Here is a 72,089-nt window from a genome sequence, read left to right on the forward strand (position 1 = left end):
ATATACACTCATACACACACATACCCTGTAGCCTTTTTTAAAGCTGCTGATACAAAAGTTTCAGTAATAGCCACGCCGATGGTGTTATGGCAAATTTCACCTTTATACACTTGATGAGTGCAGGCTGTGGATTCCCCCAGAGATCAGCCAGTTTGATTTGACATGTTCTCTCACACACACACACACACACACACACACACACACACACACACACACACACACACACACACACACACACACACACACACACACACACACACACACACACACACACACACACACACACACACACACACACACACACACACACACACACACACACACACACACACAATTGAAATGCAATATTCAGGTGATGCATTGCAGTCTTTATTACAGAGCCCAGTGAATATTAAGACAAATAGAATGTTTCTCACAGACATCAAGATTTCTTACAGCTATTATCTCCACATTGCCACTCAACACACACACACACACACACACACAATATTGCACAAACTACTGTAGAGCGGTAAGAACTGAACATCACCTTCACATATGATTGAATAATTCATCTGAATTACTGAATAATTGCAGTTATTCCCTTTTGTAAAATAAAATAATAGATATTCAAATAAAATATACTCCATCATGACCCTTCTGTATGTGATTTGGTTTATACAGTCAGATTTTATTTCACTATCTGTGGCAAGGCTTTCACATATAAGGCTCTTTTTCAAGAGAGTGATCACACAATAACAGTTTACTGCTGACATCAGCAGCTAATTCATCTGACAGACACATTGTTGCCAGGCCTTGCATCATCAGGTCTTAAAACCTCATGAATTTTACTGAACCTCACAGCTCATTATCACTGTAAACCAGTTATAAACTGACAATATTAACCTTCACTATTAACTTTCAAATAGCCCAGCAGAGACAGGACTGTGTTATTAATGATGTCTTTTTTAACTTGGGCAGTTCTTGAACTGTTACCAAAAAAATAAAAAATAAATCACATATGCACAAAACTCCTGAAAACTTCCATTCATTTTCAGAGTTGAATTGCATGTGTGAAAACAAAAAAAATTTCACTACAGCTTTACCCAGAATTCTTCCTGGCAGCCTCATAGTAAATTTTACTTTATGAAGTTGGGGTGAGCTGTTGCAAGAACGCAGCAGGAAATATTAAGGAAAATTCACCACAAGTGAGTGGAAGTTAATGACATTTATATCCTGCGACTGACGGATGATGATGGACCTTGTGACCAGTGTGTTCTCTGTGCATGTACTGAAACTGCTACATTGTGTTTTCTGTTCATCAGTATGTTCTTTTGTTGATACCATAGTATGTCGAAATACACAGAGCATTGGTATTAAGGTCAAAATTGTCATCATAGCATCTAGTCAAAGAAAAACTGCTCATCACCTAACAACATCAAATGTTGTCTCTTAACTGGGACATATAAATAACAGTAACAGTTTTATCCAAATTGCACACAACTGAAGCCATAGAGTACTTCATGAACAGTTAGAAAATGTCCCATTCCTTACTGCAACTGTAAAAATTTGCAGAACTGACATCTGTGCCTTTCCATAATGTTAAGTCAATACATGCATGGCTTTGTCACTGGAGACAGCATTAAACAAAACAAAAAAGAATTGACATATAATGATAGGTATAAAGAATAATTGGCTGTAATCATATTTTGCTTGCCTCTGATGACAGGGAAAAATGACAAGCAAAGGGATCACCGAAAGCATCACAATTCATCATTTGAGGATTACGAATGCCTGAATCAATACTTGTAGATTACAATTGTGTAATATTATTAAAGAATGTGTTTTTTCATGCAGTTGAACTTGCTAAAGGTAAGTCACAAATCAGACAGTTGCTTTTTAAATGTTTTATTGTAAAAATATAGCATTTTATACACTACAAAAACATCAACACAAACATAATACACAATAGTCTCAAAGACGAACCAATAGCACAACAATTGCTAAGTATCTTTAATGTGCTTTCAAAGAATCACAAAACAGTAATTCAGTTCTTTTAGCTTTATGTGTGACTTAATGATAACATGATCATTGTCTTTGACTTGGGGAAGAACCTATGACTGCATAATCAAGACCGGCTGTGTCATGACCACATAAATATACCTATTTCCACTTCCTGAGAAGTTAAATACACGTTGTAAAGATGGCTGGCCATTGGTAATAAAAGTATTTTTCCCACTTTCAACTTTTCATCACACAACAACACTGGAGTCCTCAATACCATTTCACCAGATGCAAATATTTCAGCCCTCAACTAGTTAATGGAAAACTGTTTATTTCCCAAAAATGAGTTTGTCAATGGCAGAACATATTACAATGCTCACATGCCTTATTGGCTGTAGCCATGGAAAAGATGTCAGCTAGAGATGTCAAATTTGCTTAATATTATTACAAACATCTTGCAACCAATCCTGACAAGAATAGTCTTGTGCCTTTAACTCTTCCCTGGAACATATGATTCAATTGAAACTCATTCTGAATGACTTTAAGTGATGCTCAAACAGCTTATTATAAACAATAATTAGTTGTCCTGGCCCCATTACTGTTTCTGCTTCTTTTCTGATACTTTTAAAGACACTGACACTATGTTTTTCTATGTGTCTTAAACTCTTTAAGATGTTATTGCAATTCTTTATGGACATTATACCTCCACACATTTATTTTTGCCATCAACATCATGTATTGCTTGTGTACATTGGCTAAAATTCTTTCAAACCGCAAAAATGTTTGTATATTTCATGTGAAACAATATATTACCCACTTTGGAAGTCAATTTCACACAACAGAGTTGTTGTTTTTGATATAAAATCAATGAGTTTTGCATTTGAATTTGACACAAAATCAGTTGCTGCTATTGAAGGCATTCTAACACTCATTATCAAGTAAACACAAATCCATACTGTAAATGTAACAAAGCAGGCTACCTTTGCAACCTGATAAATGACAATTGCTTTGTAAGAGATGATCAGGAAAAATGGCCTCATTGCAAAAGTGTTACAATAATATGTCTTTCTATATTTTTAGGCTAACAACACCAAACCACAATGACAACAAATCAATGCCTCATAGTTTTCTACTTAGCAGTGGTAATGCTGAATGCAACAAACACTCAAAATTTGGGTCTTGACTTTGTTGACATCAAAGGCTAGTGCAATTGAATATTTATAAAATCATATCAAACGCTCACTGCCCTTAAGATCTTTTCAACCAGGTACTTACATTCTCGGGGTGTATCAATGTGCCGTACACAAGAAAACAGTGCTCTATATCACTGATGCTTAAGTTTTCCTTATATAGCTTTGCTTTTTTTAAATAAATATTACCAATGCCTTGTGCTTTCTTAATTATCCTCTGGGAAGCATTGGCAATATACTTACGTGATATAATCAGCATAAGGGTACATAGTAATTATAGTAAATCATTGAGAAAAATATTTTTCACAAAAAAAATCAGCCATCTATTGAAAGTTTTAGTCAGAAAGTGAAAAAAATCTCATAAAGTGCAAATTAAATTAGTTCCAACATACACATTGTCTGACATTCTTCTTATTGCCTGTAGATATTGTTGGCAAAAAAAGGAAATAAATAGAAAGATGGGGCAGAAATTGGGACAGAGCATTTTGGTGGGAGAGGGAATAATGGTGCTTTAAAGAAGAGAGGCACTTTAAAGGTCAGAATATTCACCAATTTTTCATGCCCTAAGTACTCTTATTTTTTTAGTAGAAATTCAAGTTGAAATGGGTGGTTGTAAAAAATCCAATTGACTAAAATTTTGGTAGGATAAAAACACTTTTGTCATCTCGTGTCTATGGTATTCATATGACTAAGGACATTTTAATTAAATCTTTCTTTCACAGTACATACCTGATACTATCAGAAATAATAGCTGCATCATGTCAATATAATATCAATAATGTATTCCCCAACTCACTTAAAGATCTGCTTGGGGATAGTTGACAAAGCATATTTGTATTACTTCCATAGATTTGTTTGCATTTTGAACACAAAACCTGTCTGAATTAAAAAGGACCCTGCTGCTTATAAAAGCAGGGAAACCACTAAAGTATCTAAATGGCCCCTGTGTTTCACAATTCAACTACAATACAGACTGAATTGTAGTCTTACATATGAGCTGGAGCAAGTCATGAATGTTGAAAGATAAACTTATGTTTATCTTGTAATCAAACTTTTCCTTTGTAGAACATCTTGCCTTTAAAACACATACCAATAAAGAATCACTGTTGGGATGATTCCCCACCTACATTTTGTCAAGAAACAGGTCAAAAGGTATGATCATTGTTGGCAAGTGTAAGAGCTTAAACGCCACAAGGAGGTTGGCTATCTAGCAACATTTAGGTTTTTACTTTGACTCCTCTTGAACACACATGAAGGTGTGCATGTTTGAAAAGTAGAATTATTTTCTGAAAAAGTGAAACACCCCTTAAAAACCTTACATTCTTCTTGTGTGCTTTTCTAGGATTTTCATAAAGTGAAGTGTCACCACCTCTTATAAAACTAGCTTTACAATCTCATTTGGTCTCCACCACAACACCAGCAGTACAGTTGTGTAAAACCAAAAAAAACGTGTTACCTTTCGTTGACATCAAGGGCTACAAATATACTGTCAGAACTCCTGAACACGATGGTGAAAAGGGTTCAAGTTTTAGCAATAAAGCACTGAGCAGCAATGCATAACATACCATCCCAAGGAGAAGTAAAGCAAGGGCTGACATCATTGTATACTTTTAAACCATACCAGAAGTTCATATAACAATCCCTGTGTACACTTCTCTGGCTATTTAGAGACAGCAAAGTATTCATTGCTGCCTCATTATGGGAGATAAAAATATTAGGTCTTGCAAAATTTTAAAAAAGACAATCACCAACAAAACAACATGAATATTTGATAATTCTGCATACATTTCGCAGCTTTCATATGTGGAGACAGTAATGCTGGTTGCATTCACCTGACAGGCGCCCTGGTCTAGGTAGCAAGAATGCCGATTTAGAAAATTTGTCATGATTTACTAATGTGTACTACTCTGAGAGACCTTAATCAATGCTGACCTGTCTGCACGATGGTAGACAGGAACAATGCTCCCTGCTTTAAATATATAATACAATATATACATGAAAGACATGTAGACAAAGCTTCTCAGTAGTCAAAGAGAGGATTATGATGGAACACAAACAGTTCACATCGTTCATATTTTTTATAAACAAGTTTTAATAAATAAATGATTATCAAGTTGACCAATATTGCCTTCTTTCTTTCAAGCAGTCCTTTAAGAGTGAGGCTTATGGTGGTGTGGCAGACATGGTGGAGAAAGACTGAACAAATTGCTGAGGGTTTTGTGTGGTACCTGAAGGTTGTTGGTTAAGTGAAGGCTCCATGAAAATCTGAGTGCACTCTTGAGTGAAGGCTGCATGGGATCGAAGAGATATTCCATTGGAATCCGAGCAAAGGTTTCTTTACAATACAAGCAAACAGACCCATCAGAATCTGGTTGACCATTTTCAGTTAAATTTATGTGGTAGTTCCATCATGACAGTGACAAATATTCCATCAGTTTTTACTTTAACTTTCCATGACTTTCTGATTGAGATTTCCAGCTGCATCCTTTAGGAAGTGCCTTTGAACATTATCTTAATTCCATTTGAGGATCAGTCTCTGAGCCTGCATGAGGGTTCATGAGAATCTGGATGAAGGATCAGTTCTGCTATAGTATCTGCTTGACTCTAAGTGACTGATTTCAAAATGTTAATTTTCTGGAAGAGCCTACATGAGATTTACCTGATATCTGAGACAAAGTTCCCTTTACACTTGTGCAAAGTATGAAGCAATTAAAATTTAAATCTGCATACCCCTACATACATTTAGAGCAAGGATAATGAAAAGTCAGATGAATCTTTTTAAGTTTCATTCAGATGCTAGTTGTAAGGACCAACATTTTAAAAGCCAAATGATATCCCGCTTGATGGCATATCAATAAAAATAGACAATTTTTTTGTTGCATCTATTGTTATGTGTAAGGCAATACATTCATGCAGAAGAAAAGTTATGGATAATACTGAAGTCTAGTCAAACTTTTCATCTGGAGGGCAACGAGACCTGGTAAATAACTTTTTTTTTTAATTTCAGCCTACTGAAAAATTGGTCTGGAAGATATTCATGAGCATACTGTATAGCAAAGCAGGAGGAAGAATCATTGCTGAGTTGCTGGATTACAACTTCAGTCTTGTTGCATGAAGTCCTGCCTGAGACAGAAACGCTCACTCCAGAGTACATCAGCATGGAAAAGCAAAAGCTGAAACTAATGAAGATTTTTTTCCTTTGTTCATTATTACATGTTAACCCTGCCTGTGAAGGGCACTCAATTCTCTGACTGGTCAATGGAAGTGTAATTTCAGACAAAACTCCAATAGAAAAGGTTGGTACTGTTCAGAGCCACTGGGTTCAGATCCCCTGAGACAAGCTGACTGAGTAAGGGTTGCAGCCTGCTGTATGAAAACTTCCATATTTGTGATACTGTCAAAAAAAGTGCCGTTTAGTCTCAAAGCCAGATCTGGGGTCTTTGTATCATGTTTGATCTGAGAGAATCCAAGCAGTGCAAGAAATATCACAATCTCCAAGAGTCACAGAAATTAAATAATTAAAATGAATCGTCTTCCCTTGGTTTTAGTTCAGTTTAGCTCTTCATCTTTTTCCTTTCATTATGCACCACTCAGCTTCAGTGAACAGTTTGGTTCAAGTGCTGCAATGTCAAAAATCCACTTTGACAACACAAGCAAACTCCATACAAAAGCACCACAAAATGTGCTTTCTCCAGATAAGATCCAAAAACACTGGGGTCTCCTTAACCATAGAAAGTGCTATGCTGCTCTAGGTCCAACAGCAAATCTCTGTTTTTTTCATCATACTAGGTCCAAAAATTGGGTGTATGTTTGTTTTTAAGTATGTGTCTTTGTGTGTAGGTTGCCTCTACATATGCATCAGATGTTTACAGTAGAGTTTATGTTGTTCATATGGACTCTCATCTCCTGAATGCTTGTGATAATTTTTTTCTGATGTCCAGCTAAATTGACTCCCACTCTTCGTAAATCCCTGAAAAACAGCAAACAATGTACTTATTTATTAGGATCCTTGTTTGATCTGCTAACACAAAGAAATATATGATGCAGGTAATAAACATTACTGTTTTTATACCTTCTTTTTGGAAACATTTGGAAAACTACTTTTTTTGTTCCAATATGTTGATACCATTATGTTGTAAATTCTTATCACAGGTAAGCAATCAAATTTAAAAAAAATCCTATAATGGTTTTTATATGTCAAATGAATGCTTTATGGAGGCCCTCAATTTTATAAAATATTGGAAGGCTTGTTATAACATTTTCACATACTTGAATAGATCCTGCATTCTCATGTCACTGAACATTGAATTGCTTCTCTTATTTGCCCGATATAATATAAAATGTGGATTACAGTAAGGTAAGGCCTGTTGATCCTAAGTAATTAAAATCCAAACAATTTGTAAGGGAAGGTTACACAGTAGGCAACTGGTTTATGTTTTTTGTGCAAGGAGCAGACTTACTCGGATGTCATCTGAGCCACTGTCTCCAGTGAAGAGTATCCACCTTCCATGAAGAGCTCAGTGTAACGACCCATCTTAATGGAGTCAAGCCACTCCCCAATGGTCTGGCTCCGAGTACTGCAGTTCCCTTCTACACTGGCATGCTCCACTAACAGGTTGGAAACCCTGGCACAATCAAGAGAGCACAGTAGAAGAAAGAGTGAGGCAAATCATGTCAAAACACAAGATCATCAAGATTATTTCAGAAACTCTCTTATTTTATTATGACAGATTATCACATTTAATGCTTTACTGTAATCAGCCACTTCTCATATTATTATAAAACATTTTAAGAAGTGGAATGTGTTGTGCAGTCAACCATATTTTAAAGAGCCCATATTATGCCCTTTTTTGGGGTTGGTATATTTAATCTATGTACCTACTTTTGTACGTTCACAATAGCTAAAGTTAGAAAAAAGTGTCTGTTTTCATGTACTGCTCCTCCTTGCTCCCTCTACGCTCTGAGTCCATCAGCTGCACTCTGTTGAGCCCACACTGTTAGACCCCACGTGGGCCAAGTCTGCTCTGATTGGTCTGCCGATCCGCTCTGTCGTTATTGGTCAGTTGCTTAGCACGCTTCTCGGAAATTTCAACATGAGCTGCAGGGCTTGCCACAACGAGCCAATGGGCTTAGATCAGTGATCTCACACTGACAATGACGTCGGACTGACACATTTTTATCGAGGAGGGCTAGAACCGAGCGTTACATGCAGCTAATGCTACAGCTAACAGGAAGAGGTAGGAGAAGCCGCGTTTCTGGATTATTATTTAGATCCCAGGGTGCACAGATCCAAGAGAATCATGGCGTCCAGGTGAAGTCTCCTTGCTCTGCGGCCATGGAGATGCAGGGAGTTTCTGTCCAGAGGTGTCTTGTTGGGTTTAGTACCCTCACGTCGCAAAGTGGTAATGACCGATGCCTCAACATGAGTGTGGCAGTGCAGAGCAGTGAGAGGGAGTTGGACAGCGCAGGAGGCTATGCAGCACATAAATGTGCTCTAGCTCCGTGCAATGCATTTACCACTCATCGAGTTCCTGCCCTATCTGCCAAATCAATCATCAAGGGGGCATCAGGTCGACCCGGCTGCTGCAGGTGGCGCACCATCTATTTGTATGGGCTTTCCTCGCCTTGTCGGTGAGACAACATAAATATATTGTTTTGTTATCTGAATTCATACCTGTGTGAGGAGTTGACAAGTTTTTTTAATGAGCTGGGGTTTCGAATGAGCTTGTCTAGTAGACTGACAATCTCATCAAACTTGGGCCGGTTGCTGCGTTCTCGCTGCCAACAGTCCATCATCAGGTGGTACAGAGCCTCAGGGCAGTCCATAGGACCTGGCAACCTGTAGCTCTCCTCTACCGCTTTAATTACCTAAGGAGAGGCAAGGACACAATACAGAATAGTTAAAAAGATCTGCTTACAACTTAGAAGTTGAGAAATGTAGTGATATGGAGGTCAAGGGTTAGAAAGTAATACCCAGTTAAACCCAGGGGTGAAGAAGATATGGGGTTACAAGCCAGATAATTAAAACCTCCCTGTAAGACTCAATCCTCCTTTAGAGAGAAAGATGAGCAAGAGCCCTGAGTATCATTTTAAGTAAGTGGAAATTAGTAAGAAAAGAGTTCCTAAAATGATCTAATATTACATAAAAACACATGCTTAACCCTTCACAAGACTTCCTAAAGTCCTTAAGTGACAGAAATAACTTCATCCATCATCCCATCAGGTGTGCAATTGTTATAAACTGACTCATCCTGAACATTAAACAATTTGATGAACATGATTATGAGTGTTTCCCACCCTATAACATGTCCATCTTTGGTCTTTTGAATAAGTAACTTGATCTTTCATGATCAGTTTCTTCAAGTGACTCCGGACAACATTTAACAATCTGCAGAGGGTGTACTTTGTGAGGAAGTCTCATAAAGTATACACACACTTTAAATAACATATCAGCAATACACATCCATGTTAATAAACCTAAATTTGTACCAGAGCTAAAATACATCAGTAGTTTCCTGAGGCAGGGAGGTACAAAAATAACATTTTCATTTTCAGGAGACCCTGCGGGACAGTCCACAAGACGGCATACAAAAATATACTAGTAGGACTGCTCCTGAAATTCTCCTGGCCGGGCTTTCACACTTGCCGAAAACTCCTCAAAAACTCCTGATATTTGCAGGAGCCCCATTGATATCCACACCTGCTGTTTGTCTGACCTCTAAGTCAGACCTCTGTTAAGTAAGCAATCAAGAAGGAATACTCTGTGTGGACAGCAACACATTGTAAAAGCATTGTTTGTTCATTTGAAACATTGCAAAACCCAGTAAATCAGTTCTCTTAGAAAAAGCTATGCAGAACTCACTGACAGATATGTTTGGGGTGGAAAATTGAGTAAAATGAATAATAAATAAACATGGCTCTCTCTGTTAGACCCTACTGAAGAAAGCAGGCTGAATTCCTTAGCCTAGTTCTGCCAGAGCAAGACACTGGAGGGAATTGATTTGTTGAGTTCATGACAGCCTTCACTTGTGTCAAATTCACACAAAGGACTAACGTGATAGCACTCCAGTACACATGAATGCGTGAAAGCTCACGTACACATGCACCAAAGCGTAAGATAGAAGCGCAGCATTAAATCATTGCTACGTGCTGAGAGGGAGAAGAAATTCACATACTGTAGCTGACTGGCAGGGAGGAAAGATCAGAGGAGGAAAATGAGAGGCCAAGGTGGGAGAAAAAAAAAAAAAGAGCAGGAGGTGAAGCGGCAAGCAAGAATACAGACAGATATTGCATTTTTGAGAGACAAAAGAGAGAAAGAGAAAAAGAAGAGAGAAGCAGAGAAGGGAAACAGAAGGAGAGAGAGCTTGGAGAAAGAGAGTGTGAGAGCCTGCACTTTCTGGCGTAGATCAGAGAAAATCCAGCATAACGCTTTCAATTAAACATCAAACGTCTCTTCTGCCTTCCCCTCATCCTCCTCTCCTCTCCTCCCTCGCTCTAGACTTCTCTGAGACAGGCAGCCTAATAACCAGAAGGAGGAGGGGAGGGGTCTGAAGCAGGGAATGAAGAGGTCACTGGAGGGCTGTGTGTGCATATGTTGCCTGTGTGTGTGTGTGGGTGGGAAATGAGTGCATGTGTGTGGTGTCTGAATCAAAATGCTACATTCTCACTCTCTGTCATGTCACAGGATTGCTGTACATTTGGGTACTTGCTGAGCAGAGCTTACTTGTCACAGCTAGAATATCATTGAACAGTTACGCATTTGCAAGCGTCGCAGTTTTAGGGGCGGCTGTTTAAGGGGCCGCTGTTGCTTAGTTGGTAGAGTCGGTCGTCTCTCAACCGGAGTTGGATGGTTCAATCCCCAGCTCTATCCCCGCTCTGTGTCCTTGGGCAAGAAACGTAAACCCCCGAATTGCTCCCGCTGCTTCGTCGGTGGCTTGTGCATGGGATTAGTTACTTCAGGTGGACACCAGTAGTCAGAAGACTAGAAAAGCACTATACAAGCTCAAGTCCATTTACCATTTAGCACATGGAAAATATTTGAAATAGTAATACGATTCTTACAATAATCAGAAGTTTAGAAGGGATGACTATTTAGAGATAAGTCCTTTGAGTTGTGGAAAAACTAGAACAGTGCTTCAGAAGTGCGTCAAGTAAATGTACAGCCTGTTTGCTTGCCATATTGTTCTACGAAGCACTTCATCTCCATTTGCATTCACCTTTTGCTTCCACACACCTTTCGCTATTTGACATAATATCTCTGTGTGTGTGTTTCCATTAGAGCTATTCATTGCCATTGTCTGCACTTTGCAGTAACAGATTAATTTCAATGGAATCAGTCACAGCCTTCCCAATTTCTATCCACATTTAAAACTCCCAAGCAACAATGCAGTAAGCCTTCTTCTAACAATTGCTACACTAATGGAAATGAATACTGAATGGCAGACCAAAAGAACCCGCTAAATTCAAGGTGCAAATGTAAAAAATATGCAATTTTATTCAGGACGCTTGACCTTTTGAGTTGAAATAAGTTATGGATTAAGAAAGTGAGAAAGGTAGAACAATGGGCAATGGCCTGTGAATCTAAGAGCTGTTGAACCTCTTTAATTATGCATGCAAGGGCTAGAGAACGAGCAGGGAGACAGGGAGGCATGATTGGTTCATTAAAATTGGTACCTTGTGGCAGACATTGGTCTAAGTTTTTACAGCCTTACAACTACAGAAGACTGATTTTCTTTATTCCTTTTTCAGAGCACATGAATTATTAATTTCTGTCAGGTCTTAAAAAGTATATCTGGAGAAAATGACCAACCCTGCCTTTAACTGTTACTGCCAATACTACACATACTTTATAACCATTATAACTGACACTGTAGCTATACAATCTATCTTCTTCTTCCTCATTGTTGTTGTTGTTGTTGTTGCTCTGTTTGTCTCTTTCCTTCTCCTTCTTTCTGCATCTCCCTCTATCCCACTTTCCAAGCCCAACACAGTTTTGGCAGATCGCTCTTCAACGTGAGTCTGGTTTTGCTCAAGTTGTCTGCCTGTTAAAAGTTTTTTTTCTTGCCACTGTAACTTTGTTCAATGTTGCTTAGTGCTGTGCTCATTGAGCTTAATGTTTGGTCTTTGTTGATAATATAACCACAGGTAAGGTATTTAATATAATAACATAATACTGTATAATATAACAAAGAGAAGGGTATTTTACCTACTCTTTTGTAAAGTATTTTGAGATATTTGGTATTAATTGGCACTTTACAAATAAAGATTGTTGATTGATGAACTGAGCAAACTCAATCTGCTGCTAAAGATCATATGACTGAAAGCTCCTCAACACAGCTACTAAACAACTAAACTACTGGACATGTGAGTCATATGCCAAACAATTTCATTGCCCTTGTTCAATCCTGCTTTCTTTCCATGCACCACCCAAAGGTTAAAAATATAAATGTTAAACTTGACAAATTAAACCAACATAGCATGCAGTGAATGCACACAAACAGTTTTTATAAAAATGCAGCCTCAAACTTACGTCTTGATTGGACATCTCCCAGTATGGCCTCTCTCCGTATGACATCACCTCCCACATGACAATACCATAACTCCACACATCGCTCGCTGAGGTGAACTTCCTGTATGCAATCGCCTCTGGAGCTGTCCAGCGAATAGGAATCTTCCCGCCCTGGGACAACATGGGAGGAAATTGTCCATATCATGCAAAGTGCTTGGTGTATTTAAATTAATGTTGGCTATATGTAATCTTTAGCTTTTAATTTTTTTGTTGATGGGAATAACCCAAATATGTTGAAATTGACAACAACTGAGTGCTACTCTTTTACAAATGTGTATCAGCAGGGCTGCAGTCTTTCAAAAGTTTTTACTTTTTGTCTTTTTTTTTTTCTTTTTTTTACACAAGGTAAGCAATCAAGAACAGGACTTCATTTTTTCCATTACATTTTGGCCTTTTATGTTTTTATTCAGAGGATAGGACAGTGCATAGAGAAGAAAACTCTGAAGAGATAGGGGGGATTATATGTGGAAAAGTGCCGAGGGTCTGATTTGAACCCTGGCCACCCACCTTTATGAAATATAAATGCTAGACTATCTGGTATGGCACCCCAGAACAGATCTTAATTGAGACATTTCTGCTCCATGTGGTCCGACCAACCCACAGTTACACAAAATAAAAACCAATCCAGGAACTCATTAATGAAACCAAGCTTCACTTTCCTTTCCAAATTTCCTGAACAAACTGTTGGGGGCCAGAGATTTCGCTGAGTTTCACAGGAAAACGAGGTTTCAGCTGATGAGTGGTGAAATTAGCTTGATGCAGAATTGATGAAATTAGCAGCAGGATATCGCTGGGTCTGATTATTTCAAGGGGGTGAATTATTTTATCCTCACTACTCTGTAAAGCTGTAAGGTAAAGATAGCAGAGAAAACGATTGGGGGGGGGAGGGTCTTAAAATGAAAGGTGATTGGAAGTATATTTGACATTAGGCAGCAAAACCCACTGCTAATTGAGCGTTGTAGACACTGAGCAGAGCACTAATTGGTCATCCTCCTGCAGAAAGCAGCTCCTTTCTGGCTGACAAGTTGCCGCTCAGCCTGGGACTCATTGCACAATTAAAAACCTGCTGCTGCCGTCCTTGAGTGTTTGTGAGTGCAAGGATGTATGTGTGTATTGGATTTCACCAAGACTCTTGTGTTACACTTCACCACTTAATCCAAAGTCTGATATGCTAAAACTCTCTGCATGAGCACACAGAAGTACACACAGGATTAAACAGAAATGTGCTACACATGCTGTTGTGGACAGTTTCAGATTTAATATTTCTGTAGTTAAGCATATCAGTGAAAACTTCTCTGGCTAAAGCCCTTAATGTCCATCATTGGCTTCTTATTCTTATTTCTATGTGACTGTTAGTTGTCAAGCAAACCGTTTTAATTGTGACAAAACTTTAAGGCTCAGAGCCCAATTCTTCACACACAAACATGCATTCTTACCCGTGTGGTGTATGCAGCCTCCGGGTCATCTTCAAGGACTCGAGACAGGCCAAAATCAGATACTTTACACACAAGGTTACTGTTGACCAGGATGTTACGAGCTGCAAGATCACGGTGCACATAGCCCATATCGGACAGGTATCTACAAGGATCATAAAAAAAGGAGGGGATTATACATAAACGTTGTTCCCGTTATGTGTTCAGTGAATACATTGTGTGTTACTTGTTTGTGTACCTCATGCCAGAAGCGATGCCACGCAGCATACCAACCAGCTGAATGACAGTAAACTGAGCATCGTTTTTCTGGAAAAGAAAAAAACACTTTGTTAACTTGGTTCCAGTATCTTTAATTAAACCACTGTACACATCGCATGTGAATAATTAACAGATAACATTAAGAGTGAAACAAAATATAAAACAAAACACACCCAAATTCACTTTCAGTTATTGAGCATATCCAATGCAATACTTCTCAACAGTGCCTAATGCATTTTCGTAATTCTGTATTCTACATCTTCTTGTTCTCTAATGATAACAGAGCAACCATATATTCTGACATCAGAAATATACTGTAAACATTTGAAATTGATTTAACTATAAAATCCATAATTATAATACAAAGCTAACACAACTTGGAGGTCAACATGGTGGTATGCACTCGTAAAGGAATGCGTAAGTTCTCAGAGAGGATTACTAACTCCTTTGGAATTTGTTTGGTTATGAAGTGTCAGATCTCGAGGAAACCGCTATTAGCTCTATAAAATCTAGTAGCTAGGAAGCAGCAGTATGACTTATTGCAGCCAAGTGGGATAAAAAACCTGCACCGCGAGTTGTACATAAAGTCAAAGTGAAAATAATTTAGGGCAGTAGAGTTACTCTCATTTGCTCATCTCATGCCTGGAAATATACAGATGAAATAGTATATGTCTAATAATCAAATTACCTTCTTGTAATGGCAATGATGTTAGCACTCCAATAATTCTTCTCCATGTTTGGTATCGACTGACCATCTTTGTACCTCAGATCATTTATATGTGTTCTATAGGCTTACCAAAACCAACATTAAGGATTTCTGTAATAAAAGCATGTTCATTGCAAAAACACTTTCGGTAGATCATTTCTTCTGTCCAATTTAAAATGATTGGTAGTTACTGGAGTTTGCAGTCTACCTGACTACCTTAGTCGATAGAAGTAGTATAAGAAGAAGAAGTAGTAGAAGTAGAAGAAGAAGAAGAATGTCTGACTCATCAGGAGGTAACTTCTCGAAGAGCTGGCCGACTCAGGAGACTAGATCACTGATTTGGCCGTTCAGCAGTGGAGTGCAGCACCCTGTTAAGTCTTTTTATCCAACAACTCCTCGTCAAAACCAAGCACATGCAATTCCATTCAATTCCTGACTATACGTTCTGAGTAAAGTAGCCTCAAGTAAACCCAGTGATCAGGTATGAACCTAGAAAACTACAAACTCACTCCTCTTAACTACAGATCTCCTTTTTCATTTTCAAAGTTGTAGCAATTTCTTAAGATCAAACCAAGAATGAATAAAATATCCCAGGAATCTTCAGTTCCTTTTTGATTCTGGTCACATCACTGACCGAAAACCCCATCTCTTCCAAGTATGTTTATATTTTTACCAGTTGGTCATAGTTTACTAATCATAATTATAACTTGATAATAGTTTATGCTACATACCTTTGTAAGTGGTCCGTTATTGACCAGCACCAAATTGTGATTAGTGTATGAGCAGAAAACAAAACAAGGAACAATTTTCCTTGAGCTTATTACTACTAAGGGTTGTATGCCTTCATACGTAACTGATGAAAACAGAACATTTGAGAAAGTCTCATCCTCAATCATGGAAACCCTGTTCATTTCTTCAGATAACAGCTCTCACTTTTAGTTCAAGCCTTTCGATCCAAAAAACAAACCATCCTTCCACAGCAGAACATTCCACTTACATGTGAAACGAGATGTTGAGTCAAAGATGTGAGGTATGAGTCCTATGGTGCAATGCCCATAACTGTGACACTAAATCCAAACCTCAGTTTAGCCCCTGCTCCTCTCATGTCTGTGTCATTTATACCGACCTCAGTACACCAGTCATCCATGTAATTACTTCACAGGGGTTTTTTTTTTTCTCTGCTCCGCCTGCTGGTCCCTCAGCTCCTCTGCCTCCCCTTTGCCATCCAGGATTACTCCCGAGGCACACAGACCAGTCATGTCAGCAGTTTCCAGTGACCATAAAGAAAATCTCCAATGACCTTCCTCTGTCTTTTGTCTCACAACGACAATTTTATTCCACACTGTCTGAGTGACGATATCTTGTTAAGGTGAAGGTCCTGCATTACCCTTAAGACCTATCCTTCCAAACACTACCTTGCTATCGCCATTTCCCAAATATTTCTGTAATTGCCTTTCTGAAATATGCCCTTACAATTTCACAATTGTTTGACCTTATTTTTTCCTCATCCGTCCATTTACCATCTGCTGCAGAAATGTACCCATTTTTTCATGCAGGATTTAGCCTTGTCTGCCAACTGAACATCTTGCTATTGTAACCAGTGAACAGACTGAAGTGCTCTGGAGAGGGATCACTTCATTTAGGGATTTGACAGCCAGTCCCTCCATTACATTTCACCTTCTCCATTCAGGATACTACACATTTTATGGAAAGTGCAGACATTATTCCAGCTGAGTGTTTATGTTTATTCAGATTTTCCAGCAAAGCGAAACATTTCACAATTGTAAGACTAAATTTAAAACGTGTATAAGGTATACACACTCAGGGCTGAACTCCTTAGATATAAAAATAGCCACAATAAAAAAGATTCAATGATCAAATGTGGTCAGGAATAATACTATTCTCAATACACAATGAAGTAAATTTGCTTTCAGTTTTTATTTGTATAGCACCAACTCCCATTGAAATATGTTGTTTAACACCTGCCTAAATGATGACCCACATTTTCACAACTATCACATATTCTTTCCTTATTACCTTATGCTTGAATGTGTAGAATGATGGCATTGAATTTGATTGATAATAGCTTTGGCAGACTTGTTCTTTTTTCGTCCAGGCCAATACTCTTTGCCTCCAGTGATGTGTTTTCCTTTCCAGAAGATAAAATGCTTTTCCATCTCTGATATAATAATCATCTCAATTATAATGTCAGCAAGTAATGGTTCTCCAACTCTACCCATTTGCCATTTACTTTAGTACAGTACAACACAAGTCCACAACTGAGCTTTTTACTATGCATTATTTTACTCTCCCTCATCATTATCCACCTCCCATTTCCTATAATTATCATCTAACTATTTATCAAAGTGTTTCTGCCCTTCACTAATACAGTCCTTTTCTTCATTACCTTCTGAGTTTCCACGACCCTATTCTTTTGAATTCTTACCTTGAGGAAAGTGTCCAGTGATCCGTTCTCCATGTATTCAGTGATGATCATGACTGGCTTGCCTGAAACCAAATATCCACAATAAACTCGAGAAATACAGAAGAATACATAGAAAATACATAAATAACAATAATAATTTGAGAGAAAGAAAAGATGAGCCATAGGTCTGTTGCTAAATAGATATAATTTTTTCCTGTACTGAACCACCAATGATATCGGTAATACTTTTGAGTTTAAAAGAGTAAAAACCACAGTACTTTATAAATCATAGCTGAAGCTGTCGAGAAGAAATTTGTGTAATGGATGCTAAAAAACCCTGACAATGAACAGCTTGCAGACTAAAGAATTTAGAAGAGTCTGACAAGTAAACCAGAACCTGACATGTGCAGCTTGAAATGTCTACATAGTAGAAGGCATTATGATGAGTCCTAGTAATCTGCATTATGACATATAGTACATCCAAGAGGGTGTCCTTCTAAAATCTGCTGATAACTTACTCTTGGTGACCACACCCTCCAGACGGATGATGTTTGGATGGTTAAACTGGCCCATGATTGATGCCTCCCACAGGAAGTCACGTCTCTGCTGTTCAGTGTATCCTGCTTTCAAGGTCTTAATGGCAACCTGCATCTCTCTTTTCCCAGGCAGCCTCAGAGGTCCACTGCATACCTCGCCAAACTCCCCTAAAGAAAAACACAGTGTGTGACTGTGGCCCCCGAATTCAACCCATATTGAGCTGCAAAAGTTTAGTCAAACGGTGAAACCAACTTTTCAAAGTAACCTGAATCTAAAAGTTAAAAGTTCACATTAAAAGGTGGTAGTGTTGTAAGGATTATTGAAAAAAACATCACATTTTGAAGATAATAAACCCAAATGACTTCGGAATGCTAAAATAAAGCTGGACCAAGTTTAAAAGAAACAAATTATTCATTAATATTTAATAAATCTACCAATTTAAATCCTGCATGTGTTGTTCAAAATCAATAACTAACTTGTCCTGTCTACCTGCAAGCATCACTTAACACATCAGTGCTCCTAATGTTTATATACACTAGACTGACCCCAAACTACTTTATATGTACAAGGGCTGATTTCACTCATGCAAATCAACATGTTTGAGCCATTGGAACTGTCATTTTCAAGCACAATGTTTGGTTTGTTTGACTGTGTCTAAATGTGTGTTTATTCAATGGAAAGCATTTAAAGAGGAGACTACTGTAGAGGTAATGAGAAAATGATGTAATTCTATATAACTTGAAGAAGTAAGTCCAGGCGAGTGTTTAGATGATATGTTTAGAGTGTTATAATGCAGCATCACAGAAACCCACCAGCTCCGATGATCCTTTCTATAGAGATGAATGAAACATCAATCTCCTGTGCAAATTCATGGACCGCCTGGTTGGGATCTTCATAGGTGAGGGGGTCAATGTAGGTACGCACTCCTGGAAACTTAACTGCAGACACATGCATAGAATTATCACCATCATTATATATCACTATTACTTACATCAATTCAGGGGGCACAACATGGATGGTCCAACTCTGAACACCTGAATAATGACTTTGCTACAGATAAAGGTATCTTTTAATCACTATTGCCAGCATTAGAATGATTATTTAGTTCATTAACAATAGTAGAATTAAACATTTAAGATAACATTTATAATACATTTTTTCAAAATATTTACATTCTGGCTAAAATCTGCTTTCATGCAAACAATTTTGCATTGATAAAATTAGAAAAATTAAATGAAAACACCTTCTTACGCTTTTTATTGTTATTCCTGACTTACTGTATTGTTTCTGAGATTTAGTACATGCTCAGAACTACTGAATCCTAACACGCCACATACTTAATAACAGAATACAATACATCTAACATGCAAATACAATTCACATCCTTCAATGTTCCCCAAAACAAAACATTCTTAAAGTCATTTTTCTGTGGGCATGACTAGTCGTTAACATATTTTCTTTCACAGTATGTATCAATATGACATTAAACCACACATACTGGCACTTGTTAGTGTTGAATGACCCATCACAGCCAGCTCTGATGGCAACAGATGGTTAGCAGGATACCATGCCAAAAATGTGGTGGTGAATATTAAGCTGTTATTGCCTACAAATCATCATAGCTTGTGTGCCTTCTGCCAACATGACTGCAAAGGAGAAGGCCTGTGGAAGTGCCAGTCAACTGTACTGGTAACACACACACGTGTGTCTGCTTAGAAGGAAGTACAAACTCATGAACAAGACCGCTGTCCGAACCCTGTAGTGTGCACATAGAGTAAACTTTAGATGAACTTTCCCTCACACACACATACACATACACAGACAGCATGAGTTTGGGTTTTCTTAACATACTGTGACCGTTGTGGAAATGCATCTTCTCCTCTTCAGGATCTTGCTTTGCTTTGCTGTAGCCACAACGTCTGCAAGGGAGAGGACACAAACACATCAGAGCAAATGTCTTGCCTCTGTATTATCATTTACAAGCTTTTTCTAAAATTTGAGGTTATTGAGGAAACAAGCATCGAAAAAAAAAAAACATTTCAAGATTTTGCTGCGGAATAGTTTTACTTTGTTCATTCACAATACCATTATTTATCAATGCATGGAGGTATTTTGTTAACATACATCTCCAGTTTCTAGTATAAGGAATTAAAAAATATTGTATGCCTTTATGATTAAATCTACTGTGTATCTAAAGTGATATTTACACAAACAAATAGATTTCACAGTAAAGATAGAACAAAATGGCCCGTACACAAAAACACAAATGCTGGCCAATAGAGGGCAAGACTACAAATGTATGAAATTAAAAAAATGTTCAAGTTTTTTTTCAACTGAAAGATAGATAATTTAGGTCGAGTTAACAAAAGTACATAAAGGATACATTTTTAACCCCTGGCTATATTCATCCATAACAGATCTTTTTCTGTCATGCAGATGTGAGAAAGTGTGTCCATGTACCCCCCGATATATAGGCCAAAGCCCTGTCGTGATTGTTTGTTGCATGCATGTGCGTCTGTGCGTACTGTATGCTCAAAGCTTTAGTAGTCAATATTTTGACAAGCAGTATCAGAGATAACCACAGATAACCCAGATTAAACAGGAGGTTTGCTTTTCAACTGGATCCTATGTGCAAACACACAAAAACAAATGATGCTCTTAGGACACACAGACTCATGCAAATGTTTATACCTCTGGGGTAAATGCTATTCACTTGACTACATTTGTAAGACACAAAGTCAACAAAATAAGGGTTTAGAGTTTTTCTAACGTATTGTTCTTGAAAACAATGCATGGGCCATCTACAGGGGTGGGTCCACTTCTTTCCCATCATGACTCTCTGTAGGATAACCAAGCTTGGCTTGAGGGGTTTGGCATGGGCAGCTGGATAGTCTGGGTAGGAGAGTCTGTGTGTGTGTTTGTGTGTGTGTGTTTTGTACATGTGTCTGCCTGAGGGTGTTTAGTTTGCCGGATCTGTTGAGTCAAGGGGATTGAGCACGCTCAATGCCCAGCATGCCCTCCAACTCCCTACTAGTGTGTGTGTGTGTGTGTGTGTGTGTGTGTGTGTGTGTGTGTGTGTGTGTGTGTGTGTGTGTGTGTGTGTGTGTTAACAATGCATGCATGATTATTTTAGTGTGTGTGTGTGTGTGTGTGTGTGTGTGTGTGTACATGTATGCTCTATGTCTATGTATGTGTGTATAGAGGAGAGTCATGCAGGGGGGTAATCGTGGTTGGAGTGCTTGTGTCCTAAATCCATTACATGAAAATGTTGGTATTCCTCCCCCACACGAAACGAGAATAATCACCAATCCTCAAATCTGGTCTTGCTAAACCCAAATGCCTTCTATGTCTTTCTGATTTACTTTTCAATCATGACCAAAGCTCCACCATCTATTTATCTTGGCTTTTGACAAACAACTACACATTAACCAACTTCAAAAATAATAATAAAAGAAACTAAGCTTCTGAAATGGAGACCAGTTTAAGCAGGATGGAGAGTAAATTAACTGGCAACAAAATGTGAGCATTGCAAAGTTAGATAATAAAAATATATGAAAGGGGTGAAATGTGAATGACTACATCACCAAATTATAGATGTAGATCTAAATTCACACTGAGCTTCAACCATCCCCAACCTAGCTTTACATGTTGCAGTAAAATTAACTTGGTAGTAGTTTAATCAAATTAAATAATATAAAATGGCTGTTTCTGTGGAATAGCAAATATGTAAAAAAAAAAAAAAAAAAGTGTAAATATATTTACAGAGATTTTAGGGAGTTCCAAGGACATCCATTCCTATTTAAATTAATTAAGAATGTATAATAAAAGCTGCTAAAGAAATATCCCTTTTAATTATGGCATGCTAAGTACTAGTTCTCAGCAACTGTTCTCTCTGTGTTTAAATGCTTCCACTGCAGCTTTTGCATTTGTATATGAGGTGTGTAAGAGCATCATGTGTGAAAATGAGTTGCTCAAGGTTAAGTGAAGGTCATATTAGTCCAGAGGCATGCAGGTTCAGCAATAATGTGGGTTTTTTAATGCGTCAGGAAAATGGTGCGAATGTGTAACAAAGCAACACTGTGGCATGAAACCAGAGCCTCTCCTGGATTGCATTGATTAACTACTGCTGAAACCTAAAAAGCATCCTTTAGTCATGGCCTATAGAAGAAAAGAAAAACTACCCATGCTTCTAAAACCGAAATACTGCTCAAAAGTCAGAAGAGTCCAAACCGAGATTTCGATAGGTCAGTAGGGACAAGGGGACGTCCTCATAGACAGAAATGTTACATTACATGTGGGTGTCATAAAGTTAAAATAATTGTGAATATTGCTTGACTACGGTGTTTTTATTTCTTACCGTCCACTAAGCAAGAACCCAGCAACAACTGCCAGTAGTACCAGAGCCAGTGTGATGGCTACAGCTACAATCAAAGCCTGAGTCCGCTCACTGGTAGCAGTCACTGACAAAGAAAGAAGTTGAGATTAGACACAAATACTACACACACAAAAATCACACCCGGTGTCTGTTGCCGATGTAACATCCCAAAATGAGGTGTGATTCACATACAGTTTGACACTTTTTTTGTGACATCATGCTGTCACGCACACGTTCTCCTTCTCAAGTGTACTTACAGTAAGGGCTGGTCTGGAATTCAAAACGTCGGCTAAATGCGCCGTAGCCTGCTGAGGTCCTGGCTCGCACCTGTAATGCATTCAATCCGATCACATTAACTTGGTGATCAGGTAGCTACAGGTAGCAGATCATTATTTTCTAATAATGTATATTTAAATGTGCTCTGAATGACTTTGATCCAGCAACTACTTTGTAATGTCTCACTCATCTCAGACTGTTATTTAGAGCTTTTTGGCATCTTTTCACACTTGAATGTCTACACATAAATATTTATCAGCACTGTGTTTGACCTGGAAGATGTAGGCTGATGAGGGCTTCAGGCCGTCGACCACCATTTCAGTCTCTTTGGACTTTATAATGGTGTAGCTGGAGTCTTGCTCCTGTAGTAAGAGAAAACAAGCAGGGGTTAGTACTATTCTTTTACATGCATACAAACATTTGTGTAGCCTCAATGGTTATGTTCGCTGTGTTATTCATTCAGCCAGTATTTAAATAGATATGTTTTTCCTGCAATTTTTCTTTTCTATTTTTGTACATTTTTGTAGATGAACTACCTGTAGTTGGTGTGAGCTTGATTGTGTGAAAGTGCATGTGCAGTATCAGTTTCCCAACTGTAACCACATCAGGTTTAAACAAAGCTAAATACCCGGTCCATTAGGCAGAAGCCATTAGCAAACCGCTGACCACAAATACTGCTCAGCTCTCCTGTTTGCCTTTATTCTGACCTTTCCCAGAAAAGAAGGCATCAGAGGATGAAAGAGAGAATACAGGGAAGTGAACAAAGATCGTAATAGAGGCGTCAAATTGCTGTCTCTACCAAAGTCCAATTAAAAAATACTACAAAAAAACGAGACCTTTTTTTTTTTTACACTTTCCAGTGTAAGGGTGAGTTAAGGATTTTTCAATATGCCTGATCAAGCTGATCAAGTAAAAAACTTAAAGACTAACTGATTTCTACAAATAAAATGATGTTAAGCATGATGCTGTTATCTTTCAAAAAAGTTAAGTATGGTATGGACATATATGAAATGTAAATGATGATAAAAAAAACATCCTTATATTGGATGTTGGTGTTGAGTGGTTTGCGTTCCCCATGTACAGAGCCTGAGGCAGGCGGCCCGGGTTCAAATCTGATCTGTGGCTCTTTTCCAGCAAGTCTTTCCCAGCTCTCACTCTCTCCTCAATTTCCCACTCTATCTACTGTTCTGTCTCTCAACAACCCCCCCCCCCCCCCCCCCCCCCCCCAGCTTCAAAGAAACCAACAAAAAGCTTCATAAATCTCATCGGTTAAGCTCCAATAGCGGTTTTAGAGTGCACTTATTAAAATGAAAATAAATGAAAGACAAAGTGTATTTGGACCCAAAAAATAATTTATATATTTATTACCTTCTCAAAATATTTGATCTCATACTCCAGGATGATGCCGTTGGGCCGATCGGGCTCTGCCCAAGAAAGGGCGATGCTGCTCTTCTCTGTATGACCTTTTCTCACCACACTTACTGGGGAGGGCGCTGCACACACAAAAGGTATAAAAAACAACAACATTTTAAACACTAAAGCTCATTATCTGGTTTTACTTGTAAAAAAAAATAACAGTAGTATGATGTAGTATTTTAAAGTGCATCTCTTTAATTTGAAAGCCTAACCCGACTTATGTTCCATAAGAAAACACCGTGATAAAACACAAAATGACATTTTAGCTGTGAAATCCATCCTTTCTTGTAGTACAGTTTTCATGTTGAACTTCAGCAATACTGTCTTAGAATGAAACTCTAAGGTCTAACTATGTTTGGTTTTTTCGTGTCTTTGCAAAGTTTTCAATTCTATTATTTTATTTTAGGGTGAGATTTATTCTGCAAGATTTATTCTTCTGGCACCCAAGCTAGGATGATTTTAGATCAATCATCAAACCAGACTGTTGTAACCTGAACTGTTGGCCCCTCTCTCAGAGGGACAGTTGAAGAGTCTCTGACACATAAAGAGCTTTTCACCAGGCAAAATGCTCCCTAAGGCAACAACATCCTGAGTGTGTGTCTGTGTGTGTGTTCGAAATCCTCTACTGAAAATGCTAAACACTGTTAAGGTTTCAATGGCCTTCAATGGAATAAATCATTGCTACAAACACAGTAACTCTATCCATGAGTGGATGGTTGCAGAGAAGTGTTATCTGCCACATCTTAAAAGCCTGAAACCAGAAACCGTATCACACACACACACACACACACACACACACACACACACACACACACACACACACACACACACACACACACACACACACACACACACACACACACACACACACACACACACACACACACACACACACACACACACACACACACACACACACACACACACACACACACACACACACACACACACACACACACACACACACACACAAAGACTAAATGGTATAAATGCTAGGATGTGTAGATAAAAGAGAGTGGTTCTTTTCTCAGCAGCTTAACGGGTAACAATACACCAAACTTGAAGTTCAAATCCACTCAACATGAATGCAGTTTGCCTTGCTATATTTAATTGAAAGTTTAAAAAGAAGATGCCCTGAGGGTGTACAGCTAAAGCCTGGTACCCCAAGTTACATAAGCATAGTAAATGTGACTAAACCTTATATCATCCTAAGTTTACACCGTAAACTTAGGATGATATAAAGCATACATTTGAACTTTTAGGAGTTGAATAAAACAGTTTTTAAATAAACTTATTTGCAAAAATAACATTGCAGTTTTAATCCAGAAAAAGAAGTGTGGAATGATTTAAGCTTAATTAAAAGCTGTAAAATGTGCAAGACTGAAGCTTCCTTTAAAGTAATTTACTTTCCTGTGGTATTTTTTCAGAGTTGTTTGAATAGTATAGTGGTACTTTTTTAGTACATATTTACAAATATTTGATATATAAAAATGTTTAAATCAGCAAATTTGCACTCTTACCATTTTAGATATTTGGTCATCTATGCCTGTTCCTTAACTTTCCCAGTTTTTGTTTAATACAACTCTGATGCAACATGTCTATGTACAAAAGCAACACAAAAAGTAACACAAAGTCAGCAGATGCACATTTCTGGACAATGTCACACCTTTAAGTGTCATAGCTCCTTGGCTGAGACTAAACGAACAAGTCTTTTTAAAATGTGTTTTAACTGAGAAACATAGAAACAGCAGGAGATTGGGGGTTGATGGAAGAAGTGGGAGCTGACGGAGGAGTGGGAAACTGTGTGCTTAAGGAGCAGGAGGGGATGACACAAATTGAAAAAAAGTGAGAGATGAATTATGAGAGAGGGAGACATAGAGGGTGAGACATAATGAAAGGGTGTTGACAAAACTCAAGCAACACTTTCAATTTAGCAACCGAGGAGATAGTGGAATCACACTTCAATGTTTAAACACTTCCAGCGTGAGCTACATCTGCTAACAAGCAACACTAGTGTTAACTCAGAGACAAATGAACATGCACTTCACCAAAATAAATCTCTGGAAAATGCCATTCCATGCAGACAAAGGTTAGAAAATGTAAAAGTTGTTTGTAAAAGAAATTATATCAATTTCCACAGCCGTGGCTCAGTGGTAGAGTTTGACATATCTCAACTGAAGCTCCTGCAGCCACATGCTGATGTCTCCTTGGGCAATTAACCCCAAGTTGCTCCTGCTGATGTGTCAGCTGCATGTGAATGTATATGAATGGGATAAGTTAATATTGATGGACACTTTTCCATTGTAGCCACTGCCATCAGTGTGTGAATGGTTAAGTGTGACCTGCAGTGTAAAAGCACTTTGAGTAGTCAGAAGAGCTCTTTACAAGCTCAAGTCAATTTCCTATCCTTCTTTTTATATAATGCCTTGCGTCTCTCAACTGTTGAAATGCACCATCACAGACGGATGTAAGAAGTCTTTGTAAGTGAAAAAAAGGTTGCCTCTCATTCTCTGTTTTTTCTTTAGCAAATTAGCAAAGTTAGCAATGCATGCTGTTAGTTCACAGTGCTCAAACACTATTAACATTAGAAGCAGATAATGCCAACTTTCAACAGAAACCAGAAAAAGCTTATTAGCGACTAAATAAATGAATAGTTGTGATTATAGAGAGACAATTTAGCTTCTTATTTTCATGATTTTGTTACATGTAAGAGACACTTCAATTATATGATTACTGCCACTCAAACTTTTAGAGTATTATTTACAAGGAATGATTAAACATCTAAAACATACACGCTTTGAAAGACATTGGGTTATAAGGATAGTTCTATATTGAGTTTAGTGATTTTTTTAAAACAATTAATTTCTTCAACTTATTAAAGGTTGCTTGCAAAGCCACCTTATCACATTTTTGTATTAGCATGAAAGGAAACATCAAAGCAGTGCAAATATATGACTTGCCTTCCAAATTGTTAAGCTGCACAAGACTTCTGAGTGTTTTCTGAATTTGTTCATTTGACCCCCTTCCTTCTTTTTCTTCCTTATCCTTTTCCACATGCCAACTCTTGCAACCATACTTTTTATTTCCTTATCACAACTACCTCATCATTTCTCTTACAGTTTGTCCCTCCAACTCTAACTGTGTTATGTTGTTCTTTCGTTTTCGTTCCACCTTTCCTCCTGCCATTAACCTCTCCTCATCACGAGAACCGACACTTTATTATTCAGCAGGGCTTCACAGGGACACTGTGAAATCACCTTATCAAGTGGGACACCTCCCACATCAAACGGCAGATTCTCCAACTCGTTTTCTCAATCTCTGTCTGTCTGAGTCCCTGGTCTCCCCTGTCTCTCAGACAATCAGTCTCAGCTTGTTGTAAAAACCTTTTTACCCACACAAGCAAAAGAACATTGAAAGCACACAAAAACAGATGTAAAGTGCTGATCATTGTCTTATTGGGTAATTACATTTGAGATAGAGAAGGAGGCAGGATCAGAGTAATTATTGCCTCAGGATTATTGTAATGATTAGTCTGATGACTTTGGGAAATGACTTGACACAAAGATATCAAGAAATTAAAGTCCAAACATTGCAGCAGTGAAACATACTGAGGGTGTGTGCAGCATTACATCACTGCTTAAGTGTGCTAAAGTGCATCAGAACTTAAGGCAGCATTTGCAAGTAAGGCTGGATGTAGTAAGAGGTTCTTTAGAAAAACTTTCAGCCAGAAGACAGTTTAGTAATGTACTTCTAAAGAATGTTAAGACACTATTTATTAAGTCCTGACATTTTACTCAAATGAACAGCTGTGGACAGTTTTGGAGGAATAATGCCTTAAAATCAGATGAGAAGAAAATATTCCTCAAACAAATCAATGGAAATTAAAAAATCCCAGATTAAAGCAATTGCATGTCGTAAAAGTCATCACCTTTCCTATTTCTTTGGGCTTAAAGAGGTAAATCCTTCTGGTACGCACAGAAAATCAAATGAATATAGTGGCTCTGATTCTAATGATTTACTGTATAATGAAGTTTGAATTTGTAGTTTTTCCCCCTCTCTATGTTAGACCTCAAATCATACTGCTTGACCCTTTGAGAGGTCCAGAGCCCAGGTTGGGAAGCATTAACTTAAAAAAATATGATTCACCATTTATTGGGATTTATGGGTAATATGATTTAATTTATTTGATCTTAATACAAATCAGCCATTTGTATGAAAACCTTCTGTAACAACTGTTAATGGAACTGCTGAGTACCACATGTTAGAGATTTTCTACAACTCATGACAAATAGTTAATCAAACATGCTGCTGTGAACTCAGGAACTATTGTCTGTGTTTTCAATATATGATTAGGCAGCTTTTCAACTTGTATGCTCAAGTGTTTGGAATAGCCTGACTGAAGATTTCAAACGTGCCTTCAGTTTAACTTTGTTTGATATAATACAGTATATGTTTTAATACTCAAGTTTATTCATATACGTGTCACTTTAAACTGCACTAACCTGTATGAAAGTTGCAGCGTGAATAAACTGCATGGGTACTGAATTGATCTGATTGTTGTACTTAAAACACCACCCATGCCAGAGAGAGGCACAATTTATCTGTCTGTGACTCCGTCGACCATGTGTAATCTAACATAATCCCTAATCTCCACTTGGTCTAGTGACTGGCTAACTTTAATCCAGCTACAACTCCAACACGCCAAATGTGGGTTCTGTGGTATGCTGTAATCCACTCAGACTGCTGACAGCCACAGTGACAACACAGTCAGAGGGCTGTCAGTTTTCTCAGTTGTCAGACAAACGTCTGCCTCACTCCCTGTCATCCTCTCTCTCCCCAAGACAAACTGTACCCAACCTACTACAAGTCGGGCTGTTGTGGCTTTAGGGTAGAGCAGATTGCACATTAATAGGAATTTCAGCAGTTTGATCTTCCTCCTGCAGACATTATGAATTTTCCTTGGGCAAGACACTCACAGATCCAAGGGGCATAGGCCAGTGCTGTTTGAATATGAGTGAATGTTGTACATTGAAAAAGAAAAAGATAGGCAGGATTGTTGGCTGTATGGCAGTGTCTCTAAGTGCATGAGTGTAGACCAAGAAGGCTAAAACATCCTCCCTTAAAAAAATATATTTTTATTCTCTGGCTTTCCCTCCAGATGGAAGCTTTGTTAAGAAAAGCGTTAACCTCATAGATTTTGCTCAAGGCATTTAACAGTGTACCACTAATTTCATTACAAGCAAATAAAAATACTACAACGGCATGCTCTTCCCGTAAACATTAGACTGGGTTCCTAAATTACTTGTCATATCCCTTTAAAGGAAAGACAACAAAACGTTCAATACTTACAGCCATGGGAAGCAGTTGGATTATTTTTATGGTCCTATATTGTTGAGGTCTTTTTAAGTCTGGCCACTGTGCTGCTCAATTTATCGTTTTTGGTTCGGTACTCAAAATAGTTTTTCTAAGCTTCCCTTGTGTTACACAAAAGCTACTGGTTATAGCAGCTGCAGTTTTCCTTTTTGGGAATTGCTCAATAGTGATACTTCCTGGCCTGGAATTACTATGCATCGTCAGCCTGATTCATAACTTTATGATAGGCATGAATAGAATCAAATAGAATAAACACTTGCTACACCACAGAAACAGCCCACATATAAAGCACTTTCAGTTACATATTCTTGTTTTTCTTGATTTTGTAATGAGGGGACCAAGCTGCTTTTTCAGAAACAAATCTTGGAAAGAAAGGCAAAAGCAAAAAAGCTTTCCACTGTGCAATGTTCTCTCATACACTGCGGGGAAGGCGGGTGAGAGAAAATGAACACAGTGACAGATTTGTTGGACAAATACTGTGATAATTTGATCATCTGGTGCCGATGCTTTCAAACCCCGATTATTGTTTAATGAATTCAATTTACACTTGGATTTGTTGCTGTCTCAATAGGAAAACAGCTATATCTAAATGGGGATTATTTATTCTGGGTAAAACTCAAAAGAAGCTTGAATACTTGATATAGAAAAACAGGATGATGTGGTGCTAATTTGAGAACTTATGAGGAGGCTGTGATGGGCAAAAGGCAAGTATTGATAGTTGTTATACATCTCGTGCTACATACCTGCCTGATTGGTTGTCACATTAAGTGACACATACTGCTTTGCGTGATCTTTGGCCAGCTCGGACACACCATTGACAGCCTCAAGCAGAAAGCTGTAGTTGGTGTGTGACTGCAGGTCGGCAACCATCACAGACGTGTTTGACAGGCCAACACGACGTGGCAGAAAGCGTACGTTTGGACCACATTCTTCAAAGCCCCTTCCATCTGGTAAGACCCTTCGGCACAGGATGTTGTAGCTAACATCCTTTCTGCCACCTGTTTCCATCGGAACAGACCACTCCAGGAAGACACTGGTCTCGTTGACATTGGAGATGGCGTTGCGTGGAGCAGAGGGGGGACCTGAGGGAGATGTAAAGGTTTAGCAGCAGACAAAAAAAACAAATATATCTAATGTTACTACACAACGGCAACTTAAGGAGCAGAAAGTTACATTTTCATTTTAAAATCGGATCTCATTGTACACACAAAATAAAAAAAAGGCTGGTAAGATTGGTTAAATCCAAAAATAAGAGTGAATACATATAAATGTGTATTATCCTCACGTGTGCAGGCCATATTGGGAGGGTCCGAGTCAATTTTGTAGTATCCATCCTCACAACTGCAGGCAGTGGCTCCGGTCTGCCTGGCCACACTGTGGGGAGGACATTTACTACAGCCCACGGAGTCCAGCAGCGAACGGTAAAACCCTATTTTGCAGACTGAAAGATGAGCAGGAGGGGGGGGGAAGATGCCGTGGGGTGTTTGGGGTTGAATAAAGACAAGATGAAATGATAAAAGTAGACATTCCAACAGAGAAGGAAAGGGGTTTATTGGAGTAGAAGGTTTGTGAAAGAGTGGGGGAGAGAAAAAGCAGGACAGTTCTTAGTTCCTATGACAAAAAAGGAGGTCAGTATCAAAACAGTAATGTCATTTCCCGGGTGGTTGAGGTTGTTTAAGCATTATCAGAGACATTAAAAGATACACTTGTTAATTCATTTTTTTGATTTTGATTTGAACCTTCTCAAGTCTGATTTGTTCTTATATTCCTCTTGGGACTTGCATATTTGTTGTTTTATTTTCTTATGTCTCAATCAAAATGCTTGATTTTATTATCATATTGTTCCTTCACACAGGGAGAATTCCAGACAATGATTTTCAACCCACACCCGAACAAGAATTTGCTCTTGCATCTGAACAAATGTGCACCCAAACAACCCCATATGTGAGGCACACTAAACAAAACAACCAACACCGGAACAGACATAATCTCTTTTCCACACACAAACAAAAACAGAGTCAGACGGGTGATCTATCTGGGGCAGGTAGACACCAGGGCGACACACACAGAATGTTAACACCCAAGAATACATTAACATCCTCTGTTGCCATCGCTGCGTCCCAAAGCTAACCAATCAATGAATTATCATAGCATCATTTTCTACTTTGTTTTAGCTGTTGAAACCCGTGATACAAACACAAATAGAGATATGCCATGGAGTATAAAATACTAAAGGATATACAAATATCTGTTTTGTTTGCTGTTGGGGAGAGTTGGAGATACCAGAGAGAGGAAACAGGATATTTTTCATCTTCTTTGTTCTCTCAAAGCTTCAAGGTGCAAATCTATTGCTTTCCACATTTTTGGTCTGTGTGGTTGTGAGAAGCTATGCAGCCTGTACCTGTGATTTAGAATTATATAATTAGACTAAAAGGTCATAGGAGAGAAGAATAAAAATATATGAGAGGAATATACAGCTAAATAAAAAAAATGTAAATACTATGGGAGAATAACATGATGCCGGATAAAGGAGGGAGAAGCCAAGTTCAAATGGGAAAAGAGGCAAGAGGAAAGACAAAGGAAGAATGGGGGAGAAGATTTGTGAGCGTGTCTGTGTGTGTGTGCCCATGTGTGTTTCAGTCATTAGGCAGCAGTGGCTCTGATTCCCCTTGACAGAACCTTGGTCCATTGTCATGGAACATTAGGCCTGAAAAATTTTCCTTCTGCCCTGGATCGCTCTGTGTCTCACCTCTGGATCACGCACGCACACTAAACAAGTACACAGAACACAGGATTCAATGCTTAGCCCGATTATGTGTTGAGGCTCAAGACAATGCTTTTGAGGCATCCATGAAGCTGGCCTAGTTTTAAATTATGAGATGGTATTACATTTGATAATCCATGCGTCACTGAGAAAAAAAAAATGATAATGAATGCCTTAGTGCATCTTTTATTCAGATGAGGGAAGATGTTTTGTTTTTTTGCTGCAACATCAATTTTGTCTTTGGTTCTGTTAAAATGGTAAAATTCCCAAAAAGGAGACGTACATTTTCATACTGATGCCTACAAAAAAGTATGCACAATTACAAAAAGGTATATTTTGAATCGCATCTCTATATTGTTCACTTTTTGTGTTGGTGAGTGAGACAGAAGGGAAGAATGCAACATTGTGGGCAGAAGGACACACCTGATCCTTTGTCTGCTTCAGCACAGTTTCTGCAAACACATTTATGGTTCCATACAGATTTAATGCCATAGTCCACCACCCCACCTCAAACACACAAACACGCCATGGCCGAAACAATAAAAATGGCGTGACAGCTTATTCCACATGTACAGACCACAGACTGTAAATATTAATGAACGAAGCCTGAGTGACGTCACCCATCTGTTACTGCAGGAGGCTCATGGTATCAGCCACCATGATGGAAATCATTGTCTCAGTCTAACTCTCATACTACCTCACAACAGGCTAAGAGCTGGAGCTGACGTGGGATTTAAGCCTCCTGACAAACATGCATGCAAACAATGCATATCTTGTATATTTCATGAAATCGGTTGCGTTTTTAAAAATTCAACACAAGTAATCTGACCAATACTGTTTTTGTACCAGGCTGCGAACGTGTTAATGTCTGCTGTAAAGTGAGTGTATGAATGGGGTGGGTGTATGTGACTTCTGGGCTCTTGGAGCCAGCCTCAAGCGGACCCTCTGAGAACTGCAATTTTTGTGTCTGTCAGAACAAGAGTAGAAAACATGCAAGCTAATTAAATGTATTTTAAATGGGAACAAAGTTACTGTAAATGTGACTTGAGTTTATGTGGCCTTTGTATTTAAATACAAAGTGACTAAATGAAGGTTTTAATCCAAAAGATATACTTAAATAAATGCTCAGTGACAAAGAAGGCCAATGCACATACAACTATTTTAGGAACGCAGACATTTATTTGTGCTACACCAGTAATGTATCTGGCACAATAATGAATAGCTTCTTTCTTGAGTAGATTCATGATTTGCAATATGCACATACTTAACTTTACTTGTGTCAAGTAGAGTTATTGTCCAACCATCCATCAGTATTGCCATGTGGTTAATAGCTTAATTCTAAATATCTTATTTTAAACATGTCTTGTTACATTTAATTGAATTAGCTCTTACTTTGGATCTTCTTAGATGTCCTTCAATGAAACAGCCTCAGATGCAAGGGCGGTAAAGATGTTAAATCTTAGCGTTAATTGTGTTAAAGGATACACAAAACTGGTGCGTGCATTTTTGAATCTACAACCCACATAGACATTCACACACTTATCATTATGGTCGCAATATGCTTTGGTATAAGTGTGTGAGTGTGTGTGTAGGGGTGTGTGTCTGTGGGTTGCCCTTAGGCAAGCTGTCTTTCTGATGCTATGCAGTTCTGAATTCACAACACAAAAGGGTAATAGGTAGTTAATATGCAGTTCACATTAATGTGCCTGTATGCATTTGTGTGCGAGAGGTTAATACGTAATTAATATGCATCACTCAGTGGAATCCCAGGCAATTAAGGATCCAGTGGTGTCCGCTGATGCCTCTTAACAAGCATCCTTATCTAATTGGAAACATGTTGATTTATATGACTGGCTGTCATGTGATGAGATTAAAGACAGTAAGGCAGACAGAGAAATACAAACCAGTTACTACGATATACTGTGTATAAAAATCAAAATCTACAGGAAAAGACTGGAAAACACAAAGAAAGATATGAAACTAATAAAAGGTCACACTCACAACACAAAGTATTTATTGTGTGTGACACTGGTATATTGTACTTCAGGGTTTTTGTCAGTTTATTCAACATATTGATTCAACAAGACACTGTTTTAATGTCATTCTGCTGGTTTTTGAGGTTGTAAGTTTTATAAATGAATCTGATGATTCATTATTATTATCATCAACACACAGCCAAGTCTTTTATGTATCGTTTTAAATAGGGACACATTCATATGTTACCTCATGTCTACTACCCATGAGCACCACTGGATATATCACACATTCATTCATCTCTTCTCTTCACCCTATACCACTCCCCTTACTACTTCCTCCGTCTACCTGCTCTGGTGATCAGCCGATTATGGGCGTTTTTTCTCTCAGTAATTAACCAACCAGATTCAGGCACAACCTCTCTCAACCGATCATCCTGCTGCTGCCAAATGCTAAACTCGTTCCCTCTCTTCCACGGTCATTCTCTCTTTTCAATGCAACCGCTGCAACCCTCCTCCGCCCCAGTCACCTCCATTCCAGCTCAGCCGAGTTCAGATTCAGGCTCAGAATCCCACTCCTCATCATAGCCTCCATTCCTCTTCACCACCACCAGTGTCTAGACTCCACATGGGGATATCCTATCCTGCTGTCGGCCTCATTACCCCTCCGAGTACATGAAGTCATCACGATGGAGTCTAATCCCCAAAGACTTTGCACATTTAATTCTAAATTGTTGCATGTTTAATTGTTAAATAAATAATTGTCCATTCTCAATTAATTCTCTCCTGATTGTAATACCTTTATTACACTTCACCAAGTTACACGGTACACCCCTTCATTTTCTTTACCTTTAGTATTTCCTCAAACTGATCACCTCTGATCCTTGAACGGATCTAGAAATAAAGCAAATGAGTTTGAGAATTTAAAGTCAAAATAACTTGTTTATTGTGAGTGTGCAATTCTAACATGCTGGGTTATTTCCACTCAATCAACTTTTAGGACTGACTGAATGTAGGGCGCTTTGACTGAGGGCCAAGTGATAACTTACCACCTGGCCTAAACTAAGAACTACTGAGTGAGTTTACCTAAAGCTGTCCCTTAAAAAATGACTCGCTTTTTATTTGAGTATAGTAAAATAACGTAGACGTATTAAATAACCTCATAATTAACTAAATTACAGTACTAAGTACATGTTTTTGAATTACTATAATGATGTACTCCACTGAATATCAAACAAAAATTTGAAATGAGAAAAAACGGCCAAAATGTCAAATAGCTCTATATGTGACATTACACTTATATTCAGTCTTTCCTGCCTCTTTTTCAGCTGTACACCGACACAGCAGGGCTGACATAAGCGTAAACTTTGGCTGAAGAAACATAGAAATGGTAAAGCTTAATTTCAATACAATGGATATTTTGTTACCAGATACTATTGTGAACTAATAAACCAAGTCAGGAAACACAGTAAATATCCTGTTCCTGTATTTGTCCCACAGTGAGCTACTGGACAAAGTAATATAAACAGAGTATCTGTGTGTGTGTGTGTGTGTGTGTGTGTGTGTGTGTGTGTGTGTGTGTGTGTGTGTGTGTGTGTGTCTATTTGTATTTGGGTGCATGAATGAGGATGTCCTACCTTCACCTATTATTGTTGCATTACTGTGTCTGTATGCGTTTTCCAATGGGCATGTGTTTGTTCAAATGCAAGCTCACATTTGTGTATGCCTCTGTGTGAACACAAACAAAGCCAAGTGATAATACCATAACAATAAACAATCAAGTCAATGGGGGTTTTCCTGTTTGCTGGATGGCAGAGGAGGCCATTGTTTAGCACCCATTTCTTCTCACAATCAGGCCTCTAGAAAATACCAAGAGGTTAAAAAGGTCCCAACAAGCTTTCAAACATAAACCAATTGATTTCCCTCGTAAAAGTGGAGTGATCAAGATTAACTATGTGCAACATATCATAGTGACAAATCAAGTGCCAACTTATGCTGATAAACCAACATCAAACCAATGGACCATAGCTACGTGCAAACTGTAAATATAACATGCACTGACACTCATTTACTTATTGCAGCAGCAATTGACCCACAACTTAGAACATACATGGCAAGCAATCACATAGGTCAGGATCTCAATGACATTATTATTAGTCCAGAGACATTTGATGTCTAATTGGTTGAGGTCTATAAGTGGAATGCTTGCACATGAAACTGGTTTTGAATCAAATAAGATTTATTTTGTATGTTTTAGAAACGTGTGCATATGTTATATGCACATACACCACTGTTAGAGTACATTAAATTCATCGTATACATGATATGCTTAGTATTAAAGAACAGTACTGTTCTTTATGCAATAAAACACCTATGAAATTAGCAGTTTGAGTTAGAAATGTAAATGTAAATAGAAAGGCAAATTTCATAACAGCAATGAGATACCAACAATGTCATCCAAAAAACACATCATCTGACCTAATTAACAGGGAATTGTCCACAACCTGCCACATCCACCACTGTCTTGAACTCTAGAAATATCCATGTTTTCAGGGAAAGATGCTTGCTATGCTAAATGAATCATTGTATTAATATTTCACCAACTGCAGAAATGTGTGTGTGTGTTTCCTGTATGTTCAGTTTGCCCTGGTATTACTGTGAGGACATTGTGAATTGCCTACATTTCTCTCTAAAATAGATTTTTAAGGGTTTATGTCTTGGTTTTACTGACGAGGTTATAACAAGGTTGACTTAAAGCTATGCAAGTCACCTGTCATGTTTGCTTTGACGAGTGTTAGGAGTTAGGCCATGTCCTTCGACGTCATTAAAGCTCCTCACAAGTATAGAAAAGCATGTGAATGTGTGAGCATGTTACTGTAGCAGGGGGAGGGTAAAAGGGAGGAAGCACTTCTGGGAAAGTCAGTTTACCCAACAAGCACTCAGGAAGCACTTTAGTTGTCATGACAGCATCACCATGGTGAGATGACGGGATGATGGAGTGGAGGGGGGGGGGGGGGGGGGGGGGATGGAGGGGAGAGAGAGATGCAGGAGGGGAGAACAGAAAGAGAGTGTTGTGAAAGAAGCCATCAGCAGCTTCCAGTTGAATAAGATCTAAAAGATGAATGGTCTCTGCAATAAATCCAGCTGATTCATATATATCAGGAGAAGATGGAATCAAAAAGCCTCCTGCCAATTGCATATTTTTGGAATATAATTGAACATGATGTTGTGGGCAACTCATGGATGACATCATTTTTATATTTGTAAAGTTTTCTGAATACTGTTCAACTTAAGATATTTTTAAAAAAGCATATCTTAAATGCATGTGGAGCAATTGTCTACTCTGTGGTATCAGTAGCTACCTTTAACTTCAAAAAGGTACCTGTTTATGATGGTTGTTATACAAGAAAAATGAATTACAAAGTGAAAGAAAGCTACCTTTTATTTCTTAAAACATTTCTCAATTTCAAGAATTGAATTTGAAATGGAACTTTTTATCCTTCGTCTATTTTTGTTTTGACATAAAGTTGTTCATTAATAAGTTCATTCATCAAAAAAAATAAATACAACAAATAAAGAAACCCAAGGCATGGGGTCAAATTCCAGAACCCTATGACCACATTAAGGTCATCAAATTCAAAAGCAATAGCTTTCATGACCTCATTGTTTTATGCAAGGGGCCGTACCATTTTAACCACACCATCAACCACAAGCCCAAAGCTTCTAGTGTGATTCACTTTTTCTCCCCTTTCATAATTCCCTCGAGAAGGCAGACAGAGAGCTCCCTCACATAACTACATCAGTGAGACAGGTTCTGATGAAAGCACCACCGCCATGACCAAATTGAGTTTGACATATGCTGCAGTGACATCTGACAGGCAGGCAAACATAGAGGAGGAATATCCAGGGAAACCTGGCACCGAAACAAAGTATCGTCGAGGGAAATCCAGCTCCTCCTATGACACACTTAGAAGGCACTCTTTAGAAAAAAGGTATTGCGAGAACAACCTGACCAATTTATTTTAATTGGTGATGCAGTTGTGCTAATTTTCATTTCAATTCCTCGACTATCATAGTTTTTCCTCTTTTCTGCATACCCCTACCACCCAACCCCCACAAAAGTGCCCATCTTTACACAACTGTCATTCCCAGGATCTATTCAGCATTTCATTATTCTGACCAATGTGGCATTCAGCTTCAATCCCATTATTGCAATATTTTCGAAAGCCCTTATTCCCTTTTTTCAAAGTTTAAAGTTAGACATTTCATATTCCAATATTCAGCAAGGAATCCCGAAAAGTGAATTCATTATTCTGGGAGGTAGTTTGGCTTTTTCACTATCATGAAATAAAAATGTAACCTAATTATTACATCATAAAAGCAACCCGCTCACAATCAACCCTGGGTATATCATTATATCATTTCAACTCTATATTTAGCTCTAAAATTCCATCATTCAAAGCTTTGTTGTCTGTCTTTCTCAGATTTACTTTTTTTTTTTTAACATTTATAATATTGATATAATTTTATTAAAAAAATGAAGTAAACAAGTTAAAAAGTTAAAGGTAAATTGTGATATGAATATAACATTTTCAGATCATATATATTATAAAAAAAGTATGGTTATATGTTGATATAAAATTAAAGTTTGTTGTATTATTGCTGTTCTTATCTTTTACAACTGATGATCTGATGGATGCAACAAATCCAGCAGAAGGTTTAATACTGACTACACAGTACACGTGTCTAAATTAACTGCTCAGTTAAGTTATGGCTTGATTGATGTAAACCTATAAGTGATCTGACTAACTTTAGTTCCATGAATCCACATTCAATAAAACGATCATTCCTATATTGTATGAAGTCATTTTCCTTACAGCCTTTTCAGTCATCATTCAAGTAAAGTACTTTTTTGAGGCCACACTCAATCTACAGTGCCCCACCTCTGAATTCTGTCTCTTCATCCATCTGCCTACTTCCCTCCTCAGTTATCCTTCATCTGTCGCTATCACCACTGAAACAACACCCATCCATCTCTGTCTCTCTGACCTCACACCCTGTGGGGAGAAATCCTCTAATTTATCTTTGTCCCCTTGATTTGCCACCATGTCTCACTGTTATCCACCCCCCACACATCATTCCATCCATCCATCTACCCAGTGCTTTACTCCCCATCCTCGACTATTCTGTCTTTTCTGTCTTGCCGAGGTGACAGTGCTGCGGGCTTCTACCAATTATCCTCGCTAAAGTATAGAGCCTACTACATCTATACATTTTACACAACAATATCCATTTTATTTAGATGTTATCGGACACTATATAACCTCTGGTAGTGCAGCCCTGTCTAAAGGACAGAAGAACTCTAGGCAAAATAGAAAAACGACTCTACTTCTGACAAAGTCGTGCTTTTTCTAGAGATTTAGAAAACCTGGAGAGAGGGGACTTAAAGTCTTATATTGAGATAAAAAAAACATAAATGTATCTTCATATTTTAACACAGAAGAAGAGAATTGTGGAACTGTGAAGACCATATGAAACTGAAAGAGGAATGGATGGGACAGCAGTCATTATTGGACAGTAAAAGCAAGAAAAAGTGATAAGAAGTTCTGTCCTACATTCACAGAGGCTGTGTTAAATCATGCTTGACTAGGCAGCACTACAGCCAGCAACCAACACACATTAAAACATTTCTCTGTCACACACACATTGTACCTGCAACCCACTTATTCACAGTCTATATGAATAGGATGCTCAATAACCCAATTTCATTTGAGCCTTTTAAGTTGGTGCATTAAGAATGCTGCATGTTTTTTTCCCCCCCAAGCTCTACAGTTTTTAGCACACTGACATTCACTGAGTGGGCAAAATAGGCACAAAGAGTTGAAATTAAGTAACTACACTGAGTGGAGTTTCTCATAACCAAATCAGCAGGTGTTCAGAACTTCCAGATCAGAAAAGACCACCCCCCCGAAAAAGAAAAGAGACTTAATACATAACCGCTCACAGTATGGATCCCAGGCTCTCAGGATCTAACACTTCTCAGAAATAAGTGACTGAAATGCACATGAAAAAGAGTTCTCCAAAGCAGCTAAAACATGTGCTTTACTAAGCTGAAATAGAGGACACCCTGCCATGTTTTCCTCTGTAGACAGTTTCAAAAGGCTCATTTCAATCTGATAGTCACTGAAGCTAAAACTGATTTACTTTCTTAGTTTCATATAATTGCAGGGAATGTGTTTACTCTGACAGCTTACAGTTATTTTTTTTTTCCACTTCATTTCGCATATGGGCTATGATTAAAAAATGTTTTTCCCATGAGCACTGGTTATTTTTTTTATTCTACAACATTTAACCACATGAAAAAGATTTGCATATCAAACAAACACATCTTCCTGGAAAGCAAAACACACAGAAACTCATTAAAATGAAAATGTGTTCAACCTTCTTTAACCTTAAAATTTTGTTTGTTTGGAAAAGGACAGTAAAAACATGCCTAAAGGCTTACTGTCAGCATAATGCAAGACATGGGGGCTGGGAAAGATTTTTATCAGCACTGTTTAACTCACACCCTTTTTTGTAAAGAATGAAAGGGTTTAGCCTTGACATATTCAACAAGAAAGTATAAACTCAGTTTTATGTTTCTTAATAGCAATAGCTTGATACCAACTGAGGAACAATTCAACTAAGAGGGATCTGCAAATTCATGCATGAAGATGCAGGAATCCAGGAAACCATGTTTCTTTACTCCAAAAACATGAATACATGATGACATTACTTTTTATAAAACCATTGTATGTATGGTGAAATTCTTAACACATGGTTATTTTTACACATCTGTTTCGAACACGATTCTCATGCAGTGATCCTATGTATAGTGCTCAACACCTTCCATAATAAAGCAATACAATGCAGTTTGTCCTTTTAAACTCTGCAGGATAACCTGTTGTTACACAGTACAGGTGTACAGTTAACACACAGGGCTAAAAAAAATCATTCTGGCAGTAATAACATCCTGTACTGTCAGCAACAGATCAAACGCAGTGTGACTCTACAGTCTGTGGCAGTACGACTCCAGGCAGGCCAGTGGCATACTGACAGCTACTTCTTAATGATCTCCCCACAGAGACTCAATCCTTGACAAGGTTAACCTTGAGTTAATGCACAGTTTGTTACAAAGATTATACGTTTAACAATTTCATTATAAAGAAACAATGACATCTTGTTTCTTAAAGGCCAGGATTTAATGATTCATCTCTCCAAGGTATACTAATTGAAAATAATGTAAGAAAGAAACCAAAACCTTTTTTCTCCTCCTCTTACACTCAAACATAGTCCAATGTATGCTCTAAAGATCTCAAAATGTTGTTGTGTTTGTATCCGAGATTTAAAAGAACTAAACTACGGTAATTGTTTTTGGGAAAGCTGAAGCTGCAGAGGGGAGGAATATTTCATGCTATTCATAGGGTTAACATAAATCCAGGTTATTACCGCAATTTCACAGTCACTCATAAACATGAGTAAATTAGAAAAAAAGATATCACTGCATGTACCATTTAAAGCAACAAGAAGTAACTTTTCCAATTTAAAACAGTAGTTTCAAAGGTCGGTTTAATAGCACAATAACTGTCAACAGGGAGAATGGTTTCTCTCCCGTCTGCACAGCACAGCCTGAAAGATGTTTACTGCAGTATATGTAACTTTGGCAGCGGGCCCAGGTCATCTTGCATGTGCTGTCGACTTTACGGCACTAGCTGACACACAGCTACCCTCAGTTATGAAAATAGGTCATTTAGAGGCTGTCTCTCAAATTGTTTGATGTAACTGCTGAAGAAGAGGATGGTGACAGAGGAAGCGAAGAAGAGACAAAGAGAGAGTGACCGGGCAAGAATTGTTATCGTTGCCATAGTTCTCATGTTAAGCAGCTTTACTGATGTCCAGAAAAGTCATCTAGCCCAAGTTACGTCTCAAGTTTGCAAAAGGAATGTATCAAAAAGATGTCTCTTTCCTTGTCGATCTTCAAGTTAGATTTATACTTGGAACCTTAAAAACCTTTTCACTAATCAAACTCAACTAGCATAATAATTCAACTTATACAATATAGCCATTTACCCACAGCCCAGGCTGTAGACGCTGAGTGGGATCAGCTCTCCAATGCTATGTGTCAGAGTTACATATTTCCCCTTTGATAGACTCCACAGTGCAATCTTAAAATTGAGAAATGTAAGGACAGCACAGGGGAAGATTGGAGAAGATTGAAGGAGCGAAAAAAAACAGGGGAGGACTGTGTGCCTGTAGAAAAGGCAGTTAAGGTCGGCAAATGTTGGTGGGGAATGTTTGGGCTTGAGTCAGAGAAGAGCAGAGTCTGTAGAGCAGCAAAGTGCTGCAGGGCTCGGGGGAATACCCTCCACTAAAGGAAGGGAGAAACACACACACACACACACACACACAGTCAGAAACACTCAAAGACTAAACAGACCCAAGCACACACACACACAATACTAAAAACAAACACAGGCATGGATATAAAAATAAACAAACAGGGTGAAGATAGCAACCGACGGGAAACACAAGCACAAACCCCGAAATGTGAACGCTAGATTTAGGATGCGCAAATTCTCACAATAAAGAATACATTTGGTTTTCTTGCTTAATGAATGTAGCTTTCTAATATGCACGCATTCATCAAAAGATATTGATTAAGCGTTATTCCAATCATCTACTTTCTCCTCTTACCTTGACATGATCCGTTAATTTCCTCAAATCCGGGCTGGCACACGCACTTCCCAATAGGCACCAGCCATTCTCCCTCAGTGCTGCAATGCATCCTTGGAGGCTCATATAAAGGCAGGGAGTTATTGACACAGTGTCCCACCACTTCCACCAGCTGCGAGGCCTCTGAACCTGGGATGGTGTCTGGAAACTCGGCCAAACTCTTCACCAGAAAGGGGCAGCGTTTGTAGAAAACACGTACTGAGACTAAAGCGATGCAGGCCCCAAGATCCTGAAACGCCAGGTAGAAACCTTTCCGGATCAAGGGACCTAAATCCCGGACTTCAGTGTTGAGCTTCATCACACGATCCCCCAGGTCCAGCTCAGTAAAGCTCTCGTCAGCTGCTATTGTGTCCACTTTAATATATCTACTCTCCTTCATTGCCCGGTCCTCCTCTTCGGTCATCCCTGTTCCATCTCTCATTTCTCCATACTCCATTTCATCCTCATCGCCGTCTGTTTCGTAGTAGTACATATTGAACGTCTCTTTGCAGGTCCCCACGCCGCCAGGGAGGCTGTTGCAGTCTCTTAGAGTGAACTTAAGCTCGATGAAGACCCTCTGAGCTCCCTCAGTCAGGATCCAGTTGGTGTGGAGCCAGTTGTTCTGGTTCTGCTCCATGACCCGGCACACTTGGTAGGTGTGGATGGGGGCATAGTCCTCGTCTACCTCCCCGATCTCCTCCCACTGAGACAGGAAAAGAGGAAGATGAATAAAAAAAAAATGGGAAAAACAACAGAAACAATTGCTGACCTTTGATAACAGGTAAGAAGAGCTGGATTGGACAGTGGTGGATTAAATATGATGCACTTCCATTACTCATGTCAAAGTTCTCAGCTTTTATTACAGTAAGCATTCAAATCAAAAAGCATTTTTTCATAAAGGCTTTTGAAAAAAATAGTAGTAGTTGGCCTGATTATGTGTGACACTGGATTAAAAGCACTGATATACCAATGTGGTAGCATCTTTTCACTGTTAAACAGAAGCTATTAGGAAGGTGGTTCCCAACCTAGAGGTAATAAGAGCGATCAAAAAATGATTAATGAGGCAGCAAAACAAACAACAAAGTTGAGATATAACAAAAGATAGAACTGCTAGCATCATTTATTGTGATTATGTAACATTCATATTAAATCATAATGTAAAAAAAAAAAGAAGCGAGACAGATATTAGTACAATAAGAAGTGAAAGCATTGCATTGTTTCACATCAGTCAAGACAGTAACAAACTGGTAAGGAGAAGTGAAGACTGTCAGGATGAGTGCACAGTGGAGCTGTGAGCAAAGAAATACTGCTCCTTCTATCTGTCTTGTCAACCCTGCATTCAGTGTTTCTTTTTTTTTTTTTACATTGCTTATGAAACAATCGAGTGAAAATATGTATTGAAAATAACTAACTAGTGAAAATCTCAAAAATGGTTTCTAAAATGTCCTCTTTCTTCCCAAAACTTCAAACGAGCCGGATGAAACCTGCTGTTGGGCCGGTTTTGGAGGGCGGGTTGTAAGTTTGACATCCCTAGCTTTCTGGATGAGTATGGTGTCAAATTGTGTGTGTGTGTGTGTGTGTGTGTGTGTGTGTGTGTGTGTGTGTGTGTGTGTGTGTGTGTGTGTGTGTGTGTGTGTGTGTGTGTGTGTGTGTGTGTGTGTGTGTATAATCCCCATCCCTTCCACCTCATTGTCTCCTTTAGCAACAGACAGAAAGACTAGATAGTGTTAGGGGGTACATATATATGCCTTCCTGAAAATGGGCAGGAGTTCTTGTCAGCAGAAAAAAGAATTAACATACACATTAAGGTGGGTTCTTGTACGTAGGCCTAGTGTGTGTGTGTGTGTGTGTGTGTGTGTGTGTGTGTGTGTGTGTGTGTGTGTGTGTGTGTGTGTGTGTGTGTGTGTGTGTGTGTGTGTGTCTGCATCCATGCCTATGTGAGTGTCAGACAGCTGCATTAATTCCCTCTGCAGGTCTCCAGGGACGTGGCTATTATCTGCATCACTAGCACTCTCCCGTGGCTAATACAGGCGCTTCATCATGTCACCATAATATGGCCAGAGGGACCAGACTATGATCTGGTGTTATAGCTTAATAGCCCGTATTAGTCAATGCTTTCTGTAGCAGTTGTGAACAACCTTCTGTCTTTTTCCTTTCTTCTCCCTGTCTTGTTCTCAAACTGTGTTTTTTCTCTGCCTTTTCATTTTTTATCATTATCCAGCTCAGAATTGTAAATGAATGAAGACATTTTAAAAGGTTCATTAGACATTGTGTGTTGTATTATAAATGCACATTGTTCAGTGTTCCTTCGCTTCTTTAAGTGTGTTTATTTGTGTCTTTTACAAGACAGACTGAAGTTTGAAAACAAAAGTGGCTGTTTTAGAGCTGACAGTTTAAGAACAAAGGTAACCGGTAATAAAAGTTCTTCATATCTGATCTTTGTGTGCCTGTTTTAGCCGAGTCTCTGTCTTCCCAGACTTCAGTCAGTCCCAGTACAGACATTAAGCCTCTTACTGGTTAGATCACACAGATCCACCAGCCTGTTCTGAGCTTTACACAGCTTAACACAAACACAATCAATCACACATATATGCATATACACACGCACAAAAAAACACATACACACCCAAACCATTATTGGTAGCACAGCAAGGAGTTCAATAGACGGTCCTCTCTAGTATTCCCTGGAACAAAGTGGGTTCATTTGTTTTAAGATGTGGTTTACAACTCTGCAGCTCTAACAGGGTTTGATTAACTGATGTTGATGCCATATGAAATGTAAATACCCGCATGATATGAGCAGTAAAAGGAACACTTCAAATAATGCAATGCTAGTCTTTGCTTTGCATGTTCCAGTAAATTAATTATAGATTAAAATACGATTCTGGAGCAAGAATTCTGAATTCTTAAGTGAAGGACTCTTATTTAAGAAGGCTGATTCTGGAGAAAGGAATAGTTTTCTTAGAAGGAGCTGCTCTTAAAGGAGTTCAAGTGCCTGTCTGAAAGAGTTCTTAAAGGATACTGTACATGGTGTTAGGCATTAGGGCCCCCTAAGGTTAAATGTTAAGCTTTAAGCTACATACTAACGCTACAGGGTCAAGACCACCCATGTTAGAGTGAATTGGCAAAATGGTAACTTTAACAGAAACAACGCTTTGTTACCTTTTTTATTTAACACTACCATTTATTTCTTCTTTGCCTTTTCATCTCTCAGTGACTCTGTAAAGTTAGTCACCATCTTTTTAATTAAAAAAAAAAATTGAACAGTAATATCTTGACTTCATTTACCTTCTTTAATGCAGTTCACACAACCTATTCTTCTCTCAAATACCAAGAAACAGGGATGTGATTTGCATCAGAGAAAAAGCAGAACCCCCCCTCTCCCTCCTCCTGACACTTTTTCTCTTTCAAATAAATGAAGCCTCAACGTGAGGGAAAGGAAATGTGAAATGATGTTGACACCTTTAAACATAATTAAGACATTTATGAACCTCTGTTTCCAAAACATTGAATCACTGAAGAAGCTGAAGCTGGATAGCTGTAGACTGTACACGTAGCCTATAGTAAATATCTCATTTTGAATTACATGGTTGGAATGGCTAGTTTTGCTTTGCTCACTTGCAAGAATGTTGTAAAATGCAAAACTCAAACATGGTTAAGAATCTAGTTTAATTCTGGATTACAGATGGTACAAAGTTCCAATAATAATATATTTTTACTGTCAATCCTTCCAGATCTTCTCATACTGTAAAGCCCTAGCACCTCTTTAATATCCGCATGTTCTTCACTTCACTTCCTGCCCTTTAACACTTTACTGTCACTTAATAAGGTTTCCTTCTAAGTCATTTTCCCATCTTTTCTTCATCCATCTCAATCTCTAACATCCCCCTTCTTGTGCCTAATTTTACTGCCATGTCTATAATACATTTCCGATCATGTATGTCCTCTATTCTTTCTTTAGTTATCCAATTTTATGTCTAACCCAGAAACACCGTTCAACCACATCCCCCCCTATATCTGTCTTCACTCAAAGCTTGACTTACTGTCATCTTCTTGTCCCCAATATCTTGCTTCCCTACCCTATTTTCTCTACTGTTGCACCTTTCTTATTCTCACCATAATCTCTTCTTTCTGTCAATTTAATCACCTACATTGTACAGTTCTGTTGTATCGGGAGAAAAATGTATCTGCTGAATAGCATGAGCTGCAGCACCACAAACATCTAAGTATGAGTTGTTCTTTGTTAATTGAATTATTCAGATATATTTTCCTTTTTACTTCGTCTTTTCCTTCCCTCATGTTTCACATATAATTCCCTTTGTGTATTTTATATTCCAAAGACTAGTCTTGAGTGTTTCCTGTTTTATTTTGTAGTTTTTGTTCCTCTTGTGTTTCTGGTTTAGTTTTACTTCCTGCTCATAAGTGTTTCGTATTTTTTGCTCTTCAATGTAATGTATAGTTTCAAGTATATTTTAATTCAGTTTTAAACAAAATAATTCCATTTCAAATTCTGCTATTTTAGAATCAGTTTTCACACTAACCCCTAATTCACACATACTCCTTGCATGCCGCGGTTTCGCGCCCATTCACACTGGATCCGTTTCTGGGACGTCAGCGCACCCATGACATGTCACAGGAGAACTACAAGATCCCGCGGGAATAAAGAGAAAAACATGCAAACAACATGTTGCTTTGTCTTTCTGAGGATGCATTGTTGTTAATTCAGTTCCTGTTTTGACGTAATGTTGATAAAGTGACGAAAAATACGATCGCAAGTCCGTATATTGTGTTTTATTTTGAAATTGACCGGATGCTCTGTGCGTTTCCTTGTCTGACTTCCTGTCCGGGCTGTCATATTCTGTCCAGCTTGATGCGAGACTGCAGCGTACTCCAGCGAAAATAGACTCGCTGCGTATTTGAAACGGAGCAGAGCGCAGTGCCGTTGGTGGCACGCACCGGAGACGGGCCGCAGCGTAGTTGTGAACACAATGATTGACTAGAGTGGCAGCTAATTACAAGGTAATGCGCGGAATGTGTGAATTGAGGGCAAGTCAAACTATGTGATTTAAATTCTAACATTTTATTAAATAATTCAAGTTCAGCAATTCAATTAACAATACACACATTTCTGCCTATAGTTTCCCTCCACTTCGATTTCCCATTGTTTACTTGTGTCCTTGTACCTTCTATCTTGTGTCAGTTTGTCATCAATCCTTCCTGTGTTCATGTGTATGTGTTCATGTGTTCTTGTGTATTTTCCTGAATGTCAACAAAAGAGCGGAGAACAACATACTGGTTAACAGAAAACATAATGCAGCCGTTTAATTATGCACGGAGATCGTAGTGGTCGCACGCATACACTCCTTACACTGTGCAGCAGTCACGGTATATAAATGTCACGCCCCCTCCCATTGGCTGGAGGTGAATTCTCCGGAGAATATCCTGCTGCGTTCTCACTTTTTTCATTTTCAGGAGTTTTCTGCGAGTGTGAAATTCCTATTAGTCTGCAATTGGGGCCTCTACCTTTTTGTTTAATCTCCAACCTGTGACACTAAGCAAATACTAGTCAAGCTGTTTAAAAGCATTTCCCTTTCCTTGTCTTCATTTCAAGCCAATACGTCAGTGTCATACTGTTCATTGATATGTGTACTGTAGTTTCCAGGACATCATTTCAAGGTCATCTATACAATTCTTAATCATTCTCAAATTCTTTATTTAAATCAATTTCCTGTGTTGCTTGAATGTATGTATGAAGAACATTCAAAGCACACATTGGGAGAGGAAAGCAGTGCACAGTAGATGGTGAGGTGAGACAAAAAGATGACAGAAAATAAGAGGACAAGGAGAGGGGGAGATAAGTAAATGCTGGGTAAAGAAAGGATGGGGGGGGGGGGCACTGTTTAACTGATTAGAACTAAGCCAGAAAAAAAGAAGAACGAGAGGGGAAGTAATGAAGGGGGTGAAGGTGGGTGGAGGAGGGATACGAGGGATGTAACGAACCATCTGGAACATGAAAAAAAAGGAAACTCTACTGTTGCCTAAACATCTTATTTAGCCAACAAATACTGCTGTTACTATGTGTGTGTGATTGTTTGTGTGGAAAATATGCAAGAGTACCCCTTCAGATAGGGCTCTGTCATATAAATATTGAATTGGAGAATAATTAGAATAGGCAACAACAAAAACGCCTGTCAGTTAAAATGCCAAACATGGAGAACATTGTTTAGTGAAACATGTTCGTCATTTCACCAGACAATTCGTTCATTAGGGGGAAAAAAGGACAATCTAGTCACATTAATCCTATGCCTATCAAATCTTTAGTTTTTTTCTCCCACCCTCTACCACAAATTCAGTTATTTATGCAGTTGCATTGTAGAAACCACACACCATAATCACATCTTCATTAATATGATTGTGCATACGGCTGCTTTTGTCAGCACTATCTCTCCCATCTACATACCGCCACAGAATGTGTCGTGATTTGAATACCCAGCGCAGAGAAATACTTTACGGTCAGCACTATTTGGTCCGTCGTGTATAGCAGCATATTTGCCAACAGGAGTGATGATGATAGTAGAGATTTTACATGTGGATCAAATAGACAAATGAATTCCTTTTTAATCAAACTACAGCACCATCAATCCCCTGGAGGATGGGATTTATTTGTATTCCCTAGAAAGATTCAGCTATGAGTTAATGTAATGCTAAAACTTCAGAATACACAACTTCTTTTTTTTTTTTAATAATCAATTACAATATACTGTTCAACACTACTGAAAACTACTTTTCAATTCCAGGAAATCCTCTTCTAATCGGTCCTCCCCTTGGGAATGCTTGGAAGAGGAAACTGGATTGCTGGCTTGAGGATAATGTATTCCATGGTGACTTTCAGTATCTTATTCATGAATTTAATTTATTCTGATAATGAACTGAGAATTCCTGGAAATAAAATGACCTTTATCCTGGGTTAAAAAATTATGAGTCTTAAGCGCAAAATTCATCAAGTTATTGGTGTTCTTTGTCATACACAGAAGTCACCACCCCAACTTCTTCACTGTGCTATCAGGGTCACTTTTAGATGGACACAAGTTTCTTTTAGATGTAGTTCATCATTTGTTTTAATACACTTAGGTTAACACAAGAATGAATTATTCCTCATCTTTTCTTATCAAGTGCATTCAAAAAACTAAATCTACATATTTAAATAACCTTCCTCAACCATATGTCTCCAAAAAGACAACCAATCAAGAAACAATGTCACTGTCATCATTGACAATCTAAAGATTAAGTTATCTTCCAATTCAACATTTAAGGATTGATCGTAACTCACCCCATTCTTAGGATAGGCCACCCATCCAAGGTCTCCCATCACAGAGCGAGAATCCAGCAGGTTCACTGTTAAAGGATGAAAACAAGGGGCAGTCCTTAGCATAGACAAACAACCGATCAAGACATTGAAACAAAACAGGACATAACTGATTATTTCTCATTCTGTTACCCTTCTTCTAATACTTTTGTAGAACAGCACATTTGTGCATCTTGTTGACCAAAAACTGTAGCTTGTTTTAACTCTCCAACACTCCTCTCAGCTCATATTGAGCCATTAAAATTCTCCTTTCTCAGACTCTCAGATGAAAGCTGTCGAGAGCAATTACCTGACCATCGCACTCCTCAAAGCATGTTTTCACCTTTTCATGTACAACACTAGAGACAGTCTCTTGATTCCCAAATACTTGAACAGATTCTTGTCAAAAGTGCATCCAAGGGTGAAGCTTTTTGATTTATTTGGAAGGAAAATTAAAGCAGCACACATGATGCTTAGTCACAAATGGGTTATCAACATAGAGCTCTGCTGAACCCAATTCAGCTTGAGGTTTGTTTATAATCTAAACTTGTAGTTGTAAATTCATTTCAGTTTTCTTCAACACAAACATTTTGTGAAGAATCCTCAACAGCATTTCTACAGTCTACAGTACATCACAATGAGAATACGTTTTTTGTTATTACATGCCGTCTTCCAAAAGCTTCAAAACTCTTCTGAGTTTGGCCTGACATAACATGCACTTCATGAATACAATTCAATTTTTGTCAAGCCATAGTTCCAATAGTTCTTTGTCTTATCATTCATAACATGTGGCTTGTTTTGTGTCCTACAAAGTGTATACTCGAGAAATGAAGTAGAAAGAATCATTTAATGACACTTTCAAGGTTTATGACTTCAGTAAATGGGAGCAGATTAAGTTTTAGAAATTAGTAAAAGCCACATATTAAAGTTAAATTGTATCAGTACATGTTTTAAAATCTCTTTATACAACTCTCTCCTGTGTGTTTCATCACCCAGCCTCATGAGGTGTTCACTTGTAAATTCACTTTTTTACGCTACATTCTAAAAATAAGATTGATAGGCTGCGTTCATCCATTCTTTTCACTAATAAAAATGATGATTATATTAACATCTTTCAAACTTGTTGCACTAAACCGACAAATACTTGGATGAAACTGTAAACAGACTCACAAAAAAACAAAACAAGGAAAGTTTTTCCTATGTGTGATAGTTATTTTCTCATAAAATCGTTATTCAAATACATGCCAATTACTAGTTTTGTCTTTGTCTGGTCTGAGCCTACTGGTCTTGATTTGAACCTATTTACTGGATATAACGTTGGGGATTTAGCATGTTTGTTCTTGCTACAGGGACTGGTGATGTGAGACATTCATGCGGAGGAGTAAAAACTGGGCTTTAAAATGTTTTGCACTTTCCTCCTTATCGCTAGTAAAGCATCACACATCAGCAAGCTCTGCTCTGTATTTTGCCTAACCCCTTTTCAGTGAGGTATCTGGGCACTGACACTATAAAAATGACAATACCTTTTTGCTACTGTTTTATGCAGAAGCAGCAAAAGATGTTTCCTCAAAAACATTTTCTTAACTCTCAACACAATGAAGTTCAAACTCGAATACTCCAAGATTCAATCAGTCATTGACAAGTTTTATGTCCTCTCCCTGTCCTTAGCCAGCTGTTCACTTCAATATATCCAAACACACGTCCAGTCCTGTATGTCATAAAACAGCCGTTCCTCTTATCAAGCCTTCCCAAATGTCAACAAAAGAACTGACATCCTCAGAAAAGCAGAACAAGAGAGGTGAGTTCAGTCACAGAGACACACTTGCTCTGCAATTTTCCTCACTATGCACACACCATACACACACACCATACACACACACACACACACACACACACACAAAACTAGTCTTAACCTCTCCACTGCTCTGCTGAGAATAATAAAAGATGTCCTTAGGAGGCGATAAGACAACTAATTAGGCCATAAAGAAGAGATAAGTGATGCTGAACTAGATCATAAGGGGTATGTTACCACTTTCTCTCTCTCTCACCCGCTCTCTCTAAGGATGAAACCTCCGAACAGGAACGCACTCAGCAGTCCCTATGATCAGAAAGTATTCTTTAAGTGATCCCCAGAGCATGAAAGAGGTGATTTTGTTTGTAAGTTTTATAAAACAAGTTAAAGAGTAGGTGTATTTTCAGGATGGTAAATGTGAAAAAATAATTTCATTGATGACTGAATGTTAGATCTGGCAGCCACAAGGCTAACTGAGTATTTGTTTTTTCACTGCACATTATAGCACCCTAGCAGGTTATGGGTGCCAATATCACCCTGATGAGCCCTGATCCCTTTTTGAAACCATGTCTTTCATCCTAATTATGAAAACTTGTAATTTACACACAAACACATTTGACTCTAACTCTACTTTAACGTGTCCCTGCCATGTGATGTATTGTTGCATTTACATGTTAGTTTGGGTAGCTCAAGGCTGAGTGGCCTGCAAGACACAGGAAGGCCAGTAACCATGCACGTCTGAGCCATTTGCTATACTTTACTCATTTGTTAGATCAACAAATTACAAACATAAAAGCAAAGTCTAAAATGTAGGCTCCCACGATCTACATACTCTTATTTAGTCGGACATTTTCAATCGTACACGATAACAACGTCTTAAACGGATGAGTCTGTGTCTGGCCTTGATCAAGATGCTCTCAGGATTAGATCTAAATAAAAATGTGTTAGCTTCAAGAAAGGATAATGATCAAGGTAGCAAAATGGTACAGTTTTCTTTGTTATCATTCATTAGCTCCACTTCAGGATTCATTTCCTCTCTATCAGAGAGATGTAACAAGGGTGCATCAGAACTTTTCTCAGTTCAGCTCACAAACTTGCAAAAGATGAATGCAAGGCAAACTTTAACTTGAAAGAATGAGTATGAGGTAAATCCACTGCAGGATATCAGCATATTGTTACTCTTAAATTGAGACACAAATCTGAAAGAGCCGAAAGTCCCAAATAACTCAAAGGCATCAGAAGAAGTTGACATTTTGTCTAATATGACTTTTTTAAATTACTGTGAATGAGAGAATTGTTATTTTAACTGGTTCACCATCCTTTCAAATTAAGCATGCAATGCATGATTATCCCTGCAACGCAAATGTGCCAAATAATCAAAAATATGTTGAGTGGCAGCCCCTGGCAAAGCTTCTCAAGTTGTTTAACAGATATGATGTGCTGTTGAATAAAGTTTTTGGATTTCCCGTCACATTGACACTTTTGAAAGAACAAACAGATTTGCATGTGCTGTGCCAATGCAAAACAAAAGATTGTGTTTTTTCAGGACAGCATAAAAAACAACTCTCTTACAAATATGAACCTGATGTGAGCAATACATTTACCTTGTGTTTTCTTTTTCTTTCTATAAAGCCTCTTGTCATTCACTGTACAATCCAGCGCACAAACTCATGATGCAGACTGCCATTGAGGTATAATTCTTTAAGCCTTCATTTTGCTTTTAACAAGACTGTGAGAAACAAAATGTAAATGTATACATATATTAACTTGTTTCAATTGAATCGGACTGTTAAATATCATTTCAAGCTGCTTTGTGAAAATGTTTCACTCTTCTGCGAACCATGTTTGCTGCAGAGTAAGTTTTATTTTATTCCATTTTACACAAACTCTTAGATCGTTAAATTCATGGCGGGGGGGGGACCAAATATAAAAGGTAACTTGGCTTAAAAAAAAACCACAATGCAAAACAATGCAAACCACTCAGGACCCCTCAATGTCCCGTGGTCACACTTTCAGAGCCACTGTTGTGACTCTTGACGTTGTACGAATAAATCTGTCATGTGAAGACTAAGCAGGTGATGAATGCGCTGCCTCCCTCGGATAATGCTTTCTAATAGCCTCAAACAATGGCATTCATCCCATGCTATTAAAATGTTGCGCCGTCTGCGGACAATACCGTGGGAACAATAATTGCACCAGTTCAGTTGAGACTAACAATGATGAGGCTAGTTAACAATGTGCAACCCCAAAAGGTTTGCCAAATAAAACTCTTATCGATCCAAGTTACATCACTCTACCATATAGCCTAACGCATTGTTAACAGGCACTTTAACTGGCTTCACCGGTTAATGTTAAAATGATCATTTAGAGACAGAATGTCAGACTACATCTGTAATCACACTAAAGAGGGATGAATAGAAATATCACAGCAACGTTTCTATTGTCTATATGTGAAGGTATGGAACGAAAACATCTCAATGGCTCACTTTTATCCCCATATTTTAAAATTCCATTAAATGCTTTGAGGTGAATGTCAACTCAATACTTGAGCCCCCCCACGCTGCACAGAAAACGTTTCAGACTAACCTACAGTGTTTTTAGCAGCGAGCTGTGCGTCTGTCTGCGCTGTTAAGTCCTCAAAGGACCACATATCTGGAGACACTCGCGTTCCGTCCAAAGGTCCTTTTTTTTTTATTTTTTTTTAGTTCAGCTTTCAGAACTCACACTAATAAAGCGTCGGTGAAGACAGCTATCATGTGTATATTATCCTCAAATCTATTTTACAGGCGACCTATTTTTTTCAGTCAAAGGTTGTCGGAGCCGTGTGGCATGTCTAAAGGAGAGCCACGGTCTGGGGGCACCAGAGGCAAAAGACAGACCTTTAACCGGTCAGACTTGTCAGTGCCCCCCCAAAAAAAAAAAAAAAAAAAAAACATAATCGTGAACCAAGCAACGCTGTCATTGACCCACAGGCTTGTCTATGCGTGTTTTACCTTCATTTGCGGGAATGCACCACGCTCCAGGCAATGCCAGACTCCAAATCCACGTCCACGCCACCAGACGAATCCCAAAACTCCACCAGCGAGATTGCATGGCGCGTCCAGAAAACACAACCGGTAACAGGGGGTTGGGGGGGGGGGAGAGATTTGTCCTAAACGACAGCAACTTCAGTCAGCATAAAGCGGGATACCGTAAAGAAACCATTTGTTTCGTCACGCCTCCGCTTTAAGAGAAGGGAGCTCATACTAGGCGGCGGGGTAGATGAAGATATTGAGGATCTGTGTGCGCTCTGAATTTGGAGAGGCGGACAGCGCGCTGAGGGGCGGAGTGAAGCACAAGTCTCTCCAATCACTGAAGATCCTCCAACAGGTAAACCCCAGTGAGTGCTGCGGGACTCGTTTCTTCACATGACAAATAATTACTGCACCCGGTACCATTTCCTAATGTCATTGTATCACTTTGTAGTGCCTCTTACTTTTTCTTGAGCAGCATTTCTTCACAGCACTCTCTTATTATGAAGTCCTTTTTACATTACGCCAGCACTGTTAAAAGACATGTTCAACTGCTGACCTCCTACCGCGCAGCCCAATTCATGTTAGAGATTAAAGATTGTGTTATCAAGAAACCAGATTACAAACCAATGCAGTGTCCAAACTGCGTTAACATTGGAGATAGTAACTCGAGCATGGAAAGTTTACTCAGTAGCATGAAAAAAAGTTTCACCATTTTCCTCATGACACTGCAAACGACAAAGCTATCCTCCTCCAGTGAGCAATGATACTTTAAGTTAGGGGCTATAAAAAGTTTATAGAGAGAGGACCATAAGATAGATAAGGCTCAATGTTAATGATCATGTGTGCTGTGTCGTGGTCATAAAGCTGCACACCAGCACTAAGAAAGAGACATGAAACACAACTGAAGTGGAACCCAATGACACAATCAAGCATAAGTCATTCATTGTCATATTGTGGTGAGCAAGATCTCCCTTTCCCACTCACTGCAGTTGCCTAAAGCTGTCCATACATTGTGGGATTTATTGGACGTCCTTAGGCAACATGACAACTGGAGCATCTTGCCTTGTTGCGGCATTTTTCCTTTCTTCTTTTTATGATAACCATTGACGTTTCAAATATATGACAAACTTTCTCTTTTTTTTTAAATCTTGTTTTGTAGAAAACGTGTGATGTTATGCTTAGTGTCTTTACACATGATTAATGAATGAAAATAAAAAGGTAATCAAATAGTGCAGAGAATGTTACATCACATGGGAAGAATACATTGTGCACGATGTACCAATAATTAATTTGTTGTTGTTGTTGTAAAGGTGAACCACCTCATCCTGGTTTTTAAACAAGTGCCCCAGAAATACTTGCTTACACACGATATTTCAGTCTTCCCCATGGTTAAAAGTCTCTGAGAGCAGTGGAACTCTAAACTTGAGACAAAGCGATAGTAATTAAAAAATATATATCTTTTCAACATTTTTCAAAGCAAAAGTTTGGTTTAATGATTTGAGTGTGAAACACAGAAATTTACTTACATGTACCAGAGCTCAAGTAAGGCTCCTCGTGATGTTTATCTGAAAACAATAGGTGCATGTCTCTCTGAAGTGTAATATGAATTGTAAAATCTTCCACCCTCAGCACACACACATACACCCTCTCTCCAATCTTCACACTCTGTCTGTAAATGGCAACATGTTCTTTGTCTGCTTTCTGGTTACATTTGTGTTGTCAACTATACTTTCTCTTTCTTCTACTCCAGGCCTATTTCTATTCCAACTCTCTTTTCTTTCCCTTTTCCATCGCCATCTCTATTTGTCTGTCTCTCATCCTCACAGTTTATCGGTTTCTATATTTCTGCCTCCTTTTCACTCTCCTTGAGGCAATTATATTCTTTGATCACTGAGGTATTCTTTGTGATATTCCTGTGGATTGCCCTGCTGACACCTCCCACTCACCTTGTGTGTGCACACAGAAACATGCATATGCAAAGGAATTCATACACACAGCCTTCACACAGCAAAGGAAGACGCACACCTTGATATCCTCGGTGACCTCACTGTGATCTTCCTTTCTACCCAGACAAGTGCACAAAACATCTACCATCCTCATTGCAATATTTTTTTCCCCGTTGATTTAAAACGTTGCCCTTCTTTTACAGTATGTTAAACATTGTTTTCCAAGCACAGCCAGGACTTTGGGTGTTGTGCCAGAGTTGTGGTTGTGTATTGTAGACATGTAGGGGTCTGATCAGCAGTGACAGCGGGTGTGGAGGTGGTTCTGGAATGCCAGAAACTGTTGTTGTCTCCTGGAGGTGTCGTCGGATTAATTCTATAAAATGTCTTTGAAGGATGGTGCGAAAAAAAAAGAGAAAGAAGCCTTAAACCGCCTGCTTACACTCTGATGATCTATGTTTTTATTTTGTTTTTTTGGGGCATGTATGCTTTTTTTTTTCTTTGTTGGTTTTGGTAATGAGTGAATGTTGTGATGTTGGTTTTAGACTTTTCTAAAATCTTCTTCAATTGGATTTGACAGTGTAAGAATTAGGATTAAAGTAACTCTCTAAGTAGAAGATAGTGCTGGATGTGGGAAAGTGGCTGAAAAGTGGCACATCAGAAGAAAAAAAAAAAAAGTCCTATCAAAATATGAACTCCTTGGTTAAACCTTTAAATGTTTTTGGCTGTGAACAGTGACATTTTATCACCTTAAGGAGGACAGTTGCATAAATACATATCCAGCAGATAAGTAGAAATCATAGCATGCATTTGGTATCTGAATGTTTAACATTGTTGCGTGTCTGTTGCAGCCAGCTGAGGTGAAGCAAATGGGAGCCAAATTAGAAACGTTGTGGGTCGGAATACCAAAAGAGGATATGAAGTTCTTAAGAGCTGAGGAAACTCCAACTTCCTGTAATGCTTCTCAGATTTTGTCTCCACATGTGATAATCAGTATCCATTTTAATTAATTGGAAAAAAAAGAACATGACTATTGACAGTTTGGTTTTTAGAAAAAGAGTAAGGCTGGTTTAGAATTTAGAGGAAATTATTGTGCTCCAAATATTCCCCAGATCTCCATCATATTACAATTAATTGATATTAAATGTGAAAATAGGAATGCCCTTTGAAGGTATACTTTGAACCGTTTATCTTCTTTTCTCAGGTTGCAAACATTTCCACAGGATATATTTTGTACTAACGCAGAGAGCACTATATTTAATCATTTTTCAAACCCAGTGGTTTGGTGCAATCAGATGTGATGGTATACCTTGAGGCTGAACATTCAGCTGTCATTTTGTGTGTGCCCACTGGTGACAGCAGGGGGGAGAATGGGAGAGGAAGGTCAGACTAGGTCACTAGAACACAGACACACACACACACACACACACACACACACACACACACACACACACACACACACACACACACACACACACAAATTGTTAAACGAGTGTAATACAGCTTTACTGTTATAATGAAAAAATGCCTTATTCTACAATGCATGAAGCATATTCATGAGTTTACAAAATAAAAGCGTGCACAGGTTTTTTTTCCCGACAAAAACAAACTTTATCTCAAGTTTAAAGCTAACGATCTATGAATTGTTAATGTTTGATGGTGATCAGATATTTTTTATACAGTGTCCAGACAATACATCCCCTTGGCAAAAATGGGCATTATGGACACTCGCCCCCCCCCCCTCCCCGCTCACCCATTCCCTGACAGACACACACCAAACTACACCCCCATTCTCCAAAATAATCAGCTTTCGTGCTTGACCAGCTGGCCTGTGTTGTAAAGAACTCTGGGATTTTCCAGAATGTCGTGGCAATATGTTGAGACATTGCAACACACTTGATCTCCAAAGAAACGTCTGCTTTATTACACTAACTCTGATGTTTAGATTCTCTTTCCACCAAAACTCTCAAACCCTTCAACATGAGGTATTTAAAATGATTAAGTGCAGTTCATTTGGTGGGCCGTCCCTCCCAATACTTCTTCATGGTCGAAATTATATCTTTTCATTTTTATCAGCTCTTAGTGTTCCTGGAAAGTTTACATTTAAGTAGAACATATACATCATTTTATTTTATATGTAAGCAGTTAAATGCAAAACTGCTTTTTCCCTTTGAGTTGAATTATTCACGTTTGCAAAGCAAAAAAAGACAAAACTGACTTTGGGTATTCCATAAAGGATGATTATATTTTTAATAGCAGGAAATTTGCCATGTCATAGCAGGGAAAGGATCTTTCTAATAACTGTATTGACATGAATCACAACTGAACATCTTTTAGATGTCCTAGTGCCACGGCTCTGCTCCTGGAGTGTTATAAAAATCATGTTACAAACGGTTTCAGCATTAGTCAAATTAACAGCATGAAAAAAATGTAATAAGCATCACAGATAAGAAGTCAGAAGGAAATCATTTGTTCATCATTTCGTTTTTAGAAGACACATCTGTTTCATCACCTGATACTACCTCAAGTGGATCCTATGCAGGTAGAGGTAAATAAGAACCATATAAGTGTTCTTTAATCAGCGTGTTGTTGTTCAAATACTCTGTATACAATCTGATGGTTAACTTATTCCTGACAAGTTATCAACTCTCAAAAAAACTTCTACATTAATAAGTCTATGGCCTCCGTTTGACCCCGAAACATGAAGCACTTGTTTTGGGCTTAAAAAGAAGGAAAGCGCGCAAAAAACACATACACACTTACACCGACATGCACATACACACACACACACACATCCCCGTGGGCATCGTTAAGCCCTGCTTAGCAGCTCAGTGAGGCTGGCAGGCAGCGCTGCTGATATTCTCTCTCTATTTTGGCTGCTCCCCTCTGCATGCTGCTCCAAATCCTACTGCTCTCTTTTCACACATTTTATCTCCCAACTCAGGGCCTACAGAATATATACTTCATATAATGAAGTGTGTGTAGGGGCTGAGGGATAACTTATTCTTAGTACAACCCTTGGAGAAAAAAATACCAGAGGATCCAAGATTAGCGGTAGAATAAATAGTCAAAACAAAGTGCTCTGATCAGCTCTACAATATGAGAGAAACATTGACTTTATGCTGATATGTCATTACATTTGATGGAAACAACCTACATGTGTATTTGTTGGACCAATCAACATTCAAGATATGCTGATTTCTTGATACAGTGATTTAAACAGTCATCTCCTGAGCCAACAAGACAAAACATGTAATTTATCCCTTCGCTGAAAGACAAGTGGGACCAAAGTGATCTTAATAGAGTAAATGAGATGATCCTTCATCACTTATATTTACCATTCAAAAATTCCTCTTTGTGAAATGTTGACTTGCCAACCATGCATCCTGACATTTTGGGATACATAAACAATGCTATGACATACCGTCAGGTTCATGCAGTTCAAAGGGAAACAGTGTTTGTGGCTTGATAAAGCACAAGTCAACTCGGAGGAGAGATGAGCATGTTCCTGAATTCAGACTACCCCATAATACCAAGCTGCCATTTTAGAGTTATATAACAACCCCCTCCTCTCTCTTTTACCCCCAAACACTTTGGCATCTTTTTCAATCGATTGACTTCATTTCCCACAGGCAAGCCCTGCTCCCCCATCCTTTTTATCTGTTTCATCCTTTTTTTGTTCTCCAACAACCCCCCCCCCCATTCCCCCCCTACTCATCCAGTCTTCCTCTTCTTCTTTTCATGTCAGTCACTTTGCTTTTCTCTCCTTCAGCTTTTTCATACAGACATACAGTATCATTCTTCCTTTTATAACTCGTTCTTTATTCTAATATGAACCTTTTTTTTTCTGTTCTCACTTCCTTAACATCTCCGTCCAGTAGTATCACCATACCCCTGTGTCCCTGCAAGAACTACTTGATGTGACTAATGGCTCAAAGTGGCCAACAGGGTTTTAGCCTTTTGAGGACATTTACTTTTAAAATGCACTTATCAATACACACACACACACACACACACACACACACACACACACACACACACGCACACACACACACAACAGTACAGCCACACCCATCCATAGATCTCTGTATTTCCTCTTCCTTTTAACCTACAACTTCCACTCATGATGGTTGCACACAAACACACACACATACACACACACACACACACACACACACACACACACACACACACACACACACGCATGCACGCAAACACCCCAGGGGTCCAGGGCAATCCAATTGATTATTTGTTCAGGTCAATGGTGTTAGCTTAATGCTGGCATCTCTCTTCCTTTTTTTCTATGTCCGTCCGTTATCAGTGTCATTTCCTCTTAGGTCAAAAACAATGAAAAACAAGCTACTTTCACCCAATATATAATAATCAGATTTGTATATTGTAGTACATTCAGACATGTGGACATCACACTATGCACAATTAAATCAACAATTTTAATTTTAAGCAACAAAAAAAAAAACATGACAACAGCACAACAGTTAAATAGCAGTAATCTGTTACAGGAATAAGGATGAATATACATTCATGGTTAATATTAATGTCATTTACAACCATAACATTCTTTCTATGTTGGAAGCATAAAGGCAGAGAGACAAAGACACAAATAACAAAAAGATTTTGCTTAATTAACGCTATGATTGACTTGATTGATACAAGACAATTGTAAGAAAATGACGGTGTTCTTGTGTTAATCAAACTCTGAAGGTGTACAATAACTATACCAAAAAGGAAAGGCTTGGATTCTTTTGAAACTGTTTCATTTGAGCAATTTGTATATTTATCTCTGCATGCTTTTATCTGACAGCAAATGAGCATGCATTGACAGATTTTCTTATTAGGATACAGTGGATTCATTGATAAATCAGAAGTCAATACTCTGATGATGGTTTACTAGAAAAATCAATGTAAGCCCTTTAGCATATGACTTATGTAGTGTTTTAATTTTCAAACCTAAGATTCACAGATATTCTGTATTTACCTCCTTCCTCCTAATTGCACATGCTGCTTGATTTGAATGTTACACATGAAAATAAATGGGTCCCTATAGAGCATTAACAGAACAGAGGGTGTGTGTGTGTGTGTGTGTGTGTGTGTGTGTGTGTGTGTGTGTGTGTGTGTGTGTGTGTGGATGGATTAAAGGGGGGTTCACTGTGGATGGTTCCCTTGGGAATAATCATATATCATAGTTTCCATTCCGTTAACACATAAATGATGCACATTACATTTTTTCAAATTTTGGTTCATGGAAGGATTTCTTATGAATGTGTGGTCACACATACACATGGTAGAGTTGAACAGCTGCCCCTGCTGGTTGAGTTCGATGTTGCAAATTCAACGTGTCAATTCAGTGACATTTATCATATAATACTTATTACTTCATATCTAAGCCCCACCAATGTACATTCACCCAAAGATATCTTAACAGCTCCCCAATATTCATTTAGCAGATACCCAATATTACTGGAGATATGTTTGAATTGATACTCTTACCATGTTTAATCTGTCTGTCTGTCTGTCTGTCTATTTAAGCTGCCATTAAGATTTCTGGTCTCTCCTCTGCCCTTTCATCACCAGCTCTAAACTGCACCCCGCACCCCGCACACCCCCACCCCACCCAGCATCAACCTGTAGGCTAAAACGAGGCAGTTTAAGATATCACCCCTTCGCTCCTCAAATTTCGATTTCGGCATGTAAAAGAAAACTGTAAGGAGTGTTTAGGTCGGAGTCTAGACGCCAAACACAAACGATGTCCTTCTGCTGCAATATATATTTTTAAACAAGTACAACGTGAGTTCTCTGACTGAAACAACTTTGGTGAATGTCTGTCATTTCCACAAGGGACCAATGTTTTCTATACCTTGCAAAAGCAATTAATCATGCTATTGTGTGGCAAAAATGTACCAGTAATTAAGTCCAATAAAGCTAGGTCATAGGCTATCATCTTTTCACCAGATTTTCACTCTGACATCACACTGAAACTTTTTTGCCACTTTATCACTCTCTGATTTCCTGAGCAGCATAGAAAAAGCATTTGCTCTCTGTAGCTGAGGAGGAGGTGGTGGTACAATGCCAGTTTGAAGGAGGACATATATTCTACGCTGGTGTCGCCGCCTCATGCCCACAGACACAGATGGTTTTATAACTGTGTGCTAGCTGCCAGTAGAGTTGTTAAAGCTGGGAGACACTGCAGAGGCTCACTAATAACAGCTTGTATATGGGCTCACTGGATGCTCATACTGTTTCACTGAAAAATTTAACCTTAATTCATTTATTTTATATTTATATATCTTTTGGCCTTCAGCTGCTTTATTGACTACAAAAAATGTCAGGGGCAAATTTAAACTGTGGTCAAGGAGTTTCTCTATTTTAAGGTGGAATTGAACAGAACACAGCTTTTACAGACATCTTTATTGCCCATTTAAGGATTCCTGAAGGAGAGAATAGAATACATTTATGATTCAGTTGTTGACTATTTGCCATATGCCATGACACATTACATTGTCCATATTTAATTTAAGTTGCTGCTTCTTGGGATGCAAAACAAATTCTTGCTTAAAAAGCTGACTTTATTATGCTATCACGTCTAATCAGGGCTCATCATTTACCTGCCAAGGGAGCAGTGGCACAGCTGGCGAACTGCAGTGCTGCTGGAAGAACAGCTTGCTTCCAGACATATAGGACAGCAATGAAAAGAGATATAAAATACCGTATGGCTTAATGTTTCTTTCATGGGCTGGGAGACACTGCGGCCAAAAATGCTGAAACCATCAATTTCACCAAATAAACCTTCATGCATCAAGATGAGATTATTTGTGCTTTAAATAAGACGTGTCAAGTTAAAACATTTTTTTTTTTTTGGAAAGGTAGCTTATTTTTCCTCCCAGGAACTTAAAAAAGGCTACAAACAAGACTAAGCATATTATAATGCAACATTCTTAATGAAAAACAAAACAAACACCAAATAATAAGAAGGACATACACAGGATTTTTGTCATTGTGTGGTTATGTGTCGGTCCTGAACAGGATATGTAGTTTAGAAAAAAGGAAGAATTGCTCAACTATACAAAATTGCAAGTGTCTTTATTGGATTTGGCAGATGAGGAGCATAACCACTCCATTATAGACCATCAGGTAAACCAGTGGAAAATAGTATTTAATAAGCTTAAATCCCACATTAACAATTCATACAATAGATTGAGCCATCTGATGTTTCTTCCATAATAATAGCAATCTGCACTGCAACTACAAATGTAAAGATCATTCTAGTGACTTGTTTTGGAAACCTTTCATACGGCTGATCTGGTGATGCAAAGTTGTTAAAAAGAAAGTGAATTTAATAAAAAACATAAAGCACAAAGATGAACGATGCCAGTTAAAAAAAGCTGTTTTTGTCTAAATGTTTATTGGCTTGTTATGAACCATTGACATACAAGTCATACTTGTAGTCAGTTTCTAAAAAAGGTCTATGTACCTACTTTCATGCCTTAATTCAATACTCCCATTACTTAATGGTATTTTGATACATTCAAAGCAGCCTGACAGTTGGTGTGAGTCTAACTACCACTTGCTGCTTATGCAGCCAGCTCTCTTCAGTTTGGACCTTTTGTTTCTGATACAAATTAAAACTAGCTGCATTTGAAAGGATGATCATGATTGTAAAATACATTGTGTCGTCTCTCGTACTGAATGAGTGATGACGACTGATCCTCTTACAGTCAGTCTAAAAAGGCTTGTCCATCAGACCTTTGCTGATAAACATTAGATTCAACATTAGATATGTTCTAGTTGTCTGTTTTTTTTTATAGCATTCACACTTTGCAACCCTTTCTCAACCTTAAACCTTCGTGGTGGATTGATGGAGTGCCTTTGACAATGTGAGCTATGCTATTGTAGGCATGGGTTCCTATGATAATTTATTTTCCAAGGGTAGGGTCAAGAACAAGATTCATTAATTGATTTTTAATGAATCAGTCAAGTAGGGGCTGCAGCACCTTGCTTAAATGAATACCTGGGCTCCCTCGGAGAGCCAGCTCTTAGACAGAAACTGGCTCTGGCAATGGGGTCCTCTGCAGTGAAAGCCAGATGGCAGGCAAAGGCTGGAACCTGGGTTTGCTGACTGAAATCAACACAGACTGGTTCAGCTAAAATTACACCTCTCTGTAGCAACAACTACATATACTGTGGGCTCACCTCATGATCATGTCTCATCAGACACCAGAGAAACAAATATCACAGAGAGGGACAGCTCAGTATCGCACATATTTTTATAATTACTTTATCGATTCTGTACAAGAACTTGGAAGCCCCCCCCCCAAAAAAAGTCTAGTTACCTATTGTCCCAATGAATAAAATAACTGCTTAATTTTGCAACAAAATCATGTCCTCACTGTTCAACTCTCCCAGACTAACAAGACGGCTCTAAACCCAATAAGATCACTCTATAACCAAGCTCTTAAGGTCTTAGATAAGAAACCACGACAGTACCATCACTGTAATCTACTCACAAAACACAAAATGTTAAGCTGTGACAACCTCATCACCTCTAGAGGTGACTGCAACACCGTAACACAAAGTTCTTTCCTCTCTCAGTCAGCCTTTTCAAAAGAATTGAATAACATCTCTCACGATCTAAACAGTCATACAAACTACTACAGTTCTTCCACAGATTTTGAGCAATCTTGTCAAGCACTGATCCTGTATAGGTGTTCTGGGTACTTTGGCCACTCTTAATACAGTTCTTGAATCTTTTATATGGCACCTTCTATTTTAGCAGTGTATGATTATGGTTTTTATGAAGTACCTGCACTAGCATCTTCGTTACTTTTAAACATAATTACTGTGTTTCTCATATTGCACCTTCTACTTTGCTATATGCACAAAAAGGTCACATATTACGCAAAATACATTGAACAATGTTTTTCGAACACTAATGTGACCCTAGCCTGTCTTCAAACCCCCCAATTATAAGAAAAGTCCTTCCTCTCCGTCCCCTGCCTGCTCCACTTTTCAGAATAGGTGTGCTCAAAAAGGCCTGTTGGAGATTTTTGTGACATCACAAAGGGCAGTAACCCTTTATAACTGCCAGGTGGATGACACTCCCACAGCTAGTCTGCCCTATCACTATAAACATCTGGGCATGGTGCAAGAAAGCCTGTTTTTTTTTTAATGAGTAAGGAACCTCCAATAGTATCATGGTCACATTGTAGTACCATATCTTGGTCACTTTATAATGTAGCTATTGTGTATATTGTCCCTCATATCATGCAGTTTGTATTATTGTCCTCCTGTAATTTATTGTGTAAGGCCTCCTTATATGCAACTGATCATTTTAAAAACATATTTTTTGTATATTCTATAAACAAATTTTAAATACATTGTACCAAGCAGGATATACTTATTGTTTTCTAAAGTGTTAATATCCATTTATCATGAGTTTTAATCTATGTCTTGCATCATTTTTATAAAGGACTACAGTTGGAAATAAGCGGATCAAAAAATCTGATGCAACCATCTTTTCATTTTTCTTTGCATAAATCATCAATGTTATTGCACGCTGTCTGATGAAGAAAATAATTTACTTACTAATAATTTACTATTTAAGAATAGTCTTAGTTGTTCCAGTGTTTGTTTGTAGGTTTTATACATTATAGCTATATCGATACATACAATTTTAGCGCCTATATTTTAGTGTACAATGAGACATAGTGTGTTTGTTTGTGTTTGACAGCCATTGTTTATCCCTATGATGCAGTTTTCCTCATATGAGGGCCCTGAGACTTCTTTTACCAAAGGATCACAGGATCTCTATAATCCCTCCATTCCTAAACGGAGGAGAGGGTGACAGACAGAGCAGCAGACAGAGTGAGCTGACACACACACACACACACACACACACACACACACACACACACACACACACACACACACACACACACACACACACACACAGAGGGGGGGGGGGGGTTCTGGAAAGATAAAGTGAGGACTAAAGGAAACGAGGGATGAGTGGTGATATGAAGACTAATAGACAATGGAACAGTATAGTTGTTGGCTCATAAATGGGAGAAATAGATGGGGGCAAAGATTTGTGACCATGCTTAGTGAGTAAGACATGTATAGCTATGAAAGAGGAAAGGAATATAATTAAATTGTCTTCTCATTTAAAAAAAGAGATGACATAAATGCATTATACAGTGACATCGTGCAAGAGACATGGAGAAGAACAAAAATGTCATGGATTTGTTGACAACATTAATAAGGGTCAGGGCTCTGTCTGCATACTCTCACTGTAACTGTTCTTCACACACACACACACACACACACACACACACACACACACACACACACACACACACACACACACACACACACACACACACACACACACACACACCACACACACACATAATTTGGAGCACAGGAAGTGTCAAATGACCCCAATACAAACAAAAACAAAGACAAAGAACCACCAGAGTCACAGACACATATGTCCACATATCTGCATATAACACACCCCTGAGTGTTTGTCAGAGCCAATGCTACAAATTGAAAAAGCCTGATGCAGGAAACATCTTTTAACTATGAGAGTAAAAGCAACAACACACATCAATTCATGCTCAGTGATACATTCTTACTGCCTGCACATGCTTCATTGAAACACTCTAAAAGACAGCGAGGTATTTCTGATGACAGAGTCATCATTTGATATTCTACATGTTGTTTTCTCTTATGGGGAGTCAACCTACTTCTACACAGGCATAAGGGAGAGAAACAAAACTTGGAACAGAGAGAAAGAGATAACATATACAGAGAGACCAACAGATAATGTACCCAGAAAAAAAATCCAACCTGTCAGATGAATTCTTAACCATCAGAAAAGCTGGAGGCATAATATGAGACAGTTGGGAATACTGAAGGCAACTGTAGGTGACTTTTATAAGTCATAGAATTCATTTTATTTTCTACTTAGGATAGCTCTCGTTTGATTTTCTTCCAATGAAATCAATTTATTCAAATTATAAATTATATTATTAATTATAAATACATTTCATGAAGTGATTGGCACTCAAGATACCAAACACCAAAACCGCATAAAATGTAGATTTCTATTTATGTTCCAAGAGGGTTTGTCTCTTTCTTTTTTGAAAAAGATATTTTTTGGGCCTTTTTTCCTTCATTAGATAGGCTAGCTGAAGAGAGACAGGAACTGTTGGGAGGAGAGAGAGGGACATAACATGCAGTAAGGGACAGATCGAGTTCGAACCCACAGCGGTTGCGACTGTAGCATACAGAGCCTCTGTACATGGGATGTGCGCTGGACTATCTGTCACCCAGAAAATGATTCGTCTCTCATAGGGCTTTAATTGTTTTCTCTGCCACTGGCAATGGATGCACGTCAAACAATGACAATTCCTGTAAAATGCCCTTTCTGCACAATCCTGACAAAATACAACTGGGCTGATAGCCAAACCTAAAAGAAGAGCTGACCAAAAATGGCCATTAAGTGCCACTATTGATTCCTAAGGGGCAATGTCTCCATCTATTGATTTTGAATGGGTTTACCTTTAGGTAAAGGATCCTCTTAAGTTTCAGCTGAGTGCAATTTTGAGGGTTTTAAGTTCACAATGGTAGAAACTGCACTTCTAAAATAGCATGAGAGAAATAAACGAATGGTTGGAGTTTTACTTGTGACCTTAGGTGCCCTGTGTCTCTCCATGTGTTCTTTCTAACAATTAATGATACAAGATATAGCCCCCTTGAGGTATGCATCCTCCAATAATACCATAAAAGAAGAATGCAATAAGTGAACAACAAACCAGTTTGGAAAGTTATACCTTCAGAGATGAACAGATCCCTTGTGTATGAGAAGCATGTCTCTCAACATAGTGTAAACCAGAATTCCCCCTCAGTGATTAATAAAGTATGTACAATTTAAATCCAAATAAAGCATAGTCAAAGTACCACTTTACTTTGGAATAAGGTGAGCTGATAGATGTCCAACTATTCTGGTATTGAACATTTAGCTTTAACTGGAACCTTGTTGCTGTCTAACAATGTGCTCTGCATTGTCCAAAATGTTAATGAATAGGACAATGTTAATCAATACAGTTAATCAGTAGTGGGCGGCTGTGGCTCAGTTGGTAGAGTTGGTTTTCTCTTAACCAGAAGGTCGGGAATTTGATCCCCAGCTATTACAATGAATAACATGGAGATGTGACTTGACAAAAATACTCTGAAGCTTGGACTCTATATGGGGTGGTTGATGTGTTTGGAGAAGGACAATTCTGACTTTCAACAGAATAAATCCCCCCCATGGAGTCCAGACACCGGTGGTGGTGAAGCTGATGACTTAATGAGACCGGATGGGTAAAGAATTGATGGCTGATGATTCTGCAAAGATGGGCACTGACGGTTAAATGGAGGGGCGCACAAAATATCAGCATGAAGGAACTATGGCAGAGAAAGAATCATATTTAACCCCTCTAATGTGTTAGAAAATTGCACACACCTTTTGTGTTAGCGGGTCTTTAAACTTGCAATATACCACTCGTTTTCAATTTAATGTATTCAACAAAATATATAAGTTCATGCATTGTATTTTATTGAATATAAGTAAATAGGTATTTATGTTATCTGACTGTAATAGACTAATACTAGAACAAACTTTCTAGAATGAATTCATTGTGATGGGGGGGGGGGGGGGGGTGCCAGGTGGATTGAGAGTACAAGTCCATACTATGGGAAAATAATTGTTCCCACCAAAGAAGGGAGGGGTGGAGGAGGTGTGCAGAGTCAAATATGAATCTTCTTTGAGCCAGATTTGATCCATAGAGCTACCCACAACTTAAAGGATGCATGCAACAGCCACTTTTTTCTGCCGGGTCATATTTGACCCGTAGCACCATAGATGTCACTTTTTTGTTAAGAGACCTTCAGAATTGACTTAAACGGTAAAACATTTTTTTGTGTGTTTATAAAGCTTTATCTGAGGATATCATAAAATCTTGTGCCAATAAAAAAATATTAAAGGCATTTTTTACATATCTGAAGTTGAAAATGGGTCAAAAATGACCCTAACACATTAGAAGGGTTAAAAGGGGAGCAGAACGATGATAGGATGAAGATGAGGGAGGGACGCCATGCTATTAGTTAGATGAGTACCGCTGACAAGACAGCTGATTATCCAATGACAGTTCAAGAATGACAGCTTGAGATTGACAGTGAGCGTGCAAAAGGAGTTGAATGAGAAAGACCCGATCATTAAGACAAATAGTCCTCCTGACTGAATTTAGAGATTAATTTAACCCTAAATTGATCCTGCAGCTTTGTATGAATGTGTATAAATGGGATTAGTTAAAACTGATGGAAACTTCATACAGCAGCCTCTGCCATCAGTGTGTGAATGTGTAGGTGTGACCAGTGGTGTAAAAGTGCTTTGAGTATTCAGAAGACTAGAAAAGTGCTGTACAAGCTCAAGTCCATTTACCATTTAAAAAAATCTATCATTGTAATGCATGATTGAATCCATGTTTTTTTTATTCAGTCACCTTTCTAATGCTGTTTTGCCTAGACTCATGATGTAGTATGGATTCTAAACACAGCTTTTCTGTTGCTAATCTCTCACTCTAATGGCTGCAGTGTTTCTTTAACTTCAGCCCAAGGTGGATAGATTTGAAACATTAACAGACATATCTGTCAGTTTAATCTGCTTTTTAGCCCATTTCATGGACTTAGTCAACACAGTGGCATGTATATACAAAAGCAAGTTCAAAGATGCTTAGCCGTGTTCCTTTTTGTTTGTGGTCACCTTGTACTGCCCTACACTTGCACCTTCTCCAAGGGTGTTTGCTGTGTGTGCATGTTGGTCTGTGTGTGTGTGTGTGTGTGTGTGTGTGTGTGTGTGTGTGTGTGTGTGTGTGTGTGTGTGTGTGTGTGTGTGTGTTTTCCAGGGTAGTGAGTCATTGTCGCAATTCAGCATTCCATCTTTTCAGGTCTCAGCTCCTTAAGAAATACTGTCCATATAGGCAAACAACCACTGATCCTCATAACCCCCATCCCTACAGCCCCACTCCTAGACAGGCTTTAGCACACAGAGTTAGATGCACACTTGCATGCTCATACTGTAGATACTCAATCTCAGAGTCATTGGAATTCACACCATGTACCTTACTTTGGGGTCGTGACTTTCTGCTGTGTACATGGCCCAGAGCTATATAGCAGGGAGAGAGTGCACACTCTCTGTGATCTCCCTCTGTCTCTCTTTTTCTTTGGCCTGACCCTTCTCCTCAAACCCACCCTTAAGTAAGCATATTTTTGAGTGACTTAAGTATTTCACACCAGGCAGACAGTCTGCAAGCAACAATTTGGGAACAAATAAAAAAAATATGCTTGAACGGTAACACTTTACAATAAAGTCCACACATTTTGCATATTTGCATATTTACTGGGGAACCAATGAGGAACGTACTACTAGTTAACGATCTGTTAACAGGTAAATACGGTACACACATTTTGCAAAGTTACTAGGGAGCAAATAAGGAACTAACTATTAGAAAATGGAGAACGAAGTTGCGCATTATACTGGGGTAGTTACTCAGTACTGAATCATTACCTAATTATTAGTTAGACCTACTTATTTTTTCCCCTTTAGTAAAGTGAGGCATCATAATGGTTGAATCATTACATTACTATTAGTTACTTCTTTTGTTTACCCTGAATTCAGTAATCATAATAGGTAGTTACTCAGTGCTAAATCATTATTACCTTTTCATTTTTTACCTTTTCGTTTGATTACCAGTTTTTAATGTCTTTCAACAGTGAAATAAATATTAAAATACTCACATAATAACTTTAAATCAGTTAGTTATCAAGGTTGACGAGCAAAACAGCAGGTTATAATGCTTACACGAGGTTTTTATTTAAGGAAAGCAATGGAAATCAATGTAGAGT

General features: G+C 38.4%; 1 protein-coding gene across 1 annotated transcript; it reads right to left on the reverse strand.

The window, feature by feature from the left end:
* Positions 1-1,871: 1,871 nt before the first annotated feature.
* Positions 1,872-55,697, reverse strand: LOC109986311 (ephrin type-A receptor 5). Its single transcript, XM_020636921.3, has 19 exons — positions 55,159-55,697; positions 50,359-50,423; positions 43,011-43,731; positions 30,826-30,981; positions 30,284-30,622; positions 24,120-24,244; positions 23,024-23,113; positions 22,733-22,802; positions 22,458-22,560; positions 19,952-20,019; positions 18,913-19,038; positions 18,082-18,267; positions 17,585-17,646; positions 14,413-14,480; positions 14,178-14,319; positions 12,703-12,852; positions 8,848-9,041; positions 7,634-7,798; positions 1,872-7,143 (listed from the first exon to the last, which is right to left on the reverse strand). Exons 1-19 carry the CDS (start codon positions 55,256-55,258, stop codon positions 7,032-7,034), a joined length of 3,042 nt encoding a protein of 1,013 aa, XP_020492577.1. The 5' UTR covers positions 55,259-55,697; the 3' UTR covers positions 1,872-7,031.
* Between the last annotated feature and the right edge of the window lie 16,392 nt (positions 55,698-72,089).

Source organism: Labrus bergylta, chromosome 17 (assembly GCF_963930695.1).
Source record: "Labrus bergylta chromosome 17, fLabBer1.1, whole genome shotgun sequence".
Classification (NCBI taxonomy): domain Eukaryota; kingdom Metazoa; phylum Chordata; class Actinopteri; order Labriformes; family Labridae; genus Labrus; species Labrus bergylta.

What these genes read in the sequence shown, in the direction of transcription:
- LOC109986311 (XM_020636921.3), bottom strand. Translation starts at nt 55,258, where the DNA reads ATGCAATCTCGCTGGTGGAGTTTTGGGATTCGTCTGGTGGCGTGGACG. An exon ending in AATTAACGGATCATGTCAAG is followed by an intron (nt 30,982 to 43,010) that starts GTAAGAGGAGAA and finishes CTCATCTTTCAG; the next exon opens with TCTGCAAAATAGGGTTTTAC. An exon ending in GGGTTCTTGCTTAGTGGACG is followed by an intron (nt 20,020 to 22,457) that starts GTAAGAAATAAA and finishes TCTCCCTTGCAG; the next exon opens with ACGTTGTGGCTACAGCAAAG.